Below are 60685 nucleotides of genomic sequence, written 5' to 3'. Positions count from 1 at the left end.
GCGTAAGACAAGGGAGCTGCTGGTGTTCGTAAGATTAGCTGCGATGGCACAAAGAGTACCTTCCTTATCGAGCTCTCATCTACACATTTGCATCAGAGCAAATCGGGAAATTGTGTCGAGATCAACGATTGGTATGGTATGCTGAGCATTGAACTGAACTTGGCCCAATTTGTTGAACCCAGTCTTGTTAAGCTCAGTTTCGTGGTTGATTTCGGTTCGCGACGACGTGTGCGCCCGTCCCTTTTGCAGACGCGTTCGGTTGGAACTGTATCGATTAATGGTATTGATTTGGGTTTTGAAATTCGCGAACAAATGCTAAACAATCGAATGTTTGGTTAATGTGTGAAATAGTTAAGGTTGATCGTGATGTGCGCTACCTAAGAACGAAATTTTGCGTCGCAGAAAATGTTTGATTGCTTCCACTTGATTGTGCCTTAGTTACGAAACACTCTGCTTACGATTCATCCGTGTTTGTGCGATTGTGCTTTTCCCATTGTGTCATTCAAAAAACAGTTCTTATTTAGATTATCGTTTGTCGTTCAGTTTTTCTGAATGTCAAACTTTACTTACTTTGAATACTTTTTTTTGCTACAGCCTAAGATATTTGAACAACTTATATATGTTTTGATGTTTTTGTGAAGAGTTAGTTTCAAAATGCACATTTTGTTTATTTTAAAGCTCAACTAGATACCCTTCTGGTACAGCCAACGAAAACGTTAGTCTGCGTAAATCTTTAGTGATTTTGAAGAATAGATGACGCTGAGTTAATGATCATTTTGCTTATTTTGGAGTTATGTTTATTTAATTCTGATAAACCTTCCCAATTTGTTCTTTGTTTAGTTTAAGTGAACATGAAAATGGTCATCAAAGAGCATAACTTGCATGTTCAAATAAACATTTTTTTTTGTTTATAGGTTTTTGAATTGTGTTTCAAAAGCAATTTCTGGAAATACGATACGCTTTTTGATGGATCGACGAATGTAGTCTAACGTAGGCATTATATGTTTCATTACTTCGCGTGTAAAGACAAAGAACTTCATCGTGTGAGTGACAGATCAATAAGAACGTGCATTGACACATATAAAGAAAAGGCACAATCGCAGTGAAGAACATTGACGTTAAATAGATTGATTTTCGTAGTGCAGTTTTCGTAACAAGTGATATTTGAGCAAAAAGAAGGAAGTACACGATCAGCTGCTAGTGCAAATCGGACGTTTAAAAACACTTAGTTGTGAAAAAACGCTACCAAAATGCTGTTTGAATCGGAATGTGCATTTTTTATGTCGGCTGCCGTTGCTGTGTCTACGGCACATTCGCCAGCGTCTCAGTCGGCGAAAGCAACTCAGCAGATACGCATGTCACCATCCCTTTCAAAAGATGGTACTTTTTCAAACGGCTTTTTCGATATAGAGCAACCTCACTTGTTGGTAACCAATCATCGAGAGCCGCAGATACAAGGAGAATATCCCTTGCATCTGTTACCAAATCAAACACTGCCGCTACAAGAAACGCCTCGACCTCAACTACCACTACAAGAACAGAAGCTACCAGAAAGAGAACATATCCAACAGCAGGAAGAGCAGCAATTGCTCCACCGGCAGCAGCAGCAGCAGCAACCAGATCAACATATACAACAGAAAGAACGTACACAGCAGCATAATCAACAACACCAACATCAAAAACAGCAGCATCAAGAGCAACAGCTAAAACACCAGCAGGAGCAGAAACAAGACATTACTTTATTTAAAAAAGATTCTGTAGAATATACCATGGAATCTAAGATAGAGCAATATCCAGAACAGCTATTAAAAAAACCTACAGCAACTCAGAATGAACAAGAGCAAGATACGAAAAAGAAACGAAGTATTTTAAAACCAAAGCAACAGTCCGCTGAAGAATTTTCCATGAGCTCTAAAACGCCTGTTGGTCAAGAGCATCCCAAGTCTTCCTCTGCTCCAGAAACAGCGGCCCAACGGAAATCTTCCACCAAATCAAAAAGCTCGACCAACGGTAGCGGGTCGAAAAACATCAGCCCGAAAACCAGAAAGTTGTCCCTGAAGACGATCATCTACCGGCAGTTGATGGCCGCAGGTGGCCAAGGCATTGGCGTAGGCATCGATAAAGACCTGCCGATTCCGGCGCGGATACGACCACCACTACGTATTCCAAAAGCTGCTACGGATGGCAACAGTGTCAAAAAGACCTCCAATAAGACGTCTTCCTCTTCTGCATCGAAGACCATCAGTTCCGATTCTTCGAGCGATGCTATACCTGAACATTTCAAATCGGATATTGGAGGAAGTTAGTAGTGTGTCATTTTCCTGTTTCTCCGTCGAAGGGATGTGGCAAGGTTTTGCGAAGGACGCTTTTCAAGCGACCCTCAAATAATAGAGCGAAAGCTAAAGAGTGTGAGGGGTGAGACAAGAGAGAGGGTGGGGGGGGGGGTGGAGGTTTGGCAATGTGATGAACTGTCCTCGGGCACGCGCGTACCTTGCACGATTCTGTATGTCTGGAATGTTGTTTTGGCTGAAAGTGTTGTTGTGGACGTGCATTGTTTGATGTATATTTTATGTCACGAAACGACAGATGCATGGGAGTTTCGTGTTGTCTCAGGTAATGGTACAGTTAGTTTGCATGTCCGTTTATATAGTATAAGCTAACTAAGAACTCTCTGTCTTGAGTTACGATTTGAAAACAGAAACTGCGAACCTAATCTTGGGAAGGCTTGGCAGGTTTTCGATCAAATGTATGAAATTTGATAATTGCATGTTTGTTGCGTTGATACGTTTATTGCATTACATGCAATAAGAACAGCATGATAATGCTTCCTTTTTTCATCCCGTGTCTCGAATATTTAGTCTAAAGTAAATGGAAAGCATTCTCAAACGTCATTGGCTTATCGATGTATGATCGATGCTTATTCAAATCAACCACACAAAAAATAAACCAAAGCATTTTCTTGCTGCGAATCGTCACTTCCAATGCCGCACATTCAATTAAATAGTGTACAATCGACCTATTCCTTGCTGTATTAGAGATTACGTGACCTGTTCGATGCGATCTTAGGTCTTTACCAGGTCGGTTGGTCCGATAATTGATTGTCCCGTGCGCCTGTCCTGAAGGTGGTTGCATATGGTTAAGTTTGACGCTAGTAACTTATTCGTGCGATGAGAGTCTCGCCAGATGGGAAGAACTACCGCAATTGATAAAATGATTTATTGATATAGGCAAAAAGAGAAAACTGATAAATGGAAAGTTTCGTTTGGTTTATTTTGTTGTTGGCGGATTGACACGTCGCACTTACTGGTGTACGAATAACGGGCAAATTTAAAGTGTGAATCAAATGACATACCGATACATAGTGACAATACTACTCTTGTCGGCAGCCAGGTGCTCTATTCGATAGATGTTTCGGCTCATACAATACGGAACAGATTCCATTCCCAACCGAGTCCGTCCTCTCCTACCAAAGACTGATTGTTCGACTGCGTGGTACTAATAATAATACTCAGATGCCTGTAAAGACAATTATAACCGCGTAGGTTATTACGCTAAAAAGAAGAAGAGAATGTACCCTGTACAATGAGATCTGTAGCTTCAAATATATGCATAGAAGTGGACATCACAACACTTTTGTAATTTCTTCTTCTCATGTGACGCAACAACTGTAGCCACTCTAGACGTTTAAATTATTTAGTTAATCTTAGAATTTGAACTAGTTTGCCAATGATTCGTTCGTACGTAGCGCATCCTATGCAAAGATGTTGTTATATATGTTGCTCCTATACTAGCTGGATTGAAGAAATCTTTATCCTAATCGAATATAATGTGGTTAAAAGAAAGTCTAAAACATAAGCAACATGTTCAACTCGACGCTGGTTAACCGCTACGTCAGGCGCATGTCTTGAAATAAGAAACTAGTCCAAACAGGGTGCTTCATTTTCTCCGCATTAGTGCTTGCATACTGTCCGCTGTACACTGTGTCAGACCCCCGCCATAGGCGTGTAGGCGGTCAGCATGCTGATGGCTAGTAGTTCGACACGGAGTGAATTCGGTCGGCGAATCCTTGCCACACTCACCTATAAAGGATAGCTGGTGCAACATAATGGAACTGATATGCTTTGCTGGTGCTGTTGCCATCTGCTGTGGCTTGGATCCGATACGACCTGATTTTGCCATGCTGCTGACTTGTATGTTGACATTAATGTGTCTATGCTGTGTGTCGCCCTAGCATGAAGCAACTTTGCGTGGACGTGGCAGGAGGAACGAATCTCATGCTCTGTGCGGGATAAAACAGTGTTGGCGCCACCAATCCTATGCTGCGGTCCTTGGAAGTCTGGATAGTATGACAATCATACGGTGCTAAATTGTGCTCTGTGCGGACAATCACTATCTCTCGAGTTAATGTTCGTTTGTGTATTGTTTCCTGAAGTTTTTCCATGCAACTAGGTATTTGTGATGCCTAATAGAATTTTCAAATTAATTTTTGGTGAATTATGGATTAGTTTTAGCTTTTCTAAATAGTGAACAAAGCTAAATTGTGTTAACTCCAAAACATACTCGTTAGCAAATCAAAATGGTCCTTATTGTTGAAACTATCGAGTTGACCTTCATAGGTAAGTGCTAACATGTATTTGGAAAATATTGTAGGCGTAGACAAATGTAAACGAATCTGTGCAATCTATCTCTAGCAAGACGTGCTGCAAAATCTCCGCATAGATTTGCCTAATGCTCTTTGTGTATATGAAACAGAAGCTCTATACAGATTTCTGCATGAGCACATTTTATGTGACGAAAAACATCACCTCCTCTTTTTACTCCCGACTTGTTCAGCACTACCGGAAGAGGAGTCAGATAAATTACTTAACTTATTTGCGTTATCGCCCACCACCCAGTTCGGGTGGTACGCTCCTTCGCTCCATTGTCATCATTATCCTCGCGACTTTCATCAGCGTCGTACAAATCCAAACACTTAGAGGTGGCGCTTTTGAAATCTGGAAAAGCACGCGGCTCGCCATCCTCCATCGCGCGGGATTCAGAATCAGCGCTTCGGCGCTTTGAATTATTTATAACGTTTCTTCTTGCATATATTCATGCCGGTTTAGTTCGGTTCGCAGATACGTCATCCGAGGGAACGATCGTACACACACACACATCCATACCCAATTGGGTGCTTTGCGCGATACGAAAGCAGTACGAAAACAGTGGCCAAGAAGCGTCCCGTACTACCCCAACACCCACACGCTTGCTAATGTTTAAAAGATGATACAATGGTTCGTGAAGGGCTGGGCAGGCAAATAAATAGGTGAAAGGACGTATCGTGAAAAATAGATTACTATCAACATAGTATCATGGCGAATGGAAGTGCTTGGGTCAAAAATACTGCTATCGAACTCAGATACGTGGAACTCAGATACGGCAACGCCGATGGGAATACTTCCTTCGACGGTGTTACGTTTAAGGATAGAGTGTGCTTCAATACTTGAGGATTTTTATTTCACGGACACACTATCGATCAGTGTTAGCTAATCGTTGGCTGTGATTCCAGCAAACTGTAATCTGTAGTGGTCGTTTTCTTCACGTTATTTTTTTTTTTCATTCCTTACATTGCGGTCTACTTTGAGTGTGCAGTTATCGTGTACATCCTTACACAATGGGGAGTTATTTTCTCAGCATCCATTCTGGCAATCGTTCTTCTTCCATTTCCATAGTTTGTGGCTTCTTCAAATAGTAACGAGCGTGAAAAAGTCGGTAATGGTCCAAATGTGTGATCAATTGACTGATTTGAATGACACGGTTAGAGATTCTCCAGGCATTTTATACACCCGTTTATTTTCCGGAACAAAAAACTGAATGATAACGTGAAACTTATAACATCTCAGTGGTTGGAAAGAATGGTTTCACAGCTATTACTGTGGTAAAAGCCTCTGCATATGAACTAACATTCACTCATGAGACCTATAAAACAAAAAATAACAAAAGAAAGACCTATAAAACTAAAAATAATTATTAACTAACGATTATTAAGAATGATGTGGATTGTTTTAGTGCCTTCGTAAAATTATAATTTTGGTTTTTACATATTTTTCTATTTTTTACCATTAACAATGTTTCAATGTTTTTGCGCCTAAGCCTAGCTGTTTTTTTAGTATCAATGGTTAAAATTAAACTTATAAAAAAATTGCAGAGAGTGGTAATACATAATTTAACATAATTGTGGCAGAAATATGGTCATATTGATCGTCATTAATATATGAGATAGTGAGATTATTTAAAACTATAAATGGGTTGTGTGCGCTTTGGACAGTTTTATCGCTTTAACACATTTTCTTTGCCACATCCTTTCGCAATTCGTTCGAAAACCTGTAACTTTACCTGTAGAACAATTTATCGGATGCTTCTGAATATTATCACAGCTATCATTCCGGCCAGCAATCCACCGGCAAGGCAACGAGTTCGTCTAGATGCAGAACAGATCGAACATATGTGTTCAATCTTTATACATCGAATATCGCCATGTAAGCCTTTCTTCGTGTGTAAATCATGTATTGTTCTAATGTTTTTATTGAAGTACTTGTCGATTAACGATGCGCGCAATCTTTTTTTTCATGCACGTCGACAAACACTGATTGATTTTTCATTTTTTTATTTCTGGATTCAACATATTGTCAAATATGAAAAAAGTTACGATGGTTTTAAAATGATAAGCAACAATGAAAGTTTCGTTAGATTCGATGTTCGCTTTGTAAGAAGAAGCATTGGACCTATGTGACTTTGTGAATTCCACAAGTGTAAACATTGTAGTTAAATCGTTCGCATTCGTATCATCCTCAAAAACGTTAAAGCACGTAATCTAATCATAACTGCGACTACGTCATAGCAATATGATTGAATGCTTGGGAGCATCTGGAATGGTTAAAGATTATATAAAGCATTTTTATATTTGATTGAGAATAACATATTAGCATCTTCTTAGCCCGTTGGCTAATGCTTTGGAATTCTATATTCAATTTAATTTAATATTAAACATCGATGCTGACAAAACCTTTTTTATATTGGTTACTTTTACCTCAAGTTGTTCTACCGATGGTTACTTACAGGGCTTTCATAGCCAATACGATATTGTAAACTAGTTATTGAGTTTCGTCAAGTGTGACTTTGGCGTCGTAAATCCTTAATTGGGCGCAGTCAACTCTATTCTGATGTTTAGAAGTATGAAACTTTCGTTGTAAAGTTTGAATCCGGCGTACTCGGTATTTTCTAGGGTTTTATTGTTTTGGAACTTTAAAGCTACCAAGGAGATGTTAGGGTGGTTTATAAATAAATGTAATTAAGTAACATAACATAGTTTAATTAATGTCCTTTTTAAGTTATATGAAATATATTAGTTAGAAACCTATGTTTCCGGTATACCTAATCAAATAATCCAGAAATTTATTTATACAGTTTATTTACAACATATTTTTAATTTTTAATAACTTTTTCGTATTGAGATGCATAAAAATAAGTTTGAACTAGTTTACAATATCGAATTGGCTATAAAAACCCTGTATCATTGCACTCCTTACATTTTCACATAGCGCCTGAATGTAGTTTATCAAGAAGTACAACTGTTGCATTACGGTTGCATACCTTGTAGGCGTATTTTTTTACGCATACTGAAACGATGAATCGTTGAAATAAATGAACACATCAAACGATTTGCTTCGTGAATATTATGCATGGGTATCTATTTGTGTGTATGTAATAGAATGCCAGTATGTATATTCACTAATATTTGATAATTGACTTCATTTTATTAGCCAATTTTGTTGCAGTCTTGCATACTGAGCACAGCTTTGATTGAAAAATATATCCGTGTGTCAGTCAGGCCTTCTGCCCCGTAAGGTCCCAAATTAGAACAGCTCAAAGTTGTTGGGAAATTGTATCAGCTTTTGATAAATTTAGATGAATACACTCGATATCCAATATCTTTGTTTTGTCAATCAGAATACATACTGAATGAGAACAAGCTGTAAGTTTAAATCATTGTTAGACGTACCCTACAAAGAGGGACAGATATTTGGCGATAGCACACCATAGCCTATCAGCCCAGTTTGGGCGTCATTGTTTGGCACTATTTCTGGCTTCGAACTGGTCGTCCAAACTGGCCGTAACCGATTGGTCGTGATCCTTTAACCAGTATAAATCTGGAATTAAAAGAGTTGTGTGAAAATTAGCTCCACCGAGTTCGATTTGTCCAGCCAATTGGCACCAATCGGTGTGAACAACGATTCTATCATGTGACAGCAATATTCGTCGCAGCATGGAGTGTTTTTTGCGCGTAGTATTGTGGTGCATAATCTGAAGTACAAAGTACACAGTACCACAATGCTGATACTTGGAATGGAAACTGTACATCTCATCCAGACTTCGTTATTGACCTCCTTCCGTAGCGTACTTCCATCTCTGAACTGTTTGCTACAATCGTTATCATGTTTTTTTTTCTTTTTATTATTATCCTTGTGTACTCAGCTGAGTCGTGAAATACTACTCTTTGACCACAAGACCTCCGTTGTTGAGGAAATTTTGTTGAACAGTGGTTTGTTTTGCAATGTAAAATTAATCAAATGTGAGGCTTGTAATAATATTCCATAAAAAAATACTAATAATACAATTTAAATTGCAATTCTATGACAAACCACTGTATTTGTTCGGTATAGCAATGCCATGCCATAGTGGTATACTGCTATTTACTTGCAGGGTTAGCATGAATATAAATATATTTTTGTGGCTAAGCTTTAATGCACTGTAAGAATCGGCATTGACCTTGTTGGAATGTACAGTTTGCCTCAGCTAAACAATGGATAAGCTATCACGAAGAGGAATAAATAAATGACCACCTACGCTAGTGCTCTGGCTCGTGCGCAAGGATGCTCACCTTCAAAGAAAGAGAAAGAAGTATACATGTTGAGGGCTGTATGTTCTAATGAGCCACAAGATATTCTCCTCCACCAGAGAAAACAGAGAAGTGTTAGGAAGTCAAAAGGAAAATGGATAAAACTGAAGGTGGCGCCCAGGATCGTTGCCAAAGGCTTCACTACTGCCTACGATTCTGAAGTAGTGCAAAGACGGCAGGAACGGAACGTTGAAGTGGTCATGAACAAGAGGGCGAATTTGCTGACAGTCGCGTAATAGCGGATGTGCTCCTGTTGGCACGTACATAATGCGCCATCTAGTGGGCGAACTTGGTGCTACGGCAGTATCCACGAGAACAGAAATAAAAACACTTTTCAAAATGACTGAAGAATGTGTTTGGTGTTAGTTTTTTTTGTGTGTCTTACTCGGAAAAGGCATTTGGAGGCAGAAGGAAATAATTCTGTATCTAAACAACTAGGATAAAACTAATGCAGAACGGAGGTAATTTCAAGCGACGACAAAGATACATCGTACCGCCTTACCCCAATGACGGTCTTTTGGGGGATGAAATTCGCTCTAGTTTGCTTTTGCCCCAGTGCACCATAGTGCAGTTTTCTACTGCAATCAAACATTCTATCATGTCCTCTTTATCGCTTCATTCAAGGTTCAATTTCTGCAAGCACATTGCAGCCAAAACGTGAATAGAAAAGCATGTGCTAGAATTGCAGAAGACATCTCGTTGTTTGATAACTAACAGTAGTACCTCTGTTGATTTTTTTTTCTAAATTCAAATAGACATATGTTTATATATATAATAATTTAACTTTTCTTTTCTTTTCATCTCTTTTCAGGTAAGTTATTACTCTACTGCCAGTTTGATTACTCTAAAAACAAAACAAATGCTTTAGGCACTTGCATCGCAAAGGTAACACATGAGATGTGTCTTATGTTTTTGTTCAAAAATTAAGAGAGAAGAACTATTTAATATTTTCATCTGTTTGCACTTTAAAACTTCGTTGCTGTGTACAATGCTGTTGTACAGCACTGTTTTAAAGGTATGTCTATTTGTTGTACAATGTTTGACTGCTAAACTACTGATCTCGCATCTGTGGTCTGTGATGGAGTTTTTAATTTTTGTGTACTGGAACATAAAATCACCTATTAGTGAAATTGGGTCCGTGGACAATCACAGGGAGGGATAATATTACATAATTGTACTGCTAATGCTGATCATAGTAGATTGTAGTGACAAAAGCATCTTATCGCAACAAATCCTCTCTAATATTTCAGCCAGGTATGTAGGTGCGTAACTTTGTATATGGCCGGACATGGACTTTAACAAACCATTTTCCATTTAGACCGTCGCCTTTCGCCATCAGTATCCGGCTAAGTGATAAACATAAATGCCTATAAGACGAACATCTGTAGTCTGACTAACAGCTGTATAAAACTAACATCTCATCGCGTCGGTCATACATAAGAAGAATCCTAATCGTGTTAAAATCATCTATATATACTCAATCAGTAGAGTTATACAGATTTCAATCAGCAGAGTGCTAATTATTATGTTTAAGAAAGTGCAACAGTTCTGCAGTTGGTCGCTTGTCAAAAAGTTGAACTACTGATCGGGCTGCTGCTTACCGCACGTGTGAAACAATTCAAACAAACAATATGTTCTCTTCGAACTTGTAAATTGCATCCAGTTGCAAACAAATCGATCATACTGTAACTCACAGGTGCTTTCTTTGCACGATCGTCAGTTAGATCAGCCGGAAAGTTTCACCCTTATCGAGCGCTTCATCTACTTCTGCGTGTTGTGCCCATGGACGGAAGTGAAGCGTTCTTTTTCGTGGGGATATTGTTATGCATCAGATGTACCCTCGATGAAAATGTGCATTGTATTGAAATGCGAAAATAAAACGGCGCTCATTTCACTTCTTTTATCATATATGTTTCCTGCCCTTTCCATGGGTTGGCGTCAAATGAAGGTTGTCGAACATGATTAAATAACTGCTTCTCTCTACCATTAACAAAAGGAATTGCGTGTAACCTATTACATGGTTTTCCAGGGGTTCTCATAGTTGTGGGACTCTTAGACTTCTTTGACACTTTCCTATTTGAAGTGAACTTCATGTGTTGGAAATTGGACTATATGGCACCCATTTCGGACAGGCTCCTTGGAAATTCCTATTAGATTTGTACATTCAGTTCATTTCAGGGAAGAAAGAGTTCATAAAGTGTCCCACAGCTATGAGAACTCATGGAAAACCCTGTATTTGCGGTAACATTATTCTGCTTATCAATCACAGCTATTTTCTTTTAACATTGTTTACCTTTACGCTTTGCTACTTGCCTCAATGCATCTCTCCGTGGAAATGTCGCTACGTGAAATTATTATAAAAATAGAAGCAAAGTTATGCATTATGTCGAATTGTAATGGTTAATTCATGAAGGACTTATGCATACCGAGAAGGAATCTATTCAAACTTCCGGTGCGGTTTCTGTTCTTTCTTGGCCAGCTAGGTCGTATAAACTGCAGTGTACAGGGCTGTGAAAGTAAATTCTGGACAAGGTCAACGCAGAGACCAATTATTTAGAGTTTGCAGCCGTCGTGGAACGTCGATTGTAGGTCAGTACATTCGGTCCCGGTGGTGCACTCTGGAGTCCGTAGGTGTACTATTGGCTCCCGCCCGTTGGGCGTATGAGTTTTGTTGTATCTTGTTGTACACCTTTAAGTTTCGGTGGAAAGCTCTTTAGTATTTCAAAGAGTTATCGACATACTGTACCGTCTTTGCATCGGCTCACAAACGTTCCAGGAAACGAATTTCACAAATTGTTTAACCTGAACTTTCGTTGGCTGCCAGCATTCGCTTCGTACGAAACGTTGCCTCTCTCGCCGATTCTCAGCTCTTGGCTCATTCATTACGACTCTCTTTCATTCTTGTTTCTTGTTCGATTGTCTCTCAAGTCGTTTTGTTTGGAAACATTTCGTGCAATTTAGAACCTTACAGTATTTATCACTGCCTTATTATATTGGCGAGAAATTTTACCACACCGTCAGAGCAGATCAATTGATGGGGGGATAATTGAGTGATTGAAGTTCCATCGCACTATCGACCGCGCATTAATCTCACAAGCAAGCTTCACGTTGACGGGGGTTCTCTCGTGCTCTCCAGTATGAAGGTCCGCGCTATTTCATGCACAGCGGTGAAACAGCGTTTGGTCTCTCTTTTTCGCTCACGGTTGGCCGATTGCTTGGAGCCCTGTCTGCTCTTCACGGGGGAGTCGTCCATCCATCCGGTCGGAACATGGCGAGAGGCGATGGTGCGGTTTCGTACAAGTTCGTACGATTCTTCACTACCCGGTTTCTCTCTCACCCTCTCTGGGATGCGAATGTCAGAGCGAAAACTTCGGAGCGGCTCACGCGAAGACCCCGAAAAAAACGACCGAGACCACCGCATAACCGGCGGTGTGTGGTGTCTTGACTGACAACACGGTTCGCGGTTCGCTCACAGTTCCAACGAAGACACGCGTACGATAGGAAGTGTTTCGCGCGCGCGGCCTCTCTGCCTACTAAGCAAGCCGCCCGGAGGAAACAGTGAACCACTTTGACCGCGCATACAGCCACGCAAGTTTTCGTGAACAGTTTGCTTTTCGTCAATGTAAAACGTAAGGTGGCATTAAAGCTATTCAACTTGGAATGTCGCGATTTGATTCGATGTTCTCTATCACAGGGACTCGCAGCAGTACCGCGTGCGTTTGCAAAACTTTGTCGCCTACTTTTTGTGGGTTGCAATTTTTCTGTTCCTGAGTTTTTTGTTTTATCTAGTGTCTTATTCTTCCTCCTCCTATCGGCACTCCACCGATTGCGATGGGGGAGTGGGTGAATGGGGAACATTCCTGTTGCCCCCCTCCCAAAAGAAGGCAGCGTGAAAGAGAACGCGAATGCGTGTGATCGATAATTAATGTGTGATGTAGCGTGCGTGCGCGCGTGTGTGTGTGTATTTGTAGATGGAAGGGTGGTTGGGAGGTGGCATGGAAAAGCGAAGAAAAAAGTCAACGTCACATACCCCAGTGTCGTCGACGCAGCAGTTTCCTGTCTCTCTTCCACTTGCTCCGTGTGTGCGTTATCCATAGGCGGGGCGCGATGGCTTAAGTCTCGTGCGCTCGTTCCGCGTGCATTTGAAGCGGTGTGCGTGTGTGCGTGACTTATGTGGCGTAAAAATTGGCGATAGAAATGTTGCTTGTGCCGGCGGCTCACATTCGCGTAGAAATGTTAATGTCCATATGCCACGATACTGTAGAAAACGTGAGAAAAAAATGATTAAGAAGGATTTCGAAAGTGAATGAAACCCCAAAACAAACTCAATTCTTTTTTTGTGTCTGTGCTACTTACCCATCAGTACTTGAGCTTCTAGAAAGATCCAAAGAAGAAATCGGTTTAAATCGTGTGCTATGCTGTTCCAGCGTAACGCACGAACCGTTCAGAGTAGGTCTTATCTTGCGACTTTTGACTCTCGACTAGACTCTCGTAAAAGGTCACCAAAGTTGGGGATTCACTTGCAACATTCCCCGCGCAGGAGGGTGCGTACATGTTTGTGTGTATGTGTGTGTGTGGGTGGGGAAATTGTTAAAAAGTAAGCCAAAAAATAAAAATAAATACACGACACGACATGTGGCCATCAACTGTACCGTACCACAATCCTCCGCAGTTCGTTGTGCTAGTTTACTTCTTCATTCTATCTCTCTTTCCCTCCGCTTTTAAACGAGTCGCTTTACACGCGTTCAGTTTTTAGTGCAAGTGTCACCACGAGAAAAGCGAAAAGTGTTTGCTCCTCGCGATCGCGACGTCGAGCACAAACGTGCAAAGGTGTGTGCGTGTTCCCTCCGCTATGGTGACGAATACTTCTAATTGTCAGGGGTGTCGTTATTTAATCGGATCGATTTTGTGCCTACTTCATTCAGTGTCGACCGGTTTTGAGTGGGATTCACGTGGAAATGGGAATAGTGTAAACCAGCCGCGGCTACGCAATGAAACAAAAAAAGGGGTTTGTGCGCCAGAGACAGTTTTCACGCGCACATACACATCCGGGGGTGACTCAGCAAGCGTGTGTGCGTGAAATTGGAGTGAACTTCTCTACGCTATACACACCCCACGGGTTTGTTGTGTTTGTGTGTGTGTGGGCATGTGTATACTATACGGCAATGTTATCCACCACCCGTTCGACCGCAGCGGTGGATCGTGCGGCGTTTCCATTGTTAAGTTCATACATTCTTTCATACGCATGTGTTGGTAGATTTAGGAAGGGGTGATATGATACCGCGATTGAACGTGGCCTGTGGTGAAATGCATTGAAATGTGCAATGGTGTTGGTGATCCGGTGGTGGTTGCCGCACTTTCACTATTCGCCGTGTGAATTGTGCAACGGTTCGTCCTTGAAATAGAAAACAGGATCAAAAGAATATTGAAAATTGAGAAAACTCGGACAGCGCCCTAGGAAAACTAAGCATTTATCAGGTTCGAACGAAACACTCCCTCGGTATTACAGTTATCAGTTTATATCTATAAAAATCCCATGATAAGGCCGCGGTTATCCAATCAGGGATTGGTCGACTTTAATGACAACTGTGCAGTCGTTTCTTCTAATGTGCCGTGCGTTATTGACCGAAATTTTTGAGTGATGTAAATATTATAAAAATTAAAAAATGAAATCTCATTTCCGAAAACTATTGTTCAACCATCTCTGACAGCTGAAAACAAACATTCAACTTGCACAAGAAAAATGAACCTTATGTTTCGTTCGCTTGTTCATCGGCAGCTGCAATTCGGCAGGATGGTGACAGGTTTGACTAGGTGAAAAGCAGAGACCCCCTAACGCCTATCTGTGTTTAGGTTTCTGGGCTATTTCTTGTCTATTTCATAATCATGCTGATGATTGTAGACGTCTTCCCGTGTTGATGGTACGAGTCACGTACGCACTACAAATCCGTTATTAAGTTGTCGAAAGCTGTGTAGTATTCGGCAACCAAATGCTACCCCCTAGCTGCTAAAACACCGCTTATGATAGCGTGAATTGACCTCAGAGTGTTTCCTCTTTTCGGAGCTCCTCATGATTCCCGCTGCCAGTTTGCAAAGCGATGGGGGGAAACTCTAAATTCGATTTCCATTTTTCCAACGGAACAGAAAATCAATCAGCGCGAATCACATCGCCATTTCTCCCGTTCCTAGGTACACACAGTCCAGGGTGCTTGTGTGTTACCGGCACTACTACCTCGCAGGAAGACCTCAATCAACCGAATGATGGAATAATTTTGCATCAATTTGTGCCCACGGTCTCGCTGCTTGGGAGATATGCCGGGAGCTCCTGATATTGATGTTATTGGCACGATAAGAGAAGTTGGTCGGCAACCTTGAATGCTGCCATTGCTTAGAGCATTTTTGACGTTTGGGCATGACGATGGGATGGATAGAACAATCCACTTTATCTGTCATAATGTCATTTGTAATTCATTAACGAATAGCATCCTGCTGCTTGTGCGGAGCGCTTGGGCTCTGCAGAGTACATTTCTTAAAGCATTGATCATCACAGACTGGCAGGCAGCATTGATCGCTTTTCGATAAAAAATGTTTTAAATTTTAAAACACGATTAATGCAAGCTTTCATTGAACGTAGCGTTTACTTATTTACACAAAACTGATCTGTTTACCTTCAGCAAAGTCCACAACAGTTTTCTGAAAATTAGGTTATTTTGTATTTTCCTGCAAATAACTCGCCAGTAAACTAAGGAGCTGATTGATATTGATGAAAAAAAAATTATTAGTGTGACTTTTTTTAGATTGCCTGGTGTGCAACGTAAGATGTGTTGAACAATTGAATTGTCTTCGAAATCTTCCACATTTTCACTCTCTATTTTCATCAAAATGTTAGCAATTGGTTTGAACTAGTTTGAATTTTGTTGTACTAAAAGCCGGTCCCGTGGTACAGTCGTCAATAAGTACGACTTAACAATATGTCCGTGATGATTTCAAGTCCCTTAAGGACCGAGTTCCCATACGCACGAATGACTATTCTGCTATGAGTACTCCCACAAGTCACCGATAGTCAAGGTGGCATTAGTGGCTAGGCAGACATAGACTGACTGAAGATGTTGTATCAAATAGTAAGCTGAAGATAGTATTGAATTCCTCTATGCCGCCTTACGTTAAAAGAAATGCCTTTAAACAGTTATTGAATTTAAATAATTATTGGCCATTAAAATGTTAACTTGTTAACAATACTAAACATTAATATTAATATCTCTAACAGAGCTTCTGTGTGACATGGTAGAAAATTCTAATGTACCAGTTAGTTGTTCTATCGGAGATCGTTAGTGCCATTCCATTTTCATCTCGTAAAGCCATTGATGACGTTTAGTGGAATTTCATCATTTATATCTCACTAGCTGCAGGGTTCGGCAAAGTCCGTTTGCACCGAATGTCGCATGACTGGTCCTCTCTTGGGAAGAAAGTGTGTTCCTTTTTAAGCTTCAGACGATCCATCGTCTCACGTTCCACAGATTGTCGTCTGTTTTTTTAAAATGCGTTTAAATGAGTCATCCTTCCAGTTTCTGTTTTGAAAGATTGCGTATGGGGTACTCTGGTTTTACATAAAATATATTTTCATAGCAAAATAATGTAGAGTGTGGATAATAAAACATAGCCGATATGATATGATCGTGTAAAATTTCCCCACGATAACAAAGTATAAGTCACTAAATGGAATGTCTAAAGCATGACGTATGTTTTTATTATATTTCGTAAGATTAGGACCCAATTAATGTAGTTTTTAAATGTCTTCTCGAGCGCTTCTCTCTGCCCAGTAAGAATAATTTTATGGTGGTGTAGCATCGATTGGTAAACAATTATTTTTCTTCAATATACTGTGCTACCCTATGCTCACCCATCATATAACATTGCTGAAAGCCGGAAATTTACAAGAAGCTGGAAAGAGTACTATGAAACCGCACAATGCATTCACTATTCATTGATAGCACACTTTCCTTTTACTTCGATCATTCGAAGAACAATCGGAGGAGGAAAACATACGATGTATTCTCTCCTCCTTCTCTCGGTTTCTCCTTAAGGCGGCGGGGTCAGTTCGTACAGCTCGAAGTAGCAATAGATGTTGAAAACGAGCGGCCGGAGAGCGTGAGGTTGAGCTGGTGAGAGTTTAAAATAAATCATTTGGCTTGTGGCTGTAAGTGGTGCTAAAAATAGATCCACGGACTGCGAAAATATGTTGAACATGTTTTATGCTCCACCAGGAATGATGATCACAACGGTGTATGTGCTGCACGAGAGAGAAAGGGGGGAGAAACTTTCATGCTGGTGCGATGGTTTGCGAGATTTGCTAGAGATTCCTCTCCAACTTTTGCAACATGTGTATGCGTGTTAGTGTGTTTACGTATGGCGATAGTTTCTGTATTCAATCACGAAAAGCATCTTGCAATGATCAACAAGACTTGATGCTGCTTGACCATCCATTTGAAATCCATTTTCATCGATTGGGTGTTGTTTTCATTCAACCCATAGTTTTATATGTAACGCATGATGTTATTTAAATGATATCGTTATTCACTTTGATGATGATCTGTCATTGTTGTGACACTTCCCGAGAAGAGAACTTGTAGTTTCGAACAGAGAGCAACTATTTTGTCTGTCTAACTCTTTTTCGCTAAGCGTAAAGAAGAAAAGCGATGATCGTTTGTGTCGTTCGTTGACCGCTGCGACGTGTGACGTGCCAAGTCTTACGCATCGAGACACGGTGCATCAAATACGCTTCTGTACTCTTGGCACCAGCGCTATAACAGAGTTAAACGATGCTGTTTTAAAGTATCGAATTCTACCATGAAGGTGGGTTGAAGGAGTGGCCCAACAATAACAACTGTTATGCAACCAAATGGAAATGGAAACACATTTTCATTATCTACCTGTGGTAGTATAAATGATTAAGAACTACAGGAAGGAAGGAGAATATGTAGTTCCTTTGTTGAATCGTTACTCTATTAATATTTATAGAAATTTATGCCGTTCTTCATATGCACACCCCTCCGCACACTGTCTTTAATAAGTTAATGATTTCGACATCTTTGTCGAGGTTCGATTTCCCTTATGGCTGAAAACATATGAAGCATTCAATCGAGAGCTGTCGTTTCGTACCTTGCCATGCCATGCAATCGATGATCGCGTATTTTATTATTCGTTAAAGCTTCGTTTTGTTTTGTTCCTTTCCATCGTTGTGTCATACGTGTTTTCCTATTCCGAATGTAAGTTAAGGTGCAGCAATGGTGGGCAACGTCACTAGATTGTACACATTGCTTTGCGAGCAGAGCTTCTCCTTTGTAAGCGGTGGCCACGACCAAATTTTGGTTGCATTAAAGTACAAGAAACTTTGAACCTGACTTTAGAGGCTAAGAAATAAAAAAATCCTCAATAAAAAAAAGCATTCGCCTGGAACATTCAGTATGTACACCACCACACACCGGTGAGTTTGCTTTGCCGGTGGTGAATTGACGAGCGAATTGTGCCTCCATCTATTTTAAAAAAAGCGTCAGAGAAAGGCCCGGACGATCATTTATAAAACATTTAATTAATTTTTCAATCATCCTGCAATTCCACCTGGAACACGGCAATTCGTTGTTATTTTATTATTATTATTATTATTATTATTGTTATTATTGTTTAGCGCCGCGCAGGTGGGTCTACTTGTCTTGGATCCTGTCAAAGAATCGAAAGAGAGAAACAAAAGAATCAAAAGCGCGAATACAAGTAACCTTGACGGAGGATCGCTCCATTCGGTGTACTGTGCTGGGACGCACGATGGAGTGCTTCCTCTTCATGGCTCACTGGTCGGCAATCTCTGCCATTTGACGGATACATTGCGCCGTTTGTTCGAGCTTTGTTTGGTCGCTTGGTGCCTTTTTCACCGTTTGTTCAATTCGTCAAGCCTAGGAATTTGGCTGATGCAATCGCGTAACGCCATTTCATCAGTTTATCAGCTTGGCTGGTGTATCACTTAGCATGTTTTATCAACGCAGTGAAATTAAACCCATATACCCTTGCTCAAGCGTACGTGCTCTTGACACTTTTTTTTTCATTAATGAGTATGTTGAACTCTTCCTTATCATAAGCAAAGACATCAGGTTGCGGACACGAGTAAGTTTGTGTATCAAGTTGAAATTATTGAATAATGTTCAATATTTACTTAGCATTCTTCATCTGTCGATGATAAATTGCGTTACACGAGATAAAGTTATTTGACTCCAAAGAACGACTGCAAATCCTCAGCTTGTTGCGTGCTAAATGTTTTTGATCTTACGCAAAGATGATCCTGCCATCGTGTAAAGGGATCTCGTCTTTCTAACGATACACACACACCGACACATACAGTGGACAATCATCGAAAGACGAATCGCCTCGGATAATAAGCCTCACTTGTTATAAACTTGCTCCTGAGGTGACGATAGAACCGGTTACTGATACATCGTTACTGGGAATAATTAAACGGTCGGTCTGTTGGAAGTGAACTGAAACCACCACCTACCGACCCCCAAACTGAGCCGGACTTGCTCTTCAAAGCGGCGCATGCTGACGTAGATCGTCGTGTTTTACATAAGCAAAATGTATCACCACTTAGGAATGCTCAATTTGCGGATCGGCTTCCTAAGTTCTGGTTATTGATCAAGGTGTACGCCATAACCTTTACCTTGAATTGCGATTTCGCCTTCTTCGTTACTGAAGTTTTCCAGAAAGTTCGTAAGAAATAAGATTATGTAAATGACATTTTTAATTATTACAAGCATTCAATAATAAAATATATTGCATCAACTTACACTGTCTTCCAGGCTTCATAAACAATGACAGCTGTTGAAAAACATCTTGCAAATTTTGAACAATGCTGTTCACATTAGAAACTGTGCCGGAAAACAGTGTATTGTTTTGTGCAATGCTCTACGACACATGATAAGTAACGTCACTACGATACTCAGAAATGGAAAAGGGTTCTGTTTGATATTCAAATATTTGGCTACATTGCTCAAACGAATCCACACACGTATTGATTATACTTCCTCTCGTACATTTGTTGTGATTTTTCTCTTCGTAAACAAACAACGTTCTTTTAATATTGAAGAGCAGTAGCCCTTTGCGAAGAAAACGGCAATAACAGTGTCGACGAAATGCTTGTCTGCTATGCTGCGCAAACAGCCTTCGGGTTGCGCCATTTTAACGACAGGTTCCGCTCATCCAACCTCATATACGTGTCTGGAGCGAGTTGAAAAGATCGCCCTTTGAAGAGAGCCTTTTCAACGATGAGACAACACACCTTGTGCTTCATTCAGCATCAAGCATCCTTCCTCCCTTGCTTGAAGAGTAGGAGAGCGGCGCGATTTTATGGCGCGTAGATTGATTTAAGACGCAATTTCTTGGTTCTCATTTTTTGGCCACTCGTTTTGGACCGGGGGGATGAACGCCACTTTCACGACAGTGGCATGCTTTGGGCGCATGCAGTGTTTGGAGTGCGGCAACTAAGGTGATGTTGTCTGTGGCGGGGCATGGAGCTTGCGCTGCTTTGGGGATTTTTGCGTTGTAATTTTGCCAGGTTAAGGGAGGGGAAAAGTTTTTGGTTTACCGTACTTTCCAAGCTATAGCTGAGACCGGCCTTGTCTCGGAACAAAACAGTCGGTGCAAGAAGTGCAAATGGAGCAGTCAAACGTGCCGACGTTTGCCATTTTTGTTTGCAAGCGTTGCTGGTGGTTTTTGCCCGAGTTTCTTCAACTCTTGAACCTTTGAGGTGGCTCTAGCAGATGGTCAATGTTGTTGTTGAATGAAAATAAATTTATTTATTTAACTATTGTTATATGCACGTTTGTCATAGAGTCGGCCGAGGGAGAGTAATTATTGAAGTAACAAGTAATATCAAGTGTTTCGTTCGTAAACCCAATAAATGAACTCCTAGTTTCCGAGTTTTTTGTACTGATAAGTTTGTTATTCCAACGCGCAGCGCAGAGAATAAGTGTGTTTGCTTGTCTAACCTACATACAGAGCGCTAAGCAAACGGCAAGCTACACCGCGAAAAGCTTCAGAAGAAGAGTGTTCGTTGTGGTTCAAATAATCTTCAAATTGGTGCCATAGTTTGCTATTACGGCGGTAAGATGGCAGCAGTAGCGGCGACCGCGCAAGAAATGACTGACAGTGTAACGAGAGCGGCTGGAACGGCCGGGTCATCAACAGCGATAGTACCAATCATTACGCTCCCGGGAGTGTTCCGACGGCGCATGGAGAACCTGAAACACAACAGTGAGTGTGAGAATGATGAGCAGCGTCACAACCAAACACTACCATCGTTTGCCGACGCCAAGATGGCCGCCTCCGATTCGGGCGTGTTCCTCTCGATGCAGGACATCGATCGGGATCCGCCGGGCAGTGGCACAGGAAGCGTGATAGGCATGACACGTCTGCTGTCGTCCAACGGTGGCAGCAGCTCCGGAGCACGTACAAAGGAACCCACGCCTCGGTTGGACCGCGATCGGTGCACGACACTACTGGCAGGCAGCAGCAGTTCCACGGCCCACGGTGGTGGTGAGCTGCAACGAAAGGTCGTGCAAGAGGAAGACCCCGCCATGGACGGTCACGATAACGATGTAGATAACGATGATGAGGAAGTTGGTATTACGATTCGGCTTGGCAAAAAGAAGCCAGAACTGCGACTGATGAAGGATCGTACCTGCCAGAGTCTGCCCGACGTCAACAGTGCACGACCGAAAGCGCTACCAAAGGTAGTGACCGCCTGTGATAGTACTGACACGGATGGGTTTGGCGAGGCGGACGACGACGACGACGTGGACGACGACGAGCTCAATCAAGCATCCGCTCCGGTGAGACCTTGTGATACGGGTGGCACATCCACGATGGCCCCTATAGTGGAGCAGCCGGTCGGTAGCAGTGGTGAGGAAGAAAATGTGAGTTCTACCACTGCCACCACCGTTGTCGTCCCTCCTCCGAACAATCCGCTAGTGAAGCCAGCCCCCGTACCGGGTACGGGACCGCCAATGGTCGACCCGAACGTGCTACAAGTGTTTGCCATCGATCCCAAACTGATCAACAAGTACGATGGGTTGGAGCAGACGCTCTACTACATCGACGAAAACGGCAGCCCCAAGATCCGTGAAAAGTACGCCTTGCAACGACAGCTGGCCGAAGAAAAGCGGCAACGCAAGCAGCAGAAGAAGCTGGAACGTGCGGCCAAGTTTGGCGGTTCGCTCGACGGGGAACCGCCGGTGCAGTGTTCCTGCTTCAGTTTTAGCCGACTATCCCGCAAGCTCAAGGAGATGTGTAAGTTGCCTTGTTGATGATCTGTGGGGTTTTCATTTAAAGAAGAAAGAACAGCTCGCAAAATTAAGGCGTAACACAAGGGGAAGCACCAAGGGGTAGATTTGCGAGAAGGCGTCCGAGAGGTGGCTAAACGTCCGCAGCGTCCTAACCTTTGCGATAAGAGCGGTCAGGTGTTGCGCGCCACGGGGTTTAGTGATGTCTGTGTTGCTGTTTGTTTTCGTCATCAGGAAGCAATTATTAACTTCATGTCTTATCACACACATGGCTTCTGTTTAGAATAGCACGAGGATTAAACACAAGTAGGTTGGCTTATACGTCTTTTTGCAGCTGAATGTCGCTAAACGTGTGTAAAACAAACAGTACGGATGAACTTCAAAACTCCTTTGCTAATTCGGCACGAGAAGTGCTATGCGCAAATAACGATTCGAGATGCGCTTGAAGCGTTTTAATATCATCTATGATTCTCCAACTTCAAGTGAGTGGCGGTACATGCCTTCAACTTGTCCGTTCGTTACCAGTTCAAAAGAAATAATAACAGTTCTTAAACATTTTATACCGAGTAAACCAATCAATAAGAAAAAGTTTTAATTAGGAATACTATTCAAGTTCTCCGTCGTCAATTGTGTCGTTAAAGAACTTTATATGGCTGTTAAAACACTGACCAGCTTTAGAAAAAGTTATTGAACGTATTGCAGTGACTGTTATTTTTACCAGACCCATAATGTCTACCTTAGTTGCAGTTTGTTTATTGTAAGCGAAGGTTTTTTGAAAGTCAAGCTTCCTCTCCAAACACCGCCCCATTGACGTCAAGCAGTACGCGAGTTGATTAATGTGCAAATAAGTATGTAGGAAGAGACGACATTACGATTGGTCAGAGGTGCGGTGTTCTTGTCCCTTGTTGAGTAGTGATCGCAAATCATGTAAACATCACTAACTTCAATGGTGTGTTCGGTGTGTGGAAATAAACTTTTATGAGTGATATTAAAACGTGTATCGTGAAAAGGCGGGAATTAAAACTCAATCAGTTCCTTATAAGTTAGATTATATGAACATCCACATCTTTCTACAAACTATCGTAAACTTAGTGGTTAAAACAAAGGCAAACTTTCTGCTTTGTTGATATAATGATAAACCTACAAAATTGCTATAAGTTTAACGGTGACCAATGTTTGTCCATTTGATCTTGCATCAAGCCCTTGACTCATCAATTTGCAAGTAAATGCAAATTAAAAATCCCACAGTTGAGGGGGGGATATGTAACCAGTCAGAGCTAGTTATCGACCGACTCGCAATCATTCCGTCATCCATCGGAAAGCTTTATCGGTGTAGCGGCAACACGACAGTCCGTCTAAGTCATGTAACGGCTTTGCGCATGTTAATAATTATCAACCATTTGGCATGTGTCATTTGTTTGTGTGCGTGTGGTACTGGTATCAGTTTTTGTTTGCTAGAACTGTTTACGGAACGAAGTCGTAGGAGAAGCTAGTTTCTAATATTTTTAAACAATGACTAATACATTTCGATGCTCAAATCACACGCTATCAGCAGCCTCTAAACTGTACCAATAAGTAATATTTATAAATCGCACAGATACATAGCTGTAGCCATTGCACGAAACGCTGGGAGCCTTGAAAGTGAGACCATATACCGCTGCAAAACCCGTTCAAACTTTACACGGAAAACGGTCGATTGCAGCCTTTACCATTGAACTCCGACCACACATAAACGGCATAACCGGCATGCAGTGTTCTTCAATGAAACGCACGAGCAACCTATACGTTCGATCTCCTTAGCGCCAGGGTTCAGTTTATGGTGAACCACCGCTACTAAAAGGAAACACACCAGCGCCCACCACGATCGCACACGACCACTCACGATCTAGTTACGTGCTAGCCGCGTGCTGTCTAATTCCGACTTCCGCAACTAGGGGTATGGGGCCCGTTTCCCGTCTTTTCTTATTGGAGGTAATTCCGCTTTGCGCGTAGACTTTTGGTCAAAATTATAACGGAGTACTTCCGGCATTGGGAAAAGGTCGTCCACAAATGGAACACGGGACGCTGTAGTATAACTATGACTAATTACCTATGACTAGATTAAACCTGTTTGTGTTTGTTAATCATCACCGAATAATTGTGATGTTTGTTATTCACTTTCATGTTACTGCGTCATGTTTTGGTACTTTTGCGTAATGGTGTTTGTTTTCCATCTTTGCTCTGGAGTGTATGGAGTGACCAAAATGGTTGCTGTCACGACTATTTTGCGTCGATTAATTCCCCTTCAAGTTGGAAGCTAAGTAAACATCGATGTGCCAGATAGAGATGAAGGCATCATCCTCGAACTGTGGACAGAGCGATGTAAATATGGGACGACTGCACAATCATAGGGTTCAGGGCAAAAGAGGACTGACGAAGAGAAGATAATGAACATTCTAGGTGATAGGAGCTAGCAACAAACATACAAACAGCCTCAGCAATGTTTGAGTGAACGCTCTCGTAGCTTCTGTGTCAAAGAGAGATAAGTCTCGGTGCGTTTCGGCGCTACAATAACACCTGATGCGTTTCCCTTTCGTGAAGCGTGCGTCCAGCTTTAAACATACTTTTGCGGAAGTCGCTCTCTTTGTATTGCGTTGTGATTTTGGCTAAATGAAATGCGTGTCACTGGCTGCCATACGTTTGTTTTCAACTATCCTCCTCACTAAAGCTAACTGGCTTACAGCCGCCAATCTCTACACAAAGCTCCCCGTTAAACGTCTGTAAGTTTTATAGAGCATGCAATGGGAGCACACCATAGTTTGCACTTTCTGTGGCTAAATCACGCGCTACTCGTAGCTTTATCGCGAAAGTCAATCGTGTTACGGTTAGCAACTATTGACCACTGATTTCGCGATGGTGCGCGTGCCCCGCTTTGCTCTATAGAAATGCGGCTTATCTATCATGGTCGAAATAAAACAGTAAATAACGAGAGTCACACAAAAAATTAGCGTCGTTTTTACTGATACAGCATTTATCAATTCGCAGGGAACTTTACATGGTGGAGGCTCGTCATTATCGTATTATCATGACCAGTAGCTTTTCCTCGCTTCCATTGCACTTCTTATCTACGATCGCTAAACCTTACGATGCCGATGGGGGTTGGTAACAAACGTCGATCAACATTTCATGAAAAGCAGCTAACAGAATGTTACTACGATCGATGATTTTTAACAACTATTTAGCAACAGTGCAGGTAGTCTCAGCTATTCTAAATTGTGTATTGAATCATGTCGTTTAAATGATGAAGCAAAAGTTTCTGCTCAATTTCATCACATTAGATGAATTGATCACAAACACTAAATGTGATTGATATAAACAAATATAAGGACATCCCACTACAAGGTCTCAGAGGACGGTCGTATTGTGTTTATGGTAAATTGTCTAACTATTCGGACCCAAGATAACCTGCTGCTATTTGTAGGCTGATAACCTTCAACTGGTATGCTTATTTTGCACTGCAACACGCGCTTCCTCTTGTATGCTATGTATATTAGAACAATTTTAGACCTTTAAACTAATTGTATTTTTTTTATATATACTTCATAGTCGTGTGCCAGTGTGTATCAGGGCTGAACCAGTATTTAAATAAGGATAATATTATTTTACCAAGTTACCAAAAGTCATAGTTAGCTGCAATGATAAATGTTGCTGCTCGTTGCACTGTACCGTTTAGAAATATCACGTTATGAATGCTAGCCATTTTTTAGTGTACTAAATTGTAACATGTGTACAACGAAATAAATTTCGCGAAAATAGGCTAATGTTTTGCATAATTGCAATTCAATTTGCCATAGTGGAGTTGTGCATACGGTCGGTCAGCATGATCGATCTTAATTCGATTGCCCTAGTTCCGGTTGGCAGCTTAGGTGCTGTTTGAAGTTCAACCCCTTTTTTCCCCTACTTATATAGTATTGCGCATTCTGATGGCTCGCGTCTGTATCGATGCAATAGTTTTCAAATCAGTGCAAAACAGTAAGAAAATGTATGTAAACACATCACATAAAATCATTCTCCAAACTCAGGTTTTAAACCTAGAATATTTTAGCTTTTAAATCAATTTAAGGCAACAAGCTTTCAGCCTAGATAGAACCCGAAAAATGGAGACATGGACCCCAACCTGTCGCACGCCACTGCCATTTTTAACCCAAATGAGAACATTCTTTTGCACCCACAAAGCACCGCTGCCTTAACAGTCCAACGCAAACTCGATTGGCATAAATTATACAGAATTTCTCCTACTTACCTCTACGGTTAACGACGGCAACATCGTCAACCTGACCACCGCCCGATGACCTGAATGCGTTTTGCGTCACTCATGTCCAATAAAATATGATTCAATCGATTGGGGACTTTTAAGAAGCTAGCACCAACTAGAAAGAAACCTAATCAATTGTGTTTCAATTAATGGAAGCAAAGTGTGTGCCGGCATGGTTCACGTTTCGCCAATAATGTGTGTGATGGTTGATGGTGTTTAACATTGGGCCATGCAAATAAATAAATCATGGCGTGTGGAACCGGCATCACGGGCCACGGGCAGAGAATTTCTCCATCCTCAAAATGTGACGTATCGTTCATGAAGCTATAGACCACTAAAAATAGAAACAAGTAAAGGTGCTTACAAGATTGTGGTGAAATTATAATTTTACCTTCAAACGCAAACCTCCAACTGATGTGTAGTTCGAGCGATCGATATTTCGTCTCCCTGTAAGAAGGCGTACGCAGTAGTAGACCAACGTTTTTTCCGTCACGGTCACAGGCAGAATCTATGGAAAATGTTGTATGTCAAAGCTCCTGTCAAGATGGTATACAACTAAGACTATCCACCAAAGCTTCTCCATAAGCTTGCAAAGCTACTTTTCCTTTGGGCCAAGGCCAGACAGACGTTAGTTGAACAGTTTGTTTTTTGTTATCAACCTTTTTGTTTGCAACTTCTGCCACTAATTAGGGCGTAAACTAGGAAGAGCTGAAGTAGAAAAGAGTGCAGGCTGCCTTATACAGGACCAATACTGGAACCGGTCGCAAGGGAAAGGCGCTGTGTAAAAACTCTTTCGCCAGTTGGTTTGCGGCTGACTGTCACCGAGCGTTGTAGCATCGTTACAAAGTTCGCGCTCTAGCTGGTTTGATTGCAGCACGCTCACCTTAACACCCCAATCATATTTCTAATCGTATTTGCATCTTCTCTGTTTCTTCCTTCTCACTCTCCGTGCAGGTAAGGACGGTTCCAAAGTGACGACGGTTGTAGCTACACCCGGACAAGGCCCAGATAGACCACAGGAAGTATCATACACAGATACTAAGATAATTGGCAATGGAAGCTTCGGTGTCGTCTTCCAGGCGAAACTCTGTGATACGGGCGAGCTAGTCGCTATCAAGAAGGTGTTACAGGACAAACGATTTAAGGTAAGTGTGTGGCTGAATAAGACGGAAGAAAAGATAGTACACCACCGACGGATGTGACCGCACATGCTTCACTAACATGCATGCAATAGTGTGATAAGCAACGAAGAAGGGCGTTGCTAATATGACTATCATTAGGATGTTATTAGCGGCGATTGCAACAGCGGGGAAAGCGAAATGAATTCAATTATGCTACCTTGGGCCGATTAAACTGCATGACAACACGGCAGCCTGTGGGTTTGTTGAACGCGGTGGTGGCATATGGTACCAATGCAAACTATTTCCAGCCGACTGCTTGTACCTGTGTACGGGATAAAGGATACTATTAAATGGCACAGCCTAGCGAGATATGGGATGCACGATAGGTGTTGTTTTTGTTTCACCAAGTACAAATTTATTTATTTCCGACTCACATTCACAGCGATGTGCGGCAGTGTTAAATTGTTTTGAGATGTTAATTAGGAGTCTCAACAGGATGCCCTCGTTGCATCATTCATTCGCCCAAGCGTGCATTCATTCATGCATTGTAGTTTAGCGGTTACATGTGAATTAACCGCCGCATACACAGAAAAAAATCCTTGATTGTGCATATTTCTATAGGATGCCTTTATAATCGATTAATCAAGGTAGAGGTAGTAACACTCAGCAAACATTTTATTTAGGACAATTTTCTTTGCTCGCAACAACACTTGTACGAACTCAGAACGGGTTGTTTGTGTCCAATACATTTATACCACGTTTTTTCAATGCGTCAACACGCTAAGGAGACAAATAAAGATGACTCATGATACACCTCTCTCCATATAGTGAGCACCACGAAAATAGGCGAAACAAAAACAATATCAACAAAATCCATAAATAACTACCTTTAACCAACGGCCAATATAATGTTGTATGATCAAAAGCACCCAACATAATTCGGATGATCGTCTTCAGTTGATCCAATCGATTGTGGAAACACAGTTCTGTCTGTCTATGTCCATCATCGATGTACCTTCTAATGTATGCCGCTGACGGGTTAGGTAGAATCATTTTAGACGTCATCGGAAGTCTAATTGTTATTCTCACAGTTAGTTCTCCACACCGTCTATCGATTGGAAATAGCTCAAACGAAGATATGTATGTGTGAGTGTAAGAAAATATTGTTAAAAGTTATCGAGTACAATATAAATTCTGACAAGAATTGGGCTTCCAGCGCTAGATAGGTTTGAATTAAATCGGTGGCCATAAAATTGAAAGCTTTCAGGTATTTTATTTGGCTTTTGTCTGTTGTAAACAGAGGCATTGAAGGGTTTGCTATTGAATTATGATGATTGTCATTATTGTTATTGCCATTGAAGGGTTGCTTAAGCAATTGGTCCGTTTTAGCTGAGTCGTGTTCGTTATATTCATCACAAGCGGTACCGTATACAACGCGTGAAAAAATAAGGATTATTGATTAGTGTTACAGAACTTACACGCAAGGCAAAGCAAAGGTTGGTTTCTTTTGCCCTGCTAATCGGCCATCTGTCGTCGACCTGGGCCTGTATTAATTATTCACCAACATAGCTTACCGTTTGTTCTATTATTTTCTAGACAATTCTGCCACCTTACGGAGCAATCCTAGTTAACCACACGTGTGTACTGATGTGTTAATTTGTCTTTCCCTTCCCGTTTCAGAACCGTGAACTACAGATCATGCGACGACTAGAACACTGTAACATCGTTAAGCTAAAATATTTCTTCTACTCGAGTGGCGAAAAGGTATGTATTGAGAGTCCAGTGGCAAGTTCACACAGTGCGGCGGAAATGATCTGTAGCCCTAGGAGAGCGTCGGAGAGTCTAGTTTCTGTGCTAGAGCCGTTAGACTATTTTATTATTTTACTTTCTCACATTTTGGCAAAAACCATTGCTGATCAAAAGCCAAAATCCTGCTAAAGTTGTACTTTTCTGCTTTAAATATATGTACAATTGAAGGTATTTGCGCAAAGTTGAATGTTATTGGATCCATTTCTACGATGAAATACGTTGTGCAAAGTAACATTTCGTCCAAATGAAAATCGGTTCTTCTTACAATGCCAAGAAAAAATTATACGTCATAGCTACCGCTTTACAAAGACTAGCAATTTAGCGCTAGTATAATATGTGACTTCGCATCCCTACGAGGCTAATCAATGTTTGTTTAATATGATTCTCTTCGTTCGTCTCTTCTTCTGCATTATTTAAACCCCCATCTTATAATACATTAGCTAGCTTACAGACTTTTGACTTTTACAGTGTAGCTCTGAGTACAGCTCGACATTTTTTTTTTATTGTTTCGAATAAAATTATTATTATTCAACGGCATTATTCAACAATCGAGGGAGGTCTTTCATAACCTTTTTATTATTTCACCAGCGAATAGATGATTCTGACGGATAATTTAAATTAAAAAACTCTGGCCTATTTGATGGTAATAGTACCATCATACATACTAACATCAGTCAGTCTCGATAACGTATATTCACTATCTCACTATCCTGGTATTGCCTTCTGAATAGCTGTTTTGTTCCTCTTTTTTCTTTCTTTCTCTCATCCGTGCTATTTGCGTAAAATCTTGCTCCGATAGCTTCAAAAAGGATGGCAATTGTTTTCCACTTTCGTATTAATGATATTCTTTTCTCTTTTTTATTTCAACTTGTTCTAACACTAAACAAACAACATTTCATTGAAAATCGTCATTATTCGTTTTAAAAACTAAAATCACCTACTTCCATTTGGATCAAATATCCCTGATTACCATCATATCCCGTTCATGTCCAAATTTCATCCTCCATGCAACATTTTGAATCCACACATTCTACAGCGTGATGATTTTCCCTTGGACATGGGACTATTCGCCGGTGCCTTACAGACGCAGGTAGAGAGACAAATGCGAAAATCGTATGAACGAATGTGAAAAAAACGAATATGCACACCGCTAGCTCCCCTCAGAGACGTGCGAACTGCAATAAAATGCAGCTGATGCGGAGTGCTCGTGCGTGTGGCGCCCCCACTTGTATAATGCTCCCCATGCTCCGTGTGGCAATGATTGGATCGTTGTTGATAAGCAATGCTTACCTTTCCCTTCCTAACATCCGTTGACTGATCAGTATGCTCTCCTGCAACGGAAAACACGGAGATTAGGGCTAGTAAAAAATAGCCCTAATCGAACACCACGCACATATCACACACACATTGTTGATCACTTTCCGCTCATTAGCTCCCATGTGGAATGTACTGATGCTACTTTAAATCAAACACAACCGCCAAGTAAAACCTCTTTCCCGTGTGCTAATGAATTTTATTGTGTGGTTTTGTTATTTTATTAGTTAAATACTCCCTTTCGATACGATCATTTAATTTACCCTGCAACACACGATCATATGTGAGTTTCTATTTTTAAAAGTAAAATCCATTCATGGCGCGCGGTTGCTAGTAAATAAACTTGTTCGTCGATGTTTTATCCCCCATCCTGTAATGACAAAACCTTACTAGGACTTTTGTTTTAAGTTTCAAAATTTGTATGCTTGTTTTTACTTTGAAAACATCCTGCGGGCGTGTGTATGTCCGTTTCGAGTGTGTGAATAATAGCGTGTAAAAATAAATGATTTCATTATATAACCTGTTTTTTACTGTCCAAATATGATGCCTCTGTAAAAGTGCAAATTTATACTTGTCTTGCACTGATCTGAGCCTCGTAACGATTTGAAGCGAACTATCAACATATTGACTCCAATGCTCTTATTGGAGCTAATTTTCAAACGAGAGATTCATGTCAATTTTGTTTTATCGACGTCACGATTCTCTACAGTTGTTTGCACAAATGGATGCCGGTATTCAAGAACGTTAACGTATGGACTTTTTGTACAGCGCACGAACCGGTTGCGTGATACTGCAAAATAGATTCAGGCCGCATGAATTTATACAACCAGTATCAACCGGATCATAAAACACTCAAATTAAGTTTTCAAAAATGTAAATTAAGTGTGCATACCATATGTTGGATACATTGTCAAGTACATACAAAGTACAAAATATTCTGAAGATATAAAACCTGTTTAAAAAACATATATACTACACTACGATACAAACTGAATGTATCAACCCTAATATTGATTAATATATTTTCTTAATGGTTTGAGCAATTTTGGTCACAATTTTGGTTATTTCCTTTCAGCAACACAAACGCTTGCTTTTTTTGGTGATAATAGTGCTGATGTGTAGATTGGTTGATACATTTCAAAAGTGTTTGAAGTTGTGCGCTACTAACAATTAAAAAAAAACAGTATTTTGCTCACAAACAAAGCCGTTCTGTGTACACTAATGATTGTTTTTGCGTCTATTTACCCCCTTACAGAAAGACGAAGTTTATCTGAACTTAGTGCTCGAATATATCCCAGAAACGGTTTATAAAGTCGCCCGTCACTATGCTAAGAACAAGTTAACGATACCTATCAACTATATCCGAGTAAGTAGTGAACCAGAAACTACATCTGTCAGCAGTATGTAGGTTACTGACCTATACGTTTGTTTGTTTTTGTTCTTCTATTTCTCACCTTCATCGCAACTTCGTCACCCGGCGGCGGTCTATTTCTGGCGTGCAGATTTACATGTATCAATTATTCAGAAGTCTTGCTTATATTCACTCGCTTGGTATCTGTCACCGTGACATCAAACCACAGAACCTGCTGCTTAATCCTGAGACGGCAGTGCTAAAGCTGTGCGACTTTGGAAGCGCCAAGCAGCTGCTGGACGGTGAGCCAAACGTGTCGTACATCTGCTCCAGATATTATCGAGCACCGGAGCTGATATTCGGCGCTATCAACTACACCACTAAAATTGGTAAGAAATGGATATGCCTTGTACATGTATGTTACATCGTAACACCTTATTGATTTATTTTTTCTCATTTCATGACAATGTGAAACGACGATGCTTTGCAACAGACGTATGGAGTGCAGGATGCGTGCTTGCAGAACTGTTGCTCGGACAACCAATCTTCCCGGGAGATTCTGGCGTCGATCAGCTGGTGGAAATCATCAAAGTCCTCGGCACACCGACACGGGAGCAGATCAAAGAGATGAATCCCAATTATACGGAATTCAAATTCCCTCAGATCAAGAGTCATCCATGGCAAAAGGTACGCGCTGATTGTGGGAGTGCTTTTTCATCAGCAGCCAAACTCCTCAGGACACGCTGCTTGTTTTGAGCATTGAGAATCAACTTCACAGCATACATAGAATCTTTTGTCGTTTCCCGCATTTCCATTCCCAGCCTTATCAAGCCATCCGATGTGAGAATGTTTCCTCCCATTTACGGATCATTAAAGATCGCACATGCAGATTCATTCTTTTGGATTGAGCTTGCCACCGACTTGTTTTTTCTCCCTCTCTCTCTCTTCTATATCCATTTCTTGAAATTGTAACACACCAGATACGAGAGGTTTTCGCTTAACCAGGGTGTATATTTACATCCAACTCCGAAGGCTTTTTACTTCCTACGTTCATTCCCCTTAAAACCGTTTACGTGAACGTTTCCTTCCCGTTACTCGTGTTTCCTGTGCTTTGAGAACAGTGCCACGTGTGTGCTTGTTGTGCAATCAGTGGCCAATCAGTTGGTTGCTGTGCAATGTTATGCAGTATTTAGTCGACTTCAACAGTGCCAAAACGAAAATCATTTTCCGTCCGATTCGCTTCGACTCATTTCAGTTAATGCTAGAGCGAATGTCTTTCCCTACCACGACCAAGACCGACCACCAACGTATTAGAGTAAGAAATGGAAGTTTGTAGTCGAAAATAAGAAAGGAACGAACTTACCGCTAGCCTACCGTTTTTTTTTTTCTTACTATACTTACGCTCATTTCGGCCACTACCAACACTACAAAATACACGACAAGCCAATACTACTCTACTTCTACACCATGAACAAGAATGGTTTTAAAAATACTGCCGCATCCTGTTCGTTTACAGTTCATTTCCGTTTATCTTATACAAGTAGCCAAGTAGCAGTTAGACAATGAACAATCTTTTGCAATCGTTCAGTGTACATCAAATGAATCAATTTCATCGAATGAGCGCACTAATACGAAATTTTTCGAAAGCACAGCTACAGACCCTTGAGAACATGTACTCCTACATATCCTAGACGAGGGCTAGTATGCGGAAAGATAATTTGTTTATGTTATAACATGTGTTGTTTTTCTTCTTCAGTGTTATTTTCATCTGGGTTTTATTGTGTTTTTAAATGTATACTTTTCTGTCAGCACTTCATTTATTCACTCTAGAATGTTTTTTTTTGTCTCAAAATGGCATAGCGGAAAAATGGAGTATAGCTAACTACTGTGTTTGATTTTGTTTTATTCTTAAATGCCTTTGTGTATGCATATGGTGTAATTTTCTTACAAGAACACAAACAATATGATACCATGCGCACACAAACACACACCTACAAACGCTCAAGCACGCACACACACACACTCACACTCACAATCACAATCTCCTTACATACTCAGACAACCAAGTACAGCCGCGCAACCATTCTACTAAACGCAGTTTTCTGTTTGGTCTGGTGAAGTGTGATTGTCTGATAATGTTTTTTTTTAATCAAGATTTTTAATTCATTTATCTGTTTTAACGTTCTGAGCTGCTGCTTCTCCCTTTGAGTAGGGATTGAAATTGAAATCAGCGTAAAATCATTCGCTTCGGGGACGTGATCAATTTAACACAGCACCTTTAATCGCATAAATTGTGGTTTGTGTCCATTCGATCTTTCATCGTGACGAAATTTTACCAGTAAACAAATAATCAAGCCATTGAAGTATCATCATCTCGTAGATTTTTCGTCTGTCAACTATAGACCATTGTTTCTTCAAAAGTATGCGTTTCGTTCTTGCGCTGCACTGCAGTGCTCGATTAGAGCGTAATGCGCTTGGATTTTGTTTTCCAATGCTTCAAATCCATACCATACCGTTGCACTGATTTCATGTCACTCTGTCATGCGCGCTCTATTTATTTTAACTGAACAGTGAGTCGAATCGAGTCTTTTAATTGAACCAATCCATCGCTTGTTCGTCGGTTGATGTAGGCTGCTTCAATGGGTTTTGTTTATCGCTTATCCTTTTTTTCCTACGCAACGGATCTCTATTGCTTTTCTTCTCTGTGTCAGCATTTTCATTCTGCCAATTCTACGACTGCGTGTCTTTGTGGAAACGTTCTTCCGCGGTTGTAAGCACTTTTAACGAGTTGCAAGAGTTCTGTTTCTTTGTGTAGTTTTTTTTTTTATTTTCACTACCAACTATTTACCACCGGTGTGCCGAACGGATAGCCTTCTGTTCTATTTCCTTCACGTTTAATATATCCTCCCTTTGCTAATTTGTGACGCCTCCTTCAGTTCTGACCCAGTTTGGCATAATGTGTCCGTGTTTTTCCCCCTGCTAGTCACGCTGATGGGACTGCGACGCACGCAATGCAATGCGTTTCTTTCGATCGCTACTCGACTTACGCTGACTAATATGTTCCTAATGGTTTACACTCTATTAAGGTGTTCCGGACACGCACCCCACCGGAAGCGATCGCACTGGTTTCCCGTCTGCTGGAGTACACGCCGGGCACGAGAATTACTCCGATGCAAGCATGTGCCCATCCGTTCTTCAACGAATTGCGAGAAGGCAGCAAGTATCTGCCGAACGGTCGCGAATTTCCACCGTTGTTCAACTTCACCGAGCAAGGTATGGTGTAGAGATCAATGCTGCTGAATATGTGAAACACGCTCATAGGACAATTTTATGGATTTTCGTTCTTCTTTTGCTTTGGAACCACATTTTTAGAGCTTGCCATTCAGCCAAGTCTGAACCTGATTCTGAGGCCCAGAAACCAAAACGAGGCCGCTTCCAAGGCAGGACAATCGTCAAGCGGATCGATGGAAGGTGGCAGCGGCAGCAGTGGCAACGGTGGTGCCGGCAGCTCATCTGGCAGCGGTGGCGTTGGAGGTAGTGGCGGTGGAGCTAGTGCCAGTAGCGCTGGCGATGCGAGCAACTTGGCGCAGCAATCCTGTAGCGGTGCAGCTGGAGGTAGCGCCGGCGCTGGCGTTGGATCGGACGATATGGCAGCCGCAAGTGGGGGTGATGCAAACACCTGTCAGCCTTCTGCTGCCACCTCATCGATGGGTTAGCTTTAATTGTGTACGAACGACAACAACCAGCCACAAGGAGCAAAATGTGCTTTAAACCTAGAGGAGAATAATAGCATGCTCAGAATAAGAGTGCAAGGAAAAACTAAAGGGAAAACAATACTTGTCCTCTAGCACTCGAACTGGGCGTTACTGTCTGACGTAGACACTAGGAAGCGACTGTGTACAAGTGTTTGCACGCAATTTTGAGAACCACGGCCAGCAGACGGCACACAAAATCAATGAAAAGTTAAAAAAAATTAAGTAGTAAAACCGAAAGGAAAGGGGATCATCGCACTTGCAAACGCAGCGATGTTGATCGATAACAAGCAAAACTAGCTGTGCGTAATGTCGGACATATGGGACTAGTGCAGAAATAGCGGTTACGCAAAGTAACGAGGTATGTGTGTAAAAGTTTAATGTTAAATTTATTTTTAATTATTATTTAAAGCATCGGGATCGTCAAGAATGCTATACATTGATGTATCGCTGTGCAACATGAAAAAATCATTTAAAAAACATGTTAAAGAAGCAACACAAAGCGACGCGTGGCATGTGCGGATGTTCGTAATGGTATGGTCCAAACACAGAAGATGTAGTTAATCTGTTTTGATCGTTTTGTTCGACTTTTTTGTTTCTTTATTTTTTACTTCGAAGCAGTCATCATTTAGACGGAAAGTACCGTGCAGAAACGTGTGTAGTGTGATGCCCTAGTGTGAGTGTAAAATCATGTAAAGCCCTACGAGTGGTGTGTATGGTTTGCTAAGGGTTATTAGAGAATCACTTATGTTCTCTAAACCAAAACCCACGCAAACCATCCACACTTACCTTCTCTTACACACAAAATAAAAGTTGTACATTTATATCCACGAAGATTACTGCAGCGCGCGCACTCCCTTAGCTGGTGGGGGCACTTCTAGCAAACAGGGTGGCTAACACTAACAAACAGGGTGGTTGAAAAACAACACCGTTCGATTGCGGTGTGAGAATGCCGGTAGTGTGTTAGCAATGAGTGTATGTACATTTCACATAGCTTTGTTTTAGTTTCTTTACGATAAAATGCAAAGTGAAAGAAACATAAACTAAATGGTTAAACTGAATTTTATTACTGCACACAAGTACGCATGAAACTAAAATCAAACCACCACCCCAATATCTGTATGTAACAGGCATATGAAGTAGAACAATGTTTGCAACAGTTCCAAACAGCGCGGGGATGTGTAGAGAGGTATTTAACATACTTTTGTGTTGAGAGAAATCTTCTAGAACCGAGCACCGGTGCTGTATAGCAACCCCTAAGCCAGCGCTGTGAAAACACACACACGCGCACGTTTTAAGACCCAACAACGATGGTGAGTGGTAGACTTATTTTAACGATTCAATAGTACCTTGCTGGGTTTGTAAATCGTTTGTATACCTCCATGTGTGAAATTTGCAATTTTTCGGCTATTGATTAAATATTTAATTTTTAGTATGTTATCACAGAGCAACGGTTCACCCCAACAGAACAACCATTATAGAAAGGAAATGATGATTAATATATTGTTACTAAATCACGCCAAGTCCAATCAATAAACAAACGGGTCTTGCATGACTTGAAACAGAAGACCGTTTTAGGTAAAGGGCCGGACCGATACGAGATTGCGAAAGATGCGCGTGTGTGTGGCGTTTGCGTTAACGTCATTGACAGAACACAAAAAACCATGTTCAACGATATGGCGTACCGTAAAATATGTAGGAATCTACAATAAAAAGGCCAATAAATCAGACCCGACGCGCGAAATGCAGGTTGGCGTATTTGATCATGCCGTTAGTTCCGTAAGCTTACAGATTTTGGGGCTGTTCCGATGAGTCAACCATCACATACACACTCTGACATTGCAGTGGGTTGAATTTGTCTTACACATCTTTTGTCTTCTTTTTTTTTTAATTGGTGTGATTGCGCATTATTTGCTATGGTGCATTATCAAGCAAATTGTGCATTATGTGCTGTTTGCGGTAAAGGGGGAATGCACACGCTGTCACGTCGTTTCTGTAATCAGTTTATAAAATTAGTATGCGATATACATCGACGAAAGCTCTTTTCTTTTGCCCAAAGCATAAGTGCAGCGCGACGATTCATCCATCACACGATTTCGATCGATTTTGATGAGAGGTGCGTTTGTTGGCTATATTCTGCTCTGGACAAGTCATTGTCGTTGGCAAGAAGAAGTCATTGTATAAAGGAGGCGGTTCTGCTGCAAATCTAGCACACAACCACCACATACCGTAGATGTAAGATTTGATGCTGTCGCATATCTACGTTGCTGACGATCTTGTCGATCTCACGCTCGTTCTGCAGCGAATCCATGTAAACGCCTAGAAAACAGGCAAACTACCGGCGAACACGTTGCTGTTCAATTTCGCGTTTTGCATGTGAAATATACAAAACAGTCACAGCTTTCTAAGCTAGGTAAGGGTATACTACTGCAGTTTGCATACTGTGCGCCTGTTACACGCAGCAGCAACGGAAAAAACGCGTATGATTGTTAAAAGGCGGCAGGCAAATGGCTGCTGATTTCTTTTCTTTTTTTTTAAATACGTTTCGTGTGTTGTTTTCATTAGATTTGCGCGAATGAACGGGAAAAGGTGTAAGAAATGGCTTTTTCCAGGTAATGATCCATTTTTGCTGTTAAAAGGTGTAAAATAAAGTTAGCTTTTGCTGTTAGGAAAGTTTTCTCAGACTAAGCAAATTTAATGGCGCACTTTATGACGTGTGTGTGTGTGTATGTGTGTGTGTGTACGAACATTACAGTTAGGACGAGAAAGTTTGCTAAAGTTTCTTTTCCGAGATGAGCTAAATGATGAAGCTCTAGAGTAAATGGGAAAAATCATATACATAATATATACACACTCACGTACATGCATGTGTCTGTATGCATGAGCAAGGCTAGACGAGCAAAAAAGTATATGTTTAATCATCTGATAAATTATTTTAAATGAATGAAAATTAAAAAAAAAACGCAGACAGAAGTAGAACAGATGAGTAGTAAAAACACATAATATATAGAGATAAACATAGCAAGACGTATATGACTAAAATGATTGTAGTATATATATATATATATATAAATATATACATATATATATATAATAAAAATAATAAAATGGAAAGGAAAATATACATATTACAGCATAAGTAATTTAAACGCAACTTCTAATTGGACTGGAAGCTAACTGGCAAGTGGCTGAGCTACCACACTTTATGCATGCAAAGTGAAAACAAAAACTGGCGAGAAAATGACTAACTACAACTGATTTAAATGTTGATTTTGGTCTGAACTCTGTATGTCGTTCAACAACAACAAAAAAAACGGATTAATGGGCGGGCAGGTTGTGTTGTCAAAAACGATTCCGTATTTGCTGCTAAACAAAATCCCGTGCGATGCAGCGACTGTATGGATACTGTTTTCTTTTTCGTAATGTTAAATTACATAGTGCATCTACAATGCAATGCGGTAAAGGATTGTGCCCTATGTGTATGTTATCGGTAGGGCGTGGACCAGTGGTTGATTTATTCCCCCCTTCCACACGCGTCACTTGTGGTTTCGTGTGAGGAAAATAGGAATGGTGTGGTTTGTTTCGTAGTGTAGCTTATCGTTGGAGAATCATGCAATCAGATCGGATTTAGAGCTATCCCGCAGAATCCATACCCTAATTCAAATGAATTCAAGAAGAAGCGGCTAAGTAAACAATTAAAAAGAAGAAAAAAACTATATATCATACATATGACACTTCACTTCACCACTACAGGACCGCGGCACAGAAAGCAGTGAACTTTATCGTGTATTATAGGCATATTAGCTAACTCTAACACTCTTATTTAACGAACGAACACAAAACTGATGCAGCAAACATTGTTAGATTGAACCTTAACAAAAGGAGAAAAAAGGAAGAAATAAACAAACCAACCAACAAACAGCAGAGCGCAGGATAAACTCGTAAAAATCCGCTATAGGGCATTTCACTTATACTCAACAAAAGTTAATAGTAATAAACGCTAGCAAAAGATTTATAAAGAGGCAAACAAACACGAAAATTCGTAGCAAAATTTTGCAAACATGTGACCAGAAACGCTGGCCCGAACAGCACGAACACGAAAAGTAAAACCAATACAAAACAAAACGAACAAGACAGCAGCTGTAAGACATATAGAAACTGTGTTGTAAGACATATAGAAACACTGCGTAACAAAAGTGAAGACAAAAAAAATGTTTCCCATTGTTCTAAAACTAAAAATATCTACACACACACACACAAGCACACAGCAACACACACACACCCTCAGACTAAAGGAGAACACCAAATTTGAGAATAAATGTGTGTCGTAATCACATATGCAAAAAAAGGAAAAAAAAATCATTTTCTCTCTTAGTAACTACACAGGCACAAACAAAAGCATGCGTAATGAAAAAAACGGTTAAACAACTAAACAATTGACATGTAATACAATTTACCATTTTTAAAACAAGTCCCTTGAAACCATAACAAACCAGACCGGAACCGTACACTTACACAAAACACGAAACAAAACAACAAACTTATGTGCAAAACAAGTAAAAGTGCATTGTTAGCAGACAAAAATGAATTCAAAATGTGACGAATAAAAAAAATACATAAAACAATACAAAAAAAATCTAAGTAATCTTTACAAACTACATATAAACTTATATATTACTTTCACATGCAATCATATACACAAAATCAGAAGTGTATAAACGAAAGCAACAGATCGGTTGAAAAGGTATACAAAAACAAACTACAGGAAACTGGAAAGCGAAACCAACCGATCATTAATTGTTTAGTTTTTTTTTTGTTGTGATTTATATTGTCTAACAGAACCGTATTTGTCATAAAACTGCATTGTTTAATACGTGTTTCGCTTTGTTTCCGTCACTATTGTATGTTGGTTTTAGTTCAGCAAAGAAAATGTTGAGAAAAAGGATATTTTATTGCGTTCTGCAGAGAGAGAGGGGAGGAGCTGAAGATTGTGACATTGGTATAGAATAGTAAAGGAACGTTCTTATCAAAATCATATCCAGCTGCTAATGGAATGGTAAAGCGGTTAGGGGAGAGAAAATCTAACACAAGGTCTTTCCGATCTCATAGAGCAAAACAGTAGCAGAATGAAGGACCGATTTAATAACGCAGCACAGAAGCTGGATTGCGTACGTACGCGCATGATACTCTTTAGTGGTGGTGGTAGCCGAGCAATGTGTGCCGTTACTTCCCGGATAGTAAGCGGCATGGTGGTGTGAAGCAAGCAGACACAAAAGAAATGAAGCAAAGTAAGATATAAAGCACGCAAAGCAAAACAATCTTATTCGAACAAACAAGCAAACAAACAACACACACACTTATGCTATTCATATATACGATACAATGAGTCGTGATGTCGATCGGCTAGCAATAGATCGCAAGAAGATCAGTTGAAAGAAGAAACATAACTGCACATCCTTATACCCGTAGTTACAGAATTCCAATGCAAAATAATGAAAGTTGAAAAGCAGCTATAACACAGATAAAGAAGCTAATAAAAAAAAAAACAATGTCACAGTGTGTCACATCCGTTTGCAAAGATAAAAGCCGAAAATCGATCTGCAAAGGCATCGGTAAGAGCATGAACACTCCGCATCTAATCAAGAACACAATGGCAATAGACTCTCAAAAGACAAAAACGTGCTTCAAGCCTATGCTACTTTCCAATGGCAACAAACAATGAATGGAAAGCCACAACTATAATGGTGACAAAGATGCAAGATGAAACAAATACCACACACACACACACACACACACACACACACACACACACACACACACACACACACACACACACACACACACACACACACACACACACACACAAAAACACCCACAAACACAACAAAAGGAAATTGCAGTTCAAAATCAATAGTTAAACAAAAATTATTTCTTGTAAAAAAGGAATGCTTTTTCTGCTGATAAAGAGAGGGAGGAGAGAGAGAGAGAGAGAGAGAGAGAGAGAGAGAGAGAGAGAGAGAGAGGAGAAGAAGTAAAAAAAGCTTAGCGACAACGGTTGGTCGCTATAGTTTCCGTTCGTTCTGGCCACGTGTTTTATGGCCATTCTGCGCATTAGCTCTGGGCGCAAAATCTATTGCAGTTTTATTCATATATATAGACCATGTAACGAGCATCTAACGGTTTTGCGAAATCTAACAACAAAATACTAACAAACAAAACTGTTGCTAAAATTAGCTAACACTTCGTAGAAAAAAAAACAAAGGTAATCACAGTATCTCACACAGTCAGTTCAGTCAGTCAGTCAGCCAGCCATGGGAGGGTGGAGGTGGAGGGGGGGGGGGGGAGGAGGAAGTTATGTTTAAAAACGATAATACCAGTTCGTTTGCCCGAGTGCTTTTGAACGAATTGCTCTTTGGTTGCACTCTGTCCCTAGCAAAGAATAAAATAAAATATAAAAAACGTAGTGCTTAAAAGGTCCTCTTAGTGGGATAGAGGCAAAATTAACAGAAAAAAAGAGAAAAAAAAAAACAAACAAAAACACAATAAAAAAGAAACAAAATAGAAATCAGAAACTGAAAAGGACCAGACCGCAGTTATTCAATCTCTGATGCAGTGGAAGAAGAAGAAGAAAAAAAAATAAAATTTTAGCTCGTAGTTATTGTGAAGGGTTCGTGTCTTGAATATGTGTCGTTTTGTTTTGTTAATTTATTGAAACACTATATCAAGCTCTATAAATAACTGCAAACGAAACAAAACAACTGAAACATATACGAAATGCACATGTTGGAGACGATTGTTTCTTTTACAATTGATTATTATAGTCCCATAAATACTAAGTTTTCGTTTTGCGTACTTATCAAGTTGATCGTTTTCTATATATATACTTGTGTGTGTGAGTATGAATGGGGAAATGCGTTTGAAGAAAACAAAACAAAAAATAAGAGAAGGTTGATAACAATATAAACTCAGAACGTTCATTCGTCGTTCGTTTCCAACTCACTTCGAAACGATCCGTACTCTTCTTGAATCGGTTTATTTTTATACATTTACCTCTACTGTAACTTGATTCAAGCTAGTAAAATTGACTAAGTAAAGAATGATAGATCAGCACTAGGGCGTATTTTAGTACAACACGCATCTGATTATGGATTGATGAGACGAAGCATAAGAGAAAGGGAAATGGAAAAGGAAAAGGAAAAAAAGCATCGCGAAAATAGAACAACAATATAGGGCAAATCTTCTAAAAAAACGGCAAAGGAGGCAAAGTTTAAAAAAACTAAAATACTAAAAATAAATAGAAACGAGGAAAAAGAACAAATCAGAGTAAGAGGAGACGAGTAAGAAAGTAAAACCAAAGCGCATATGCCGCAAAACAGGGCTAGAAACATCACAACGCAGGAAAACAAAGTGTTGCGGACGAGTTATGAGAGAGATGGAAAATGAGATCGGGAAAACCATAAAGCGTGAATCAGTTTTGTAAAAACTTGTATGTTTGTTATAGCTTATAGTAAAGACGAACCAGGGAAGAAAAGTAGGCGATGAGCAGATGATGCAAGAGCTGCTAGAGCTGGAACAGGCGACAGTGTTGACAGATGTCATAACAAACTGCAAGAAAAAAATACAACTGAAAGATAGAGAGAAAGATAAAGAATAAAAGAGAGAGAGAGAGAGACAGAGAGAGAGAGAGAGAAAGAGAGAGAGAGAACAAGAACGAGAACGGGAACGACCAGAAAAAGAGATTGAGTGAGTGAGTGAGTCGGAAGAGAGTGATGGGGGGAGGGGGTTATAAGGGTGACCGTAGCAATAGACGATGCGCAATCTCAGATTGCGCATATATTTATCTGTCAAACGGGTCGGTTTGATATATTTATCTGTCAAAAAAACTTTATATATCTCGGACATATAATCTTGAAAATTTATGCGCAATCTTGGCGCAATCTGAAAATGTATGGAAATGACGTTTATAGCTCAGGGTTGGCTACGCGAAATGACTTATGTTTTGATAAAACGAATATATGCGCAATCTGAGATTGCGCATCGTGTATTAATACGGTGAGAAAGAAAGAAAATAGATCAGTCAAATTGCAGTGGAGTTGAGCAATTTGGATGGTGTACTGTCCTGGTAATTATTCAAGTATAGAAATAGTGCATTTCCATTACATTCTGTCGTCTCTTACGTCCACACCACGAACAAAGAAATCGAATGAAAGAAGAAGAACTGTGTAACTGTGAGTGGAATGCTGGAAGAGAGAAGCAAATGGCCGATGTTTGTTAAAACAAAAAAAAACGCAAAATAGAAACAGAAGACAGAAAATACAGCCGGGCGATAGTCAGAGTAAAGAAGAGAGCGAATGAAAGAGCAATGGAGAGTATGGAAGATGTGGATCAAATGAAATGAAAAGAAATGATTCGCTGTAAAACGGTAGTAATGGATTATGGTAATGATGATGGTATGAGCGTAACAGATAATTGCAATAAATGTTATAACGAAAAACCTGTAAATGATAAATTTCAACCACTTTCCATCGTTTTGAGTAATTTATATGGACTTCTTTTCGTTTTGGAAGTGTTTTCTATTTGCAGGGCAGTGCATTTTTGTTTAATATTATCAGCCGCCTGGAGTATTCTGCAGCCGCTACGATAGGGAATATAGATATTGACGGGAGATTGACTATGATGCAACCAGTTGGGGCAAATGGAATGTGGCGACAAGCAGCAGATAAAACCACAACGTCATTAAACTTTTCAGCATGTTTGTGTGCTTGATGCTGACCGTGGCATGAGGTTGGTGAATTTCGAACTCATGATTCACGTAAGTAGAATGTCAATAGTACAAAGTACCCAATATCCTTAAAATCATCTCAACCGCGTTAACAACCAACCAAGCGTCACCAGTGCCTTAAACGTGCCATAAACGTGGTCTTTACGACCTAAAATCTCAGTACATTTGGAATAAAAAAACGGCTCCATTCAACAGACGATTACCGACTGGAGCATTTTAAAAATAGAAGGAAAAAGCTGATGGCTCTATCTGACCTGTTGTGAGATTCGGTAGCCAGTGGGACATGTATCGTTTCGAAAGGTTTAACATTAATTGCGATTTGTTCAAATGTTAAACTCAAATGAATAGTAAACGGGACAGGCCCAACTCAGAAATGATTGACAGTCGATAGTGTTGATAGTATCAACTTAATACCCGTGTATCTTTATTTTTTGTCGGGGTGTTGATATTTAGACTATCATATGTAGAAGGTTGACGAAACATAATGCCTTCAACAATATAATGATGAGTAAAAAGCCACATCTACTTCTTCATCTACAATATCTTGAGCAACAACCAAATCCCTTACAATATCCAAATCAAACATACAGGGGTTTGTAGAGTTTTCATTATTTTGGGACACTTTCTTGACTTATTCTTAGGGGAAGTGTGTTGGAACGCAGTAAATGTGGACTGTTCTCTTCAAGTGGTGAAATCAAACTAACATTTATTGAACATATGTATACACGGCTACTATGATTAAATTCAATCCTGCATGCTAGGATTCCTTCACTCCTCCTCAAGCTGCAGCGATGGAAGTCCCATTTTTTTACGGCATTTATCCAACTTCACTTTCGACAATGGCTTTGTCAATGCGTCAGCGATCATAAGTTCGGAAGGGCAGTATTGAATCTGTATAACGTTGTTATTCACCAGGCCCCGGATAAAATTGTACCGAGTGTCGATAAGCTTAGTTCTTCTACATCCTCCTTCGGCTCGCAACATCGCCAGGCAGCTCTAATTATCTTCACGGATAACGAATGGTCCAGTCGTCTTCTCATCTACATCTTTCAAATGTTTTTGCAACTAGAGCAGCTCTCGACCTACCTCCCCTAAAGCGACATATTCCGCCTCGGTCGACGAGCCACTGCACTGCACTGCTTCCGAGCCGACCACGAAATAGGTCCACCTAAATGGAAAATGAATCCCGAGTTCGATTTTCGATCTTGATGGTCTCCCGCGCAGCCAGCATCAACATTTGCTTCGAGCTGCCCTTCTTCACCAAGTTTTAATTTCAGATCTGCTGTTAAATTCAGATATCGCAATGTTCTCTTGGCTTCCGTCCATTCAGCTCGGCAAGGATTGCTCACCTTGCGCCTCAGGATGGATGGCATTGTCGGGCCGCGTGTTGACCGCAACGTACGGCAAAGCACCCACCAAGCTTTGTAAATCGTCCTTCCGAGGCATTGGTTCCACCTCCTTTTCCTGTATTCTCGGGTAACCGGGGTCCATTAGGATACGGGATGGTCTTGCATCTGCTTGTCCGAATCTTTTAGCAATTCTACGAATGTACGAGGCTTGATCTAACAAAAATTGCCCATTCTGTTCTCGTTCGATTCGAATACCCAGATAATTCCTTACATCGCCTAGGGTGGTTATCTTAAAATGTCGTTTCAAAGTAGTTTCGATATTTTCATACTCTCTGTCCTCAGAGCAAGCAACAAGCATGTCATCCACATACAGCAGTATGAATGACCATCGATCACACTTGTTCTTCACAAACAGACAAGGATCTACTTCTGAAGAATAGTACCCCACACTCCGAAGCACTTCGGTTATATTTTGGGTCCATACTAGTGTTGGGAATTTCGTTAAAAAAAGGTACGGAACGGAACTAGTTCATTTTTTCAAAAAAACGGAACGTGAACCTGGGGTGCAAAAGAACCGACCCAAAGCTTAGAAGCCAAACTGTCATCCAGAGGGGAGGGGGGGGGGGGGGGTGATTTTGTTACTTGTTACAGGACATGAAAAGGCGTTTCTTCAATCTGAAATCATATCTGACACCAAATCTAGATGGGTTCAACCTATGCCCAGTAAGCTGTACCAGCTGTGCTAATATAAAGCATCAAAGCCTTCCTGTACCACTAATAGGCTTGGCTATCAGTAACTTATTAAATGCCCATAGCAGGATAATCATCCCAGCGTATGGGGACACGATCCATTCGAGGCTTTTACCCATGCCGATGTTATTGAGTGGTACGAGTTGACGATTATATCACGAGATTGACTAAATATTTCAATTTCACTTACTATCTAAAACAAATATTTTTATTCACATAAATCGTTTACAAGATCACGGCACTCAAACGGTTGTCGAATGGAACAGAATGCTTCGAATCGAATGGCCAAATATTGGAATCATGCCAAGTGCCAAGATCAAGTGGATATCGTGGCATAAAAAATAAATACATTTTATTTTTCGTTATTCATACTCGCATATTATAATACATCTTTTCCAATCTGTTCTGCCATATGAGTACAGATTTTAATTTTATAATAATTATTTGTCTAGTTAAAACAAGCTAAATTATAACAAAAAGTATAATAGATGTTACAAATTGCACCATAATACCAAATGCAACATCATTCGGCTTCGCTTATCACGATTTTTATAAACGATACGCGACGAAGTGCGATGAATATTCCTGTGAGCATGGGAGAGTGCACAGGCAACACATACTGTATGCGAGAAGGAGTGAACAGTTATCTTGCATGCAGCAAGCAACAGCCGGACAAAGCCGGTTTTTCAAAGTACGGAACGCACGAACGATAGCACCTTGCTAACAATATTGAAGCGGCAAAGACCGGAACGGAACGGAGTGAACAGAAAGAACGAATTGAACGGAACGGAATGAACGGAAAGAACGGAATGAACGGAAAGAACGAAATGAACGGAACGGAACGGAATGAACGGAATGAACGGAACGGAATGAACGGAAAGAACGGAATGAACGGAACGGAACGGAACGAACGGAAAGAACGGAAAGAACGGAATGAACGGAACGGAACGATTTTGTATAAAGGATCGGAACGGAACGGCCTACATAAAGAACGGAACTTTTTTACTAGGTTCGGACCGGAACGGCCAACACTAAATCAAACATCAAGATTAACTCAATCTGTAGCATTACCGAACGATCACATCATACCTGCCTCCCCAAGCTCCCGACCAGGCTGGTTTTCGCTGTTCTTTTCGGGGATAATTCGTTAACGAATTTTCCCCGAAAAGACCAGCGAAATTCAGATCATTTTCGGGGATAGTGAACACACGTGAAGGATGAACCCATGCAAAAAAGAGCTAAAAATAGAAATGAACATTCGGATTCATTCCCTTCCCTCATATTCCAATTCATGCTCATGCTACATCCTTGATGCTACCAACCACATCGCTAATTATACTTCGAATCACTTAACCAGTTGCGCCACCATATTATTATTCATGATCGTGCTATTTGCTTGTTTTGTTGTATGAAGGGGTACTGATACTAAATGAATTAATAGAAATAAATAAAACAATAAAAATAATAGATTGACTATTAAACACACATTTCTAACAATGAGTAAAGGTGTCTGAAGTTACTGGAGCTGCATGTTTTAAAAAGAAATCAAAACTTTAAATCATCGATGAAAACAATAAAAATGGAATTGAACTCATGTCGACCATGGTGCAAACATTACACCATTACCATTTGACCACTACTAGTTCATGAACATGAATCGTCATCTATCAGTTTTAAGCCCTTCAAATATAGCACAATGAACAAAGAGATGTGTAAAAGTTCATTGATGCGTGTGAGAGAGTAGAGCTGATGAATAGAAAGAGATGGCATGAGTTTATGTTCATTATCCCCGAAAAATTTCGCTTGGGTCTTCCAAATTATCCACTGCAACTTCACGCACTTGATCATCCAATGCTTAAAATCCAGCATTTTTTAGCAAACTTACCTTTCGCCGGATGTTTTGCCTCATCACATCTCGCTTAGCTGCGGACGTGCGAGCACTTTGTACGGCGATCCTATGCGTTGCACAGTAATTTAAAAACTTTCAGCTATTAACAATTAACACGAGTACCCATTTTCTGTTGATTTTTATTCAAAATAAACAACCAAATTGAGCACTTCCATTTCGTATCAACCACCAAGTTGTACAGTCTTTCCCCGAGTTACGCGAATAATGCGTTCCGGAGACATTCGCGTAACTCGGATTTTCGCGTAAGTCGAATATCACATGTTACAGCAAAAATATACTTTATTTATCATAATTTTTGATTGAATTTAGTTCATTTATGTAATTTTATACTTATTTGATGCAATTGGTGTAGAAAAATTGGTTATTTATCGGTAATTATTTTTCATTTGACAATTGATGGAGAAAATTGTACTGATTTGACATCTGAACTGTCAAAAATAAAAATTCGCGTAACTCGAATTCGCGTAACTCGAGTGTCGCGTAACTCGGGGAAAGACTGTATACATTTGTTCGGCGTGCATGTGCGCGAAAGAGACGGCACGACAAAAAGAGCGAGAACATACATACCTCGGTACAGGCGTCCCCCGAGTTACGACCCCCTCGAGTTACGACGATCCGCAGATACGACGATTTTGATTTTGACAGTGAAAAGTTGTCAGTGACAAGAAATTGTTTTATTTTTTGAATTTCTGTGCTGATAACCGTTACACACACATTTTCAAAGATTCTATAACTACCCGATCTTCAATATTTGCATCGTGCAAACGACTTTTGCTGTAAAATTAATACATTATCAAACATTGTTGCAAATAAAAATCACAACCCAAGTGCCACAAATCCACTAAACGACCACTAAACGCCTTCTAAACGACTCAAGTTCTCTACCTAAACGGAATATAGAAAGACTTCGTTTAGCAGACGGCAAACGACTCATGCATTCTAAAAATAGCAAAAAAGCTGATGGCGTTATCTGTTGGTGGGATACCCCAACCAGTGGAGCTTCATCGCTTAGAGGAGAGCTTTCTCATTTCCTCTGTACTGTTGTATGGTTTCGCATTGAAGTTATGCATCGCTAGAACTAGAACGGCGATACGATTGTTTAAATACTAAACTGAAACAAGTGAGATTTGAGTAATGGTCGTTGGTGTTGATACCCACGTATTTGACCACACGACCATTTATATAGATTTTTGCTCAGAAAGTTAGAAGGCTATATACGTCATAATAAGAAGAAACTTGTCGAAACACATTCCAAGAAAAGGATAGCAATATAATGCTTAGTTTTAATACGCCATCTATTGATCAAACCAATGAAGCTGTGGAGCTTTCATTTTTTTCTATGGATATTCAATTTTCCAGTCGTTTAAGCTTAATCTGTGGCGCTTGGGAATAGCATAGATTTCGTCTTTTAACCTTTAAGTTGGCAACCGGATACCCGGGTATTTTTTTCAACTTTAAACTGCCATAACTTTTGATTCATTGCTTTTATTGACCTGAAATTTGCCGTAGCCTCTCAACTTTTAATTTATGATTTTTTGGTGCATAAGTTGTAATTTTAAACAGCCTGTAAGTATTTTATTTTGAATTTTTTTTAACTTTACCACGTAAGTTGGCAACCAGCATACCCGGGTATTCCATACATTTTGTATGGAGAATGACGTTTCTCTTCTTCCTCTTTTCGTATTGTGCTTATTTTCGAGTCAAATGCAAGCGATTCCAAATTTCAATATGACCGTTATTTTTATATTAAAATGAAAAAAAACTTAATGAATAAATGAAATAGAAGAGAATATATGGTCGGCATTACTTGCTTACAGCATTAAAATATAGAAAGCATTGTTTACCTATGAAAATCGTTAATTTTTTGCATCAAAACGTGTGGAATACCCGGGTATGCCGGTTGCCAACTTACGTGTGTATATCTGGTTGCCAACTCTACGGTTAAACATCCCGGCAGGCAATTGACAGCTAAACTGACGGCGCCGGAGGAGGAGAAACGGGCGCCCAACCGTGCATGGCTCAGGCGCCCAACGGAAGACATGATTGGGCGTGGGGGGGTACGGATGAAACGGACCTCCCGTTCTTTCGTGTATTGTTTACATTCGTTTATCCGTGTATTTCTTTCATTCGGGTTGTATATCAACACAGCTAATTTTCAAATCGACCGTTATTTTATTGATAATTAAATATTCTAAAAATACACTATTTTTCATACAAACCTAATTCAGCGCACGAAAATGGCTATCACGGAGATTTCCAGCATTCACCTGTAATTAAATAAAAAAATAAAATATAGAATAAGTAAACAAAGTTATTTGCGTTTCATATAAATAAAGCGTAGAGAATGCAATACATTACCAGTAATTGTGAGAAGCCATGTTGTTTTGAACATGTTCAAACAATTTGTTGTAGCCGCCTAAACAAACATGCCTCCAGTTGAAATGATAGTATGACGACGAACGTGCAGGAGTTGCGTCGTCATCGAGGACTAAACCAGCTTCATCGTTTTGGCAGCATTCCGTGACCCAGATGTGATTGTCCTTCGTGATGAAGTGTAACTAGCCGACCGTACATGGTATGGCATTGATGAGAACGGCTTATCTGAAACTAAAGAAAGAAGAATAATATCAGTCAAGTGCATTTCATGCTGATCGTTCGTGATCGTTTCTTGTATGTATAAAGGAATAAGGGGGACATTTTTACAGATTTTTTCATTTGCACGCTTCCTACCCGCACCAGTGTAACCGGTGCTAGCGGACGAGCTAACACCCAATACTATGCCATAGATTTGGGCGCGGTTGTTGCGTACCTGTGGGCCCGACATGTTTTTACAATCTCGGAACGTCACCTCTGTGGTCCAAACATCTGTTTCAGAGCGCAAGTATCGCCTTGCAATCCTAACGCGTCTACCACGACCATTCGTTCGGCGTACGTTTGCTGCAGTTGGTTGCTGTCCGCTTGGGCTTGCGTCAATATGCTGCGCTTCGTGCGGTGGTGATGCACTTGATGTTACCAAATCACTGCGACTTCCGGACGGTTGTGAGAGGCAACTGTAGGTCTCACAGCACAGCTGAAATAGACAATATAACAGAAAAATATTGTTAGTGGAGCGCAATCCATGTAAACCATTAATTTTAATTATATCGTCAATTTGTCTTTCTCTTACATTTTACACTGTCGCTAATTTCGGTAGCTTAGGTAAGCTAACAGTACGACGATGATCTGGATACCGCCAATTACCGGCTCGTAGATGCGTGAACGCATCACTGAAGATTTTGTACCTCCATAACAGTCCGTCTCAGACGACGAAATTATTAGCAGTTGCGATCTGATACACGACGCCTAAACGCAATGAGAAAAAACACATCAAAAACGTTTTAGATGAAAAATATAATGTCGGTGTAGCTTAATAAACATTAAAATGAAAAATTTATTTTGCTTTTTCGCACGGCATATTAGCTGAAATGAAAAATAAACATTGTTAACCAGTTTATCAAACTGTCTTTCTATTACTTTAGATACTGTTAGACTTACTTCAACTTTGCTTCAATTTAGCACGGTGGCCGGTGACCCACGGGGTTTTCCGCTGTTTCCAGTTTGTGGTAGTCCGGTGGTTTTTATAGAGCAGTGACTCCCACATTCTCCAGACGGTGCCGGAGGATGAGGAATAGGAACGCGTGCTCTAATTTTGTCTTTGGGGAGACATTAATCGAAGCAGGACAGGTGCAGTATGATCCGACTACAGCGCGATGGCGAGTAACCCGGAAACACCAAGAATGGGGACATAAAATGCGGGTATGTGATAAGTAGCTTCGTCAGTCAGATGTACCAGTCCGTGTTGTTGGACAACTTCCGACGACAAATGCAGTGCCATCGGTGGTTCCGGTTGCCATTCCTCGTGCTATCCGTCCTCCCGGATTGCCGGTGCGTGTTGTTGGACAACTTCCGACAACAAGTGCAGTGCCTTCGGTGGTTTCAGTGGCCGTTCAGCGCGAGTCAACAAAGAATGCCAGTCCGTGTTGTTGAACAGGTGAAGGTAACGGATGAAGTGTCAGCGCTGGTCTCGAATGCCGGTGATGGTAATCATCATCGGTCAACATTACCTGGTGTTCCTGTACCATTCCGTCCGTTCCGTCCGTTCCGTCCATCAGTGGTACCGGTTGCTGATGCTCTACCGCAGGAATCAGGCATGAAGATCGGTAGACAACAGGCATTGGCGGGATCTGCAGTACCATCGATTGCATCGCTTGTCGAAGTTCATGCTCCGAAGAATCAGCGTGGTATGATGTCCGCTGTTGTAAGACAACAATTACCCACCAGTGCTTCTGCATCGGTGATAGCGGCTGCTAGAGGATCTGTTTGTATTGTGAGCTGTACACCACCCAAAATGATCAGCGTTAATGTTCAAAAACCATCAACGAGTACTGCTATATCTGAGCAATTTTTTACCTGTTTTCCTAGCCAGATCCGTCCGCCAGGCAAGATAGTTGATGGTGGTAACCAAGTGCCATCGACAAGCACCGGTACATCGTACATAACGACTGAACGAGCAACTGGTCCTGTTGTGATAAATTTGCCTAAAAATATAACCAGGAAAAATGATCAGAAACCGTCAACGAGTCTGCTACGTTTCCGGTGTACGAACCTGTGCTGCCTTCATCACCAATAATGATGATCACCGACTATGAACACCAGGCTGCAGCAGGAGCAAATCAAGCAGTCCTTTCAATTACTTCTACAGAGCATTCTGGAAGCTGCTGCCTTCGTTGTCGGATGCTGTTAATGAAAATAGATGCACGCAGCGCACAGATTATGGTTATTTTAAATTAGCAGTCCACAATACTGAATCCTATGAAGGGTATGAGAAGAAATGCGCAGAGTTTAGCAATAGAAAAAATCGAAAATGAACAAAAGTTTGATGCATTTGAAGCAAAAATAGCTGGAGATGATTTTGCATTTTGCAGTTATACTTAAATAATAGATGCAGATATCAGCCGCCAGGATGCCAACAACAGGATGCATGAGGCTTTAGACGTGTTGTTTGATGGGACTTTTCTTGCACGGTGTAGCTGGGAAGGATCGTCAGGAAAAAATAGCTTTTAGTAACTACCCAAATACAGTGCTTATTTAAGTCTATCGCCACAAACCACGTGGGAATAGACATAGATAAAGAATATGATAAAGAATATTTAAAATGAAAACTGACACAAGCACCGGCAAGAGTAAACATACAGGGAAATGTTAAAACAAGCTGCCATAGAAGGAAGAAATAAAAATAAATTTATTTAGTGTGGCACAATGTGCCGTAACTCTCCTCAATTCACAAACTTGATATAATTTCCACCTGAAACGAAATGCTCATCCGGTTATTGCTCTGACCGCGCAGTTCCCATAAGGCCCGCACCGACGATCTCAGGTTGTTGTAAACAAAAATAAGGATAAGAAATCTAAAAGTAAAAAGAATCAAAGTTTCCTTACCATCATGCCCACTTCTTTGATGGCTTTCCAATATCCTTCGCATGAAATCCGCTGGGTGCATACGAGGTGAATCGGATTTGTGTGCTTGGATTGTGGATTGCGGATTTGTGTGTCTTCGGACAGCTTGGAACACTTCTGAAGAACACTGATAACATCGATTATTCATAATGTTAAACGGCAAATTTTATACGATAAGTTATTTAATTGCAGCGTAATGAAAAATTACAAATACAACAACTTTAATTAACATATCTTCCTGCGGAGGCAAATAGCTGCACGTATCTAACCTCCATCTATAGTTTTCTCCTGGTAAAGGATAAGGACACCCAAAAATATGGAAAATTAGATAGGTACAACCGAACATTAGACGGATACGTATACATATTTCTAATTTATAACACTTTAGCACACATTTTTGCTTCACACTAAGCACAACAAACAAACATATGAAGCTTAAATATTTCAACGCTTCAATATTCGCCAACAGCACACAAGTGAATAGCACCTATGGTCATTACTTTTAAGTTCACATTACAAACTTTAACACTGAAATTATGCAACTAAAATACATGTTTATCACGAAGACGCTTCTGCATCAAACTCTTTCACTTTGTAAACATAACCTCGATCCATCTTCGCTGCCTAAAATAACACACACACATCCATACACTGTACGTCGCCACATGCCGTTTGGTGCTGTTGCACGCACACAGTTGCAGTTCATCAGCGCTCGTCCGTGTTTCTTCCTGCTTTTCCATGCGTTTCAACACCCCTCGCCCTAGTATGAAACGTCAATTGCCTGCCGGGATCGGTTATAAACTTAACATTGACAGATATTCGACATACGACTTTTTCGACTTACGTCTTGCTTTAGGGCATTTTTTCGGTCCCAAATACAGTCGTATCTCGGGGGACACCTGTATATGATGCGCGTAGATTGTCACCAACACAACGAAAGGCTTTTGGACAAAGGTTGACGAAGTGTGTGGAGTGTAGTGGGAGAGTGGGCACAGAAGCTCACATCGAAACGAGCACTGTAAGCGAGTAAAGGACGGCTAGAGAAAATGAGCGAGATGCAGCTATTTTTGAACGTCAAAAACTCTCGCCTTGCCCTACGGAGCGGTTGCAAGGTTAATTAAAGATACCAGATGGTGAAAAAGGGCCTTTGGGTGGTTGAGTTGAGGAACTTTGCGTCATTTTGAAACCGTTAACTATTGGTTTCCGCACACAAAGCATAGCACAAATAAAACAGATTTCATTCCTACTACGTGCATTTTTGTATGTTTATTTTATCAACAAAAAAAAAAGGGAGATATTAACAAAAGAGTTGATTTATTTGGTCGCAAAATTTAAAATCATATGAATAAGAGTTCTAATGTTGTTTAAATTGTCAATGGGTCTCGTAGATCAGTGGTTCGTGGCGTAAACGTAACAAATGAATTTAATTTTGAAAATGAAAAGGTTATTACTATACATATCGTGCATTTCTCCCTTACAATCATGATTAATTTTTCAATAGGCATGTCTAGAATAAGATTTAAACAAATTTTGTATCAAAAACTCTAAACTAAAGGTAAAAAAAATAATGATTTCAATGGATGTGGGCCGCACAAATATATTTTTAAGGCTGAGTGGTCCGCGATCCCAAAAAGGCTGAAGAGCTCTGTCGTAGATAATGAGGAATAAATGCGAAAATGAAATGAATGATTTCTTAGTTTTTTCCTGAAGCATCTCTAAAACATAATGAATTATACAACAAATTCACGAAATAACACGAATTTTCACACTTCAACCTATGTTTGAATGTTAAATAAGAACTTGCCAAGCCCAAAATATATTTTAAAAGTATGTAATCGAAAAAATGTGGTAGATAAATTAAACGAACAAACTAAAAAATGTAAACAAAGTTTGAATCCTGGGGACCTTACGTCAAGTGACGAATTGTCAACATGCTCTATGTTCCATCACCTGATCTCTTGAATACACCTTGGGCGGATGACATATTTACCGCATGGCCGTCAAAACAACGTTGTTTACGAATACCGACTGCACGCCGTCGAAACTGGTGATCGTGATTGGAAGGTGAATTGAATTGAAACAATAACTATCAGGTGAGCGCAATTAATTTAAGCATTACTAATACAGGAAAACTATGTTACATATTATGGCACCAGAAATCGATACAGTCGGCTGCCGTAAAGGTGTACCTTCTGCGTTAAACTGATACAGTACAGCATCGATGTACGTACATATGTGGCTCATTGCGTTTTCGTTTTTATAGACAGTTCTTGGCAGTAATTTACCCCGAAAGCCTTCAGTATGGTGCGCCGGTTAAGAAAAACCAAGAAAAACCAGAAATATAACTACAACTGCAATAGAAAGCGTTTGGGCAAGAAAAATCGTCGAAATGGACACATCAACGAGTAAGTCGACGACGGAAACATTCACTGAAATGTGCCCTGTTCCTGTCCCTACCATAAAATTTGATTTGATTTTCTTCCTATCTAGTCCCGAAATTCGTGCGGCCTACGACGAGAAGAAGAAACCAGCTAACAACATTCGCGAAATGGGCCTGGCGTACGATGTGAACCGCGCCATACCAATCCCGAACGTGAAGCAGCAAATCAAAGCGATGGAGTTGGAGCTATCCGGACAGAAAGCACGCCCGTCCAGGGGGAATTCGAGCAAGGAACAGCCGAAACAATACGTGGCCGCACGTCTGGAGGAGGATGCGAATGAATACGCCGGTTCGCGGTTCCGCATGGCTCGGTCGATGGTGCGCGTCATCACGGATATGATCGATCGGCACGGATTCAACTACAAAGCGATGTCACTCGATTGGCGCAACTACGAGCAGGTAACGTGGCGCCAGTTCCGCACCAAGGTTCGCAAGTTTCTGCGCATTCCGGAGCAGTGTACGCCGTACCTGGAGCAGAAAGGTTGGCTCGACTGCGACATGAACGATCCGAACGATCCACGATGGAAGGAATATAGTACCGATGATGAATCGTAGTGCGTGCGATGGTAGCTTATAAGGTTGGAACAATTGTCAATAAAACATTTACAATGCATCGTACTATACAGCAGATTATCAGAAAGTTAAAACGCCGAGCTGACATGGCCAAGTTTTCGACCGTTCGCCAGGTTGATGGGTCTTTGGGTGTCCTGCTAAGAGCCCTATATTCCTAACCAATATCCCAAACAGGCCCTTGGCCACCTGATCCAATCCAATACAATTTTGGTGATATTTAATAGCTTTAGGATACGCCCAAAAGCTTTTAATAGACAACTCAGAAAGAAGAGAAAATGACGAAAATTCAAACGACCCTGGAACTGATCCGCTGTATTTGCTGGAACTTTTCCATAATTCGTGCTGGTGCTGAAACTGATTCCATGCCCTGTCTTATAGCTGGTCATGGCTGGAACTGATCCTGACCCCTTCCCTCCCTCCTCGCTCTCTCTCTCTCTCTCTCTCTCTCTCTCTCTCTCTCTCTTTCCCTCTCTCTAACACACTCTTTCTATCTATCACTGTCTCTCTCCCTCTCACGTCCTGTCTTACAGGGTTTTCCAGGAGTTCTCATAGCTGTGGGACACTTTATTGACTCTTTCTGCTATGAAATGAACTTATTGTAATAGGAATTGGACTCTCTAGCACCCTTGTTGGACAAATCCAATAGGAATTTCCAACGAGCCTGTTCAAAAATAGTGCCATAGGGTTCAATTTCCAACGTATGAAGTTCACTTCCAATGTGAAAGAGTCTAGGAAGTGTCCCACAACTATGAGCACCCCTAGAAACCCTGTATATTAAGGAATCATGAAATAAACTGATACTGCACTGATAGTTAGATCGTTCCCACCATTTATTGGAATCGTCCCATTGGCAATCAACACCATTGATCCACAAAATTATGGGTAGCATCCAAAAATGTTCGAAAAACAACCAACAAACCTTGCAAACCCTGTATTCAGTCCTTGCTTCGAGCCACCCTACAAACTAGTGATGGGGGGGGGTCCCTGAACTCGTGAACTCGTTGCACCCACGGGTTGAAGTCGCATATGCTTTGCTGAACCTACTGAACCTGCCGAACTCGTTGCACCCACTGGTCGGAATCGGCTCCTGACTCCGCGTCCGATCCGTTTGTGGAGTCATATGACCCATCACTAGTGTGTGTCCTATCCGAATTTTAGACAGAATCGCATTTTCTTGTTCATGGTTCTGTTTGCGACCCTCGTTTGCTTCTTCGTTCCCTTTTATTCTACCTGTGTCCTGGAATCCAACAAAAGATTGTTCATGTGGAGGCCGGAAGCTTTTCCAGTTTCTGAATATACGGGTCTTCTGCGCTCAAGCGCTGCCAATACACAAGCGCTATCTGTAAAAATAACGTTAGGTTTGGTGGAAATTGTTGCTTCTTGTGTGGCAATAATTATGGCAAGCGATTCTGCTGAAAAGATGCTGGTGTAGTTCGGTAGTTTAATGGAACGTGTATTGTTTATTGATATGATTCCACATCCTGTCCTATTTTCGGCGACGGATCCATCGGTGTAGATATGAAGGTGATTTTGGTATGTACTAGTGATGGGCGGGTCGACCCGAACCTATCGTGTCGGAGCCATCCGTAAGCGACCCGAAGTCGTTCGGGTCGACCCGAAAGGTACAGGTAGGTTCAGTGGGTGTAACGACTCCGGTAGGTGCAAGAAAGCATAAGCGACTCCGACCCGTTGGTGCAACGAGTTCGGGTCGGGTCGGGCCACGGTAGGTTCAGATTGACCCGAGGGTGCAGCGAGTTCGGGTCGACCCGAAAGATCAGTAGGTGCGAGAAAGCATAAGCGACTCCGACCCGTTGGTATGGGGTTGGCTTTCAATGACTTTTTGGATTACTCCCCCATAGCAAGATAGTCAAGTCCTACATATGGCGGTACGGTCTATTTGGGGCTTGAACGCACCCATGACGGGCATGTTGTTAAGTCGTACGCGTTGACGACTGTACCACCAGACCGGCTAACCGGAGGGACATGCACACCAAACGATTAATAGAAACAATCTAACTCAACATCGTAATTCAGCTGACGTGATTCTTACATGTTTCGAGAAGGAGTGTTGAGGTATCGAAACAAAGTAGTTTATAAATGGTAGTACAATCAAAGTACACATATAGATACTGTTAAATAAAGTTAGTCCACTGTTTTAACTTGAACGAGCAAGAAGCTTATTCCTTCATTCTGCTTATAGACCATTGATTGTAAAACAGTAACGGAAAAGAGGAAGAGCGATTTTTTGAAAAGAATATAACGAAACAAAAGAAAGACTAGTAGGGTAAATGCTAGTGTTGGGCAGCACATTCTTCCAGCATGCACGCCGTCATAGTTAGTTATACCTGGAGACACCCAAGTGGTGATTCAAAGTCCCAAATCGACCACGTTCTGATTGAATGCGTTCCTTCTTCTGGGAACAGGAGGAACTACCGGAGGAGTGGAAGCTGGGTGTTATTCACCTAGTCTACAAAAAGGGCGACAGGCTGGATTGCTCGAATTTCCGAGCCATCACAGTCCTGAATGCCGCCTACAAGATCCTGACCCCGATCCTGTTCTGCAGATTTGCTCCCCTTGCTACAAATTTTGTCGGCAGCTACCAACCTGGGTTTGTTGGAGGCAAATCTACCACCGACCAAATTTTCACTCTACGGCAGATCCTCCAGAAGTACCGAGAGCGCCAGATTCCAATGCACCACCTGTTCATCGACTTCAAGGCGGCTTACGGCACCATAGACCGGAAGGAGCTATGGAGCATCATGCAGCGGTACCACTTCCCTGGGAAGTTGATCCGGCTGTTAGAGGCCACCATGAACGGAGTGCAGTGCAAGGTGAGAGTGCCGAACTTGACGTCGGAAGCGTTTCAATCTCATAGGGGTCTGAGGCAAGGTGATGAACTCTCCTGTCTGCTCTTCAACATCGCCCTGGAACGTGTCATTCGAGACGCGGGGCTAGACAACGACATCCGTGGCACGATCTTCTATCGGTCTCTCCAATTTCTTGGCTTCGCGGATGACATCGACATCATCGGCAGGACAACAGCAAAGGTGTGTGAGGCGTACACCCGACTCAAACGCGAAGCAGCAAGAATTGGATTGAGGATCAATCCGACTAAGACGAAGTACCTGCTAGCCGGAGACCATCTGGGAAGCAGTGTATTAGTTGACGGCGACAGTCTCGAGATGGTAAAGGAGTTCTGCTATCTCGGGACGGTCGTTACTCCGGACAACGACATCAGCAGCGAAATCCGGAGACGTATTGTGCAGGGGACTCGTGCATACTACGGGCTTCACCGTCTGCTGAGATCCAGAAGACTTCGAGCTCGCACGAAATGTGAGATATATCGCACATTGATTCGCCCGGTCCTCTATTAACATGAGTCTGGGACCATCCGTGCGGAGGATGCAAACGCTCTGGGCGTGTTCGAGCGACGCATCCTCCGGACCATCTTTGGCGGTGTGATCGAGCATGGAGCGTGGAGG

General features: G+C 41.0%; 2 protein-coding genes and 2 long non-coding RNA genes across 15 annotated transcripts; 2 read left to right on the top strand and 2 right to left on the bottom strand.

Annotated features, from left to right (window-relative positions):
• The first annotated feature begins 200 nt into the window (after positions 1-200).
• On the top strand, positions 201-37652 carry LOC1274587 (protein kinase shaggy). 5 transcript variants are annotated; one of them, XM_061642730.1, is made up of 10 exons: positions 201-280; positions 1141-2301; positions 6417-6518; positions 27512-27702; positions 29359-29442; positions 32057-32167; positions 32304-32541; positions 32646-32839; positions 35239-35425; positions 35525-37652. In XM_061642730.1, the coding sequence occupies exons 2-10, from the start codon at positions 1251-1253 to the stop codon at positions 35866-35868; spliced, it is 2502 nt and encodes an 833-aa protein (XP_061498714.1). In that variant the 5' UTR covers positions 201-280; positions 1141-1250; the 3' UTR covers positions 35869-37652. The 5 variants fall into 5 exon arrangements, with proteins under 5 accessions (XP_061498714.1, XP_061498710.1, XP_061498711.1 ...); XM_061642726.1 differs by lacking the exons at positions 201-280; positions 1141-2301; positions 6417-6518 and adding exons at positions 21091-22270; positions 30524-30577; positions 33408-33467; XM_061642727.1 differs by lacking the exons at positions 201-280; positions 1141-2301; positions 6417-6518 and adding exons at positions 21091-22270; positions 33408-33467.
• LOC133391165 (uncharacterized) lies at positions 20753-21804 on the bottom strand. The gene is made up of 2 exons (XR_009764655.1): positions 21663-21804; positions 20753-21522 (listed from the first exon to the last, which is right to left on the bottom strand). It is a non-coding gene; the product is annotated as an uncharacterized LOC133391165 (long non-coding RNA).
• Positions 37653-50846: 13194 nt separating the features above from the next.
• LOC133391543 (uncharacterized) lies at positions 50847-54974 on the bottom strand. Of its 6 annotated transcripts, none has more exons than XR_009765037.1 (7): positions 53340-54973; positions 52798-53271; positions 52229-52658; positions 51861-52153; positions 51504-51764; positions 51053-51301; positions 50847-50961 (listed from the first exon to the last, which is right to left on the bottom strand). It is a non-coding gene; the product is annotated as an uncharacterized LOC133391543 (long non-coding RNA). The 6 variants fall into 6 exon arrangements; XR_009765036.1 differs by having other exon boundaries at positions 52229-53271; positions 53340-53470; positions 53665-54973; XR_009765034.1 differs by having other exon boundaries at positions 52229-53271; positions 53340-53763; positions 54173-54973.
• A 1165-nt stretch (positions 54975-56139) lies between these two features.
• Positions 56140-57248, top strand: LOC1274584 (nucleolar protein 16). 3 transcript variants are annotated; one of them, XM_313729.4, is made up of 3 exons: positions 56140-56283; positions 56458-56595; positions 56681-57248. In XM_313729.4, exons 2-3 carry the CDS (start codon positions 56492-56494, stop codon positions 57183-57185), a joined length of 609 nt encoding a protein of 202 aa, XP_313729.4. In that variant the 5' UTR covers positions 56140-56283; positions 56458-56491; the 3' UTR covers positions 57186-57248. The 3 variants fall into 3 exon arrangements, with proteins under 3 accessions (XP_313729.4, XP_061506985.1, XP_061506986.1); XM_061651001.1 differs by having other exon boundaries at positions 56144-56283; positions 56454-56595; XM_061651002.1 differs by having other exon boundaries at positions 56184-56254; positions 56454-56595.
• Positions 57249-60685: the final 3437 nt, after the last annotated feature.

Source organism: Anopheles gambiae, chromosome 2, assembly GCF_943734735.2.
Source record: "Anopheles gambiae chromosome 2, idAnoGambNW_F1_1, whole genome shotgun sequence".
In the NCBI taxonomy this organism is placed as follows: Eukaryota; Metazoa; Arthropoda; class Insecta; order Diptera; family Culicidae; genus Anopheles; species Anopheles gambiae.
The sequence above is the reverse complement of the archived record's forward strand: the minus strand, read 5'-3'. Positions and strand labels throughout refer to the sequence as shown.

Coding starts and splice junctions, on each gene's coding strand:
- LOC1274584 (XM_313729.4), top strand. CDS start 56,492: ATGGTGCGCCGGTTAAGAAAAACCAAGAAAAACCAGAAATATAACTAC. Junction 56,596..56,680: donor CGAAATGGACACATCAACGA/GTAAGTCGACGA, acceptor CTTCCTATCTAG/TCCCGAAATTCGTGCGGCCT.
- LOC1274587 (XM_061642726.1), top strand. CDS start 21,091: ATGGCAGCAGTAGCGGCGACCGCGCAAGAAATGACTGACAGTGTAACG. Junction 22,271..27,511: donor CCGCAAGCTCAAGGAGATGT/GTAAGTTGCCTT, acceptor CTCTCCGTGCAG/GTAAGGACGGTTCCAAAGTG. Junction 35,426..35,524: donor GTTCAACTTCACCGAGCAAG/GTATGGTGTAGA, acceptor CCACATTTTTAG/AGCTTGCCATTCAGCCAAGT.